Source organism: Pinus tabuliformis, chromosome Q (assembly GCF_031772625.1).
Source record: "Pinus tabuliformis cultivar Carrire ecotype Pingquan chromosome Q, CPIR1, whole genome shotgun sequence".
Lineage (NCBI taxonomy): Eukaryota > Viridiplantae > Streptophyta > Pinopsida > Pinales > Pinaceae > Pinus > Pinus tabuliformis.
Genome location: NC_142296.1, coordinates 44,557,698 through 44,629,786, shown reverse-complemented (window position 1 = coordinate 44,629,786; position 72,089 = coordinate 44,557,698). Strand labels below are relative to the sequence as shown.

The 72,089-nt window shown below is 37.1% G+C and overlaps 9 pseudogenes; all 9 read right to left on the bottom strand.

Annotated features, from left to right (window-relative positions):
* Positions 1-27,728: 27,728 nt before the first annotated feature.
* LOC149218215 (uncharacterized) lies at positions 27,729-28,478 on the bottom strand (annotated as a pseudogene).
* Positions 28,479-28,927: 449 nt separating this feature from the next.
* LOC149218214 (ubiquitin-like-specific protease 1D pseudogene) lies at positions 28,928-30,187 on the bottom strand (annotated as a pseudogene).
* Positions 30,188-34,127: 3,940 nt separating this feature from the next.
* Positions 34,128-34,911, bottom strand: LOC149218213 (uncharacterized; annotated as a pseudogene).
* A 290-nt stretch (positions 34,912-35,201) lies between these two features.
* LOC149218212 (ubiquitin-like-specific protease 1D pseudogene) lies at positions 35,202-36,327 on the bottom strand (annotated as a pseudogene).
* A 4,183-nt stretch (positions 36,328-40,510) lies between these two features.
* On the bottom strand, positions 40,511-41,252 carry LOC149218211 (uncharacterized; annotated as a pseudogene).
* Positions 41,253-41,709: 457 nt separating this feature from the next.
* On the bottom strand, positions 41,710-42,969 carry LOC149218210 (ubiquitin-like-specific protease 1D; annotated as a pseudogene).
* A 7,624-nt stretch (positions 42,970-50,593) lies between these two features.
* LOC149218209 (ERAD-associated E3 ubiquitin-protein ligase component HRD3B pseudogene) lies at positions 50,594-51,106 on the bottom strand (annotated as a pseudogene).
* A 6,007-nt stretch (positions 51,107-57,113) lies between these two features.
* LOC149218208 (uncharacterized) lies at positions 57,114-57,916 on the bottom strand (annotated as a pseudogene).
* A 446-nt stretch (positions 57,917-58,362) lies between these two features.
* LOC149218207 (ubiquitin-like-specific protease 1D pseudogene) lies at positions 58,363-59,571 on the bottom strand (annotated as a pseudogene).
* Between the last annotated feature and the right edge of the window lie 12,518 nt (positions 59,572-72,089).

Genomic DNA, 72,089 nt, shown 5'->3' with positions numbered 1-72,089 from the left:
TGCAAGGCCATATAAACTCCAAAATAATAGCTTTGATGCTTTATTTATGAAACAGACAAGTATTTATATAATCATAATATCGTTACCAAACAATTATGTTTGGACAGTAATAAAACAAAATCTACAACTAATTATTTAATTTTACAATCTTGAAGGATTAGTTAACATTCCCCCCTTAAACTGAAGGGACATCTGACATGAAAAGTAACATTATGAACTTTTCAAACTTTTCTCGTCCCAGTGCTTTAGTAAATATGTCCTCGATCTGCTCTGAAGTAGGACAATGTGTCAGATGAATAACTTTGGCCTCTACATAATGTCGAATCAAGTGATATATGGTGCTAATATGCTTGTTGCGATCATGAAAATTGGGATTCTTGGCAGCCTGAATTACAAAAGAGTTGTCATTAAGTAGTGGAGTTGAAGCCTTTTGTTTCTCCTGCAAGTATTCAAGTATTTTTTGTAGCCAAATGATTTCATCGGTGGCTTGAGTTGTTGCAACATATTCGACTTCAGTGGTAGAATCAACAAGAACAAACTGCTTGCATGATCTCTAACTGATGGTTGTTGATCCAAGATTCATCAAATAACCGGAAGTGGAGACTCCATTCTCCTTATCTCCATGAAAATCAAAATCTGAATAGATGATGCGATGGAAATAACAACTTTAGAATATTTGATGCCATATGTTCGAGTACCTTTCAAATACTTGAGCACTTGCTTTGTTGCATTCTAATGACCCTCACATGGCTGATGCATGAACCTGGAAACTATCCCTACAACAAAAGCTATGTCAGGTGGAGTAGTAATTAGAAAATTCAAACTTCCAACAAGTTTCATGTACTTTGTTGGATCTTCAAACATACTTCCTTTAGTGGAAGTAAGCTTCAAATTTTGCTCCATTAGAATAGCGATAGGATTACAATCTTGTATCCCAAATATGTCCAATAGCTGTCCAATATACTTTTTCTGATAAATACAAATATATTTGGGTTTATGACCAACTTCAATTCCTAAATAATAATGCAATTAACTAAAATCTTCCATGTAAAAAACTTTCAATAATTCTCTTTTAATGAACACTATATAGTAATAATTGTTTCTTGTGATCATAAAATAATCTACATACACAACCATATATACAACTAGCTTACCAAACTTCTTAACAAAAAGAGTTGCATCATCCAGATCAAACAACTTTTAATTCAACTTGAGAAAGTGTTTAGTTATATTTTCATACCATGCATGAGATGGTTGTTTCATTCCATACAAATCCTTCACTAACTTACATACATTTTTTTCATTACGTTTGATAACAAAAACTTATGACTGAAACATATAAACATCCTCCAAATAACCATTCAAAAATGTTGTTTTTACATCAATGATGTATCTTCTAGCTATTTTGAGCTGCAAGAGAAAACAAAGTTCTAATTGTGCCCCATTTTGCTGTAGGAGAAAATGTCTCTGTGTAGTCAACACCTTCCTTGTGAGCATAACCTTTTGCTACAAACCTTGCCTTGTATTTATCAAGTGTACCATATGCCTTGTACTTGATCTTGCACACCCACTTGCAATCAATAGGTTTGATGCCATCAAGAGGATCCACTAACCTCCAAGTTCGATTCTTAATGAGTGAATCATATTCTTTTTTCATTGCATCCTTCCATTCATCACAATTAGCAGCTTCTTCAAAACAACTGGGTTCACTAATTGTAGAATGATTAAATACACAGTCATGAGAAATGTTACCTGAATCACCTTTGGAAGACCTTCCTATTTCAAAATCAACATACTTGTTTGGAAATTTTTGAGTACGTGTAGATCTTCGCAAAGGTTGCTGAAGTGGCTATGATGGCTGCTCGTCCTGAAGTATAGGTTCTTCAGGAACACTTTCTAACCCTACAGAAACAACACTATCCTCCAAATTTTTATCAACATTAACATCCTCATCATTCTCATGAGTCAAAGATGGAAAAACCACAAAATAATCCAAAATGGGAACCCCCTCTTCATTATGTAGAACATCATTATCATATTCAAAATATAACTTTTTGGATGCAAATTTCTCCAAATGAGTCAGTTTCCTATCAACAGTGGATTTATATTTATCTAATTCAATAAAAATAACATTTCTGGAAAGAATGAACTGCTTATTTTGTTCATAATATAACTTGTATGCTTTGGAAGTATTAGAATAACCTAAAAATATACATTTCCGACTCCTTTCACTTGATTTATTTCGTTGTTTCTTACGAATCAAAGCATAAAATTTAGATCCAAAATCTCTGAAATGTTGAACAGTTGGGAGTCTATTATACCAAAGTTCATAAGGAGTTTTGTTATTGATAACATAAGAAGGACAATGATTTCTGATATAAGTTGCAAAAATAATTTCTTCTCCCCAAAACATCAATTTCACATTCTTAAAGAACATCATAGATCTAACCATATTAAGCAAAGTTCTATTCATATGTTCTACAATGTCATTCTATTGTGGAGTATAAGGTATAGTAGTATGATGTTTGATTTAGTTGTGCTTTAAATATTGTTCAAAATTATTAGAAGTATATTCACCACCGTTATCAGTTCTGAGAATGCCTATATTCTGTTGAGTTCCATTTTTGATCATCAAATGAAAAGTTTTAAAAACTTCAAACACTTGTGACTTATCTTTCAACAAATAAACCCAACAAATTCTTGAATAATCATCAATAAATATCAACACATATTTATTTTCATTGGAAGTTTCAACATAGGTCCACATAAATCTGAATGTATGAGACCTAATTTTTGTGAACATCTGGAAGAAGAACTATGGAAATGATGCTTACAATGTTTCCCTAAAATAAAAGCATCACATGGTGTCATCTTTCGCGCAATGGTAGGAAATCCTTTGATACCTTGCTTTCTCATAATTCTAATGATGTCATAATTAATGTGACCAAAACGTGCATGCCATAATAAACTGGAAGATAGAATATCACTTTGTTGTGCTAAAAGAGCATAACTATCATGAGAATTCATTATAGTAGATGATGTTCCATTTAGTTTTAAAAGAGTACCTTCTTCAACGGTGGTCATAATGACTGCATGATCATATTCTTTACGTATCTCAATGATTACATCGAACATATGTATGTAATTCCATTGCTATCAAATATGTATAAGAGATATTAGATTTATTTGAAATTGTGGAATGTAAATGACATCCTCTAGAACGTAATATACAAGCTTTGGTATCTTCAAATGAATGGATCCAATTCCTGAAGGCTTAACTTGATATTTGTTACAAATATATACTACTCCATCAACTTGGTCACTGAATGTTTAAAAAAAAATGTCTCCTAAAACTCATATGACCCGTGGCACCTAAATCCAAAATCCAACTATCTTTCTAAGAATAAAATGTCGTAATAAAAACATCATTAATATTAAAATTGCAATGGGAAACAATGTAATACGTAGACTCTGACGATTTTTTATTATCTTGTGGTGTTTGATCTTTCTTTTCATTCAAAAAATAATAGTCAGGGGGACAAACAACAAAATTATAGACACCAAAGGATTTTAAATGGGCTTGTACAGTGGTGTCAAAGTCTGGTTGAGTTGTTTGTAAATTCCATGTGTTTGTCTAAAGACCATGGCGTAAAGGAGATGCTGAAGCCTATGAGTTATTTTATTTGAACGCGAAGTTGTGGAGGTGACCGGGAGACAACATAGAATTTTGTTGAAGAAGTCATTGTTCCCTTCATGGAGAAAGTTGTTAATATTATTTTGGATGGTGCCTCAAATCCGGGAAGGTGGATTTCGCTCTTGGAAAAAATTCAAACATGGAGAACCTGTGAATGATACAAAATTCATGTTTGAGTATGACCAAGAACCTTCTATTTGTTTTGAGACTGAACGAAGAAAGGAGAACCTGAATGGATGATTGAGTGGCTAGTAGGGTAGATTATGTAATGGATTCATCGTGGATAGTCACAATCCTGCAGATGAGCGTTCAATGATGCAGATGAGCATTCGATCATGAAGATGAGCGTCCTCTTGTTTTCCACAACCACAAGTCCTATCCCTCAGGATGAATGACAAAATAAACTGTGTAGAGAAAGTGTTTCATGATAGGAATGCTATTATTTGAAATTTTTTTGCCTGATATCCACCTCGGCAATTTGCAGACCAAGGAAACGGTGTAGAAAAAGAGTTGAAATTAGATGCCCTTATGAGTGTTGGTTGAAGCGAAGAAAGAGAAAGGATTATACCAAGTGTCGTAGGGATCCAATATAAAGAGACAAATAATATGTGTTCAAGATTTCCACAACTGCATGACAATTAAAAAGGAAATTTGGTTGAGAAGTAAGTGTACTCTACAGTCGACCTTTCTTTATTGTTGTCAGTAGAATGATTTTTTTTTGGAAGGGCCATATTATTTAAACACAAAAATTTTAAAAGGCATGGTTAGTTATTTGGAGGGAACCTTTATCGCATTTACTACAATGAGAATGTGCACTTGTGATATTCACTGTGAAAAATGAAGGATATTTTTTTAGGGCGCCATTAGTTTTTCTGTGATTTGAAATAAATATTAAAATTAAAGAGAAAATAATAGTGAAAGAAATCTTCATGAACTCTTTTCTAAAGGGAAGCAATGCTGATATTTGAACCTAAATCTTTGTCGAGGTATTTTTGAAGCCTACCATTAGACTACTAAGCCAACTTTATTTGAAACAAGAGGAGAAAGGAATTTATATTCTTTTAGAAGTATTGCATAAATTTTGAATTTGAAAGGATTTGTTTGAAGAATATTTTTGCTGCAAAAAAATTATGAATTCAATAGTTTTCATAGTTGGAGTTGTGCTTAGCAGAAAGGAGAATTATCAAGAGTGGTTTAAAAAGCTTAAAAGTGCCATTGATTTTAATGATTTATGGGAAGTTTTTCAAGGCAAGAAGGATATAGACACAAAATAAATTGCACCAGAGCTGCCTGATAATGAGAAGAAACGTACAGTTTGGAAGGCAAAGGACAACAAGGCATATTCATTAATAACTACATCGGTGACACAAGAGGTAAGATGATATATCATTTCTTGTGATACTGCATTCAGAGCATAACAAAAGTTGAAAGAATTGTATGATTCGTACTAAAAAATTGAAATCATTCAGTTGTTGTTGAAATTGTTCCATTTGGAGATCAAAGATAATGATCCATTGAAGAGTGCCTCCGAAATAGAAGCCATTTTTCATGATATAAAAGCCATTGGAATTGAAGTTATTTTACAACTTACAACTTTTATAAATGTCCTTCGACACCCTGTCTATTCACACTACTTGGAATCTCTCCAAGCTAATGGATAGTTGAAATATATTGCACTTGATAAACTAGTAAACGAAATAGCTAAGAGAGAAAAGGCCTTTGGAAAGAAGGAAACTCCACCTCATTCTAATGTAGAAACCGTGTGCCTTGCATAAAAGGATCAGAAGTCTCATGCTGAAACTTCTAGAGGTGATAAAAGTAGTAGAGGTAATGGTAGAAGAAATTATAGAGGTTAGGGGGGCAAAAATAATCATAGAGACAAATAACAAAATCATAGAAAACAAAGGAGATTATATGGGCCTATACAATTACCATTACATGTGATCATTTTCCAAGGTTGGTTAAGTGATGATGGTAAGGTATGGTATTAATAATGGAGAAATATGGAAGGTAAATATAAGGATTAAGGTTTGTATGATATAAAAGATTAGGATATACACTAGAAAAGACATATGAGGTTTGTTTTTATTTTATGTAATTTTCGAACTGTAAGAATAGAATATTGATCACAAACCATTACCTTAAATTTTTTAATTCTAATCGAGAGTGGTAATATTTTGGAGCTACAAAAATTATTGATGTTTATGTTACTTATGGATATCTTTTGCTGCCAATGATGGTTTTCTCAAAATATGCCTTTTTCCAATTAAGAATTTCATGAAAAAATCCATGAATTTCTTAATTTTTTTGTTTTGATACCGATCTTCTGGTAGCTACAGAAACTGAAAAACTTATCAGATGGATATATAATAGTTCTGTATATTCTTCATTTTGAAATTGGAATACTAGAGTTGATTTTCTAAATTGAGATCTTTACAAAACAGTGAGTGAGCTAAATTATGTTGACTCTTGGAACATTTATTAGATTGTTTGAAAATGGAGTGTTGATATAAACAAGATAGCTTTTGTATTTGATATGAACATTACTTGTGAGTACCCTATTTTTCAAATATAAATATTATTCAATTGTGCTAACAAGATAGTTCTCAAAATTGAACATTTAATTTTATATAATAATAATAATAATAATAACCATTATTATTATTATTATTATTTAATTTTGAAAAAAATACCTAGTTTGAGATGGATGTGTTTGTGTTTTAACTACCCTCACCCCCACCCTCATGAGGGTAGGGGTAGAGTGAGTTACTATGAAAACATAATGTTTTCATATTAGCTCCTTCCACACCCACCTATGTTTGCATATTAACTCTCCCCACCCCCACCCTCATGAGAGGAGAGTTAATATGCAAACATAGGTGGGTGTGGAGGGAGTTAATATGAAAACATTATGTTTGCATATTAACTACCCTCAACCCCACCCTCATGAGGGTATGGGTAGGGGAAGTTAATATGAAAACATAATGCTTTCATATTAACTCCCTCCGCACCCACCTATGTTGAATATTAACTCTCCCCACCCCCATCCTCATGAGCGTATGTTTGCATATTAACTCCCATCAACACCCTCAGGAGGATAATTCGTCTTATTTACAATATCTATTTCAGATTGCTATAACAAGTGTTGATGAAATATTCCTTTGTTAAGGGATTTTGATATAACCTTAGTCTCTAACCATTTACTAGAAAAGTGACTCCTTCTTCATCAATGGTTTTTATTTTTACTGACCCATTATCAAAAAAATGTATAATTTCATAAGGTCCTAGCCAATAAGTGGTGAATTTGCCTTTAAAATGTTTGACTTGGAACAAAAAGAGCCAGTCACTTGGAAATGTTTTTTTTGATAAATTTATCATACCATTTCATTCTTTGTTATTAAATGAGTGTAGTATGTTGAATAACTTCTTGTCTGATCTCATCCAATTTATTGAGTTGGTTTATTCTATGTTGTTGTGCCTTTGAGAGATTTAAACCCAATTTTACTACTATTTTATAAGTCTTTATATCGATCTCAATCGGAAGCAAAAATTTCTTTCCATAAACCAACTCAAGTCTAGTGTTATTTCACTAGGTGGTCCTATGAGTGCACAATGCTTTTGGTAGCATTTCCAACCAACATTTATGATGAAGTTGAGCTATTTTGGTAAGAATGGCTTCTAGAGCCTTGTTGGTTGAATCCAATTACCCATTAGCTTGTGTATGATATAGGGAAGACTTTTGAGGTTTGATCTAGTATTTCTACATAATATTATGCACAAACTTTGATGTGAATTGAATACCTTGACCTGTTGCTATTTTTGCAAATAGAAAATATACAACCTATTTTTATACAGTTCAAGGAGGGATTTATCTTTTGCCCATTTAGTAACATAATCTATACATACCAAAATATGCCTTCTCTTTCTGGAAGTTGAAGTGTTTAGTTCCACAAAATCTAGAGGCCATTTGTCTAAAGGCTTGATAAGTTCCTAGGGAAGTAGAGGAATTTCATCAACTTGTACTGGTCAACCAATGTGTTGGAAATTGTTAGTAATCTTGATGTACTACCTAGCATCACTAAAAAGAGAAGGTCAAAAACATCCCAAATGTAAGAATTTATAGATTGTTATTTTGTCCTCAAAATGTCACCTGTGAGGTTCATCATGACATGCTTTTAAAATTTTATATCTTTCATCTTCTCACATAAATATTTGGATGATCAAATCAGGTTTAGTATGGAAAATATCTTCTCTTACCCAATAATATGTAGCACTTGTCCTTAGGATCTTGTTGAAGGTGCTAGACCCACCAACATTCAGGGGATCTCCCCAGTATGAAGTCCCAACTAGACCTCACACTATTTGGGGTAGGAGTCTCATCTAGTATGATGGCGTGGTTGCCATTATCTTAGAGATTTTCCTTATCTCTCGTTGTTTAACACATGAGAGTTTTATGCTTGTAACTTCAAGAAAGCGAGGTGAGTATGCTTGGTGAGTGCGTAATGTAACTTTGTGTCCGGGTTCTCTTACTATAAGGGAGAGGGTAAAAGTGAGCCTCTAGATGAGAGGTAGTAGTACCACCTAGGGAGAGACACACATGAAAACAACAAGGATCTATCCAAAATCTAACGGAATATTCCACAGCGGATGCGAAAATCGTTAAAACCAAAGTAGAAGGAAAAACATGTACACCGTCGAGCAGAGTAGTCCACATGAGGGTGGTGGTCGTTATAACCAAGAAAACACAAGAATGGTTTGTTTAATGTCTGATGGAGTACTCCACATGGACGAGACAACAGTGATAAACAATACAACACATCTTCAACAATGTAAGTACTAAAATAATCGAAGTAGTTCAACTATCTTAGTACATGTTAAGAAAACATGCATTATAAACGTTTAAAGAATAATCTTATAAATAGATACAAAACATGCATGAGAACATGTTGGCCTGAGATAGGCTTCTGAATAAAGAAAAAGTTCCAAGACACATTTGTACACCATACATCACTAGCCCCAGTTGTGGGACATTGGAGCCGCTTCTCTCTCCTCAAATAACAAACTACAAACTCTCAAGGCTATGTGGGAGGAGCCAAGGTGAAAATTCCTTTGCTTATACAATGAGGGGGTATATATATCCAAGTGGGGTACTTGACCCTTGTGGCTCTTTGACTTCCCTCATGACTATTTGACTTCTTATGGCTTTTCAACTTACATGACTCTTCAACTTCATATGTGCGTCTCTTGGACTTTCACATTACGTTACATTTGATTACAACACGTTTGGCCCATAGTAGTGTTGTGGTTGAGACAAATCATAACACAAATTGACATGACACTACTGACATGTATTGGCTGACTGTGGTGTCCATGTCAAGATGCTATGTTGTTGAGAGATGGGTGCTCTCTTGGTGTATCATGTCTTCACCTCTACATGGAAAAGTGTGACGAGTCTTTGATGGTCTTGGTCCTTGCTTGATGGTGCATGTGTATGTGTCCCTTTCGCTTGCTGCTTGATGTGATTCATATGTTCATTCAACCATGATAAAGTCTTCTAGCATGTGCCCCTTCTTCATCTCGTTCGTCGTTGCGCCATGTTTCATCAATTTACCTGTTCCTGCAATCACACATGATGAGAGGACATCAAATCCAGAAATCTCCTAGTCTAGCATGATGCATTGTTTGACATTTTAGGTGCAGGTGACCGGGAGGGCGGGCAAGGCATTGAAACTCCGCATAGCACAACTCAGGCCGAGATGAGAGGCTCCAGAGCATTGTCGGGAAAAACTGTGCAGATTTCACTGGGAGGCATATTTTATTAATCCGGGACATCAATGACAACTCAAGTTAGAACTCAGCTGGGCAGAACTGCGTAGTTCTTGGGAGGAAGACAAGGCAGGGTGATGGGAGAAACTACTAGGAAATTCTATACAGTTTTCAGGATGAGGACTGGGCAGGTCATATGGGGGTCTAGCTGGGAATCTACGTAGTTTCTCTGAGGAAGACAAATCGGGTAGTGAGAGGCACTGGCAAACATTTCTGTGCAGTTTTCTAGAGCAAGGCTGGATTAGGTTGCGAGGAGTTGTTGGTCACAAATGCGCAATTTTGAGGGACAATGTTAGACAAGTAGTAGGGGCTTTCCTGACACAACTGCACAGTTTCTGGGATGAGTGCAGAGCGGGGCAACAAAGAAGTGTCAGCCAAAACTGTGCAATTTTAAGAGGCATAGAAGAGCAAGCCAGCAGGGGGGCCTACCAGTTAGATCTGTGCAATTTCTTGGAATAATGCAGTGCCAGGCAGCATAGAACTGACTCATATGACTACGCAATTTCTGCAAGTAGTGTAGGGCAGGCAACTGGGCATGTCTGTGCAGTTTTGGAGAGTAGTGCAACATGGGGTCACAATGCAATTTAGGTTTCTGGTTGACCAGAGGGAGGCTTGATGAGTGATCTTGTGGGAAGTGTAGATTGGATTGGACTTGGGGACAACTTCTGCATAGTTCTGGGGGACAATAAGCTTTCTCACTTTCAGGATTTCCCAGTGCAGGCTGCCTCGGAGGATAGTCTCAAGCTCTACACAGTTCTGGGTAGTAGAGCAGGGTCACTGAGAGCTGATATTGCATATTGCAGCTCAGTAGAGGTCAATTGAAGGATGGTTGTTCGGTCGAAAGATTTTAAGGAAAAATTGCGAAGTGTGAGAGGAAGTGAACTTGTGCATACATGACATTGTGATCACACACTTAGCATGACTCGAGGACAAGATACCTCAAACCAACAAGACAAACATGTGCTGAGTGAGATTGCCTTAAAGGTTAAGAGCGACAAGTGCGACACTTGAGACAGACCTTCGAACGACCATGATGACACTTGCGAAACAGTGATCGCAACTTTTTCTGTGAGTACAACTGATGTTCACAGAGCGAAAACAACTCATGCACATAAAGATGAACCTTCAAAACTGCTAGAACAAGATCGCAAGCATGACATAACAATCAACATGCCAAAAGACAACTGGTGGTTAGTGAAGCAAAAGGGTGTAAAGAAGGTAGTGCAATGAATAGGCTTATGGAGTTGACATATATATCAATATAATGACCGACCTCAGTGCTAATGCAATAATCCTATTTTTATAAAAATAATTATAATTTGATCCACCTTATATTATTTTTGAATTATAAAAAATAAATCATTGAAATAACCAATTTACAAACAGTTATGAATTTAAACACGTGTTTTTTTTTCACAAAGATAAGGTTTGTTTTGAATGTGAATTTATAATTGTTCTATAAACATTTTGTGCAACCATTTTCGTAAAGATAATTTTTACATTCCATTAGTAATAGTTTAACTATTTTTGAAAGGTAATTTTAGTCATATGCTTTGGTTTTAGCATTGGTATTCTCTTATAATTATTTTTATCATTTATTCATTGGGATACCAACTTTAAGTTTACACAATAAACAAGTTGTGCATAAAGTGGTGGTTTCAATATTTAAAATTGTAAATTCTAAACCGATATGTGGATAAAGTTCATAGGAAATGATAGAAGTTGTGTTGGGTGTTTCTCTAAACCCTAGTTGCTCCCCAATCACAATACACAAGATACCAAATCAAAACTCATTTTCATGGCAAGTCCCCATGCTAGAACCCACCATTGCCTAATCTACGCAAAGTTACAAGTCTCTACATAGAATTTTTTGCATGACAGGAAACCATAGGCTAAAACCTGTCATCTTTTGTCGTGGGGTATGGGGCATTTAAACACACTATAATTGAAACATGATAGGGAGTGGAGTGGAGTGTATCATAGATGATTTAAATTCTCAATAATCTTCATAATATTTGTATAAGGTTATCACTTCTCATTAATATTGATACATGGCCATCATAGTAAATTTATAATCATACTTCTCAATAATATTCAAATATTTATACAAGGATATCACTTCTCATTAATCTTGATACATGGCCATCATAGTAAATTTATAACCATATTAGGTAAAACATGAAAACATAAACATGGATTTATAGATGCAAAAATTTGAAACTTAGACTACCATCATTTATCATTTTGAACATGCTTTATGGCATAAAGTATAATGTTTAGGCATAAAATATTACGTTTAGGCCAAAGATCTTAGTGTTCTTTTCTTGTTTCTATATTAAGCTTGATTTTGAGTATCCACTTCTTGTTTTGGTCTCGACTTTCTTGCACTGATTTTTAGCATTTTTTTAAAGAAATTTTCTTTCTATATTTAATTTTTCCTTCTATTTCTGCAATTTTTCCACAGTGGTCTTAAGCTTTTAAAATTTCACTTTTAATATACCTATCTAATAATTCTAGTTCCTTAATTTTAGATTTTAACTTTTTGATTTTTCTTACCTTTTTTTCTTTGGATGTAGAAGGTGTGAGTCCACCTCATTCAAAGATTCTTCGATTTGTACATTCCCCATGGATTCCTCAGGCATAAAATTTGCTTTAAACTTTGGAACTATAGAAATTACAGGTTCTATAGCTTAATATTCTTTGTCACTTGCGATCTTGAATAATTAAAATTCTAATAGAGTTTTCAAAGGGGATTTCTTCTAAAAAAAAAGTTTTACTAAGATTTATAAAAGATTTTCTCCCTCCATACTCTACTCTTTTGCTACTTCCTCAATGTTGATTACTTGTTTTCAAGAAGTCATTTCATCGAATTTTTGATTTTCTTGGTTCTTTGTCATAATTTTGGTAGTTCTTGTATTTCAAGAATATTCTCCTTGTATTTTATATATTTTCTTCAAAATCCTATCTTTTCTTATGTTTACGATTTTTGTGAATATTTATTCCTTGGGGATCTAGGAACTCTCATTACTTTTGGTTGACAATATTATTTCCCTTGAGCTTTAGAATCAATCCCCAAGCTCTTTCTTTTCCTACCTTTGGTTCCTTTCTTTCTTCTTTAACTCTTGGATTTCTTATTACTAAGGTTTTCATGTTGTTCCTTTGTCTCTTTTGGTGGTTTAATGAACTTATTTCTAGTTAGAAATTCATTCCAATCCTTATTCTTGCACTATAACTCATTCAAAATCAAAATTTTGACTAACCCAAAATAATATGAATTCTATTTTGGGTTTCTATGGTTCTTTTGGATACCTTTTTCCATCTTCTTAGGACAATTAAATAAGTAAAAAGGAAGTTTGATTCGCTTATTGGATTGAAAATGCATCAACAATAGAAAATTAGCCCATACCATCCTTTAAAAGTAATATATTTCTCGATAATAAAAAAAATTCCTTTTCATTTCTTCCTGAGTAAATTCCTTGGAATTTTCTTTAAAAAATTGACAACTTCTTTTGAGTCTTTCAACAATCGTGTCCATTTATCTTCCTTCAGGTTATGGTTCGTAAAACATGTTTTTCTAGTCAAAATTAGACTAGTAGCTCTAGCTATGGAGCTCTGCACATGTAGCAATAGATTAGCCACTTGTGCTCTAACACCATTAAATGTTTATGTAAATTCCATGGTCACTTTATCGTTTCCTCTTGTGAATTTATGGAAGAAAGGTATCCATCTCGCTTTAGAAACCTTTTGCTATATTTGGGGCATGCCTGCGTGAACTTTGAAACCATTAGGTTCATGTCTTACTACTCGACCCATACTTTGGTAGAATTTGGAAGCATATATGATTTACTTTCACACATTGTACCCCTGTTTAGCCGTTGACTGTGTAACAATTCGTGGAAGAAATATAGCAATTTATGGAAACAATGGGTTTTAGATTTGAGTTTGAAGCTAAAAATAATGCAATTATCTTAACTCTATAGATTCACAATCAAATAATTTATTTTCTTATGCCACATTAATTCATATGATGGGGCGATCAACGTCAAATCATGATTTTAATTTTAATGATTACTATACAAGCCCATATAAACTCCACAATAATAGCTTTGATGCTTTATTGATGAAATAGACAAGTTTTTGTACAATCATAATCTCGTTACCAAACAATTATGTATGGATGGTAATAAAACAAAATCTACAACTAATTACAACTAATTATTTACATTTACAATCGCAAAGGATTAGTTAACATTCCCCCCTTAATCCGAAGGGACATCTAAGATGCTAAGTAACATTATGAACTTTTCAAACTTTTCTCGTCCCAATGCTTTAGTAAATATGTCCTCGATCTGCTCTGAAGTAGGACAATGTGTCAGATGAATAACTTTGGCCTCTGCATAATATCAAATCAAGTTATATCTGGTGTTAATATGCTTTCTTCAACCATGAAACTTGGGATTCTTGGCCAACTGAATTACAAAAGAGTTGTCAATAAGTAGTGGGGTTTAAGCCTTTTATTTTCACCTGCAAGTATTCAAGTATTTTTTAAGACCAAATGATTTCTTTTGTGGCTTTAGCTGCTGCAACATATTTGAATTAAGTGGTGGAATCAACAGGAACATACTGCTTGCATGATCTCTAACTGATGGATGTTGATCCAAGATTCATCAAATAACCAGAAGTAGAGACTCCATTATCCTTATCTCCATCAAAATTAGAATCTGAATAGTCAGTGAGATGGAAAGATTCATCTTTAGAATATTTTATGCCATATGTTCAAGTGCCTTTCAAATTCTTGAGAACTTCCTTTACTACATTCTAATGAGCTTCACATGGCTGATGCATGAACCTGGAAAGTATCCCTATAGAAAAAGCTATGTCAGGTCGAGTAGTAGTTAGAAAATTTAAACTTCCAACAAGTTTCTTGTGCTTTGTTAGATCTTTAAACGTACTCCCTTCAGTGGAAGTAAGCTTCAAATTTTTCTCCATTGGAGTAGCGATAGGATTACAATCCTGCATCCCAAATCTGTCTAATAGTTGTCCAATATACTTTTTTGATAAATAAAAATATATTTGGGTTTATGATCAACTTCAATTCCTAAATAATAATGCAATAAACCCAAATCTTCCATGTCAAAAACTTTCAATAATTCTATTTTAATAGATGACATATAGTAATAGTTATTTCATGTGATCATCAAATCATCTACATACACAACCATATATACAACTGGCTTTCTAATCTTCTTAACAAAATTATTTACATCATCCAAATCAAATAACTTATAATTAAAATTGAGAAGGTGTTCAGTTATTTTTTCATACCATGCATGAGATACATGTTTTAGTCCATACAAAGCCTTCACTAACTTACAAACATTTTTTTCATTACCTTTGACAACAAAACCTTATGCCTAAACATATAAACATCCTCCAAATCGCAATTCAAAAATGTTATTTTTACATCCATATCATGTATCTTCTAGCTATTTTGAGCTACAAGAGAAAACAAAGTTCTAATTGTGCCCCATTTTTTTGTAGGAGAAAATGTCTCTATGTAGTCAACACCTTCCTTGTGAGCATAACCTTTTGCTACAAACCTTGGCTTGTATTTATCAAGCGAACCATCTTCCTTGTACTTGATCTTGTACACCCACTTGCAATCAATAGGTTTGATGCCACCAAGAGGATCCACTAACCTCCAAATTCGATTCTAAATAAGTGGATAATATTCATTTTTCATTGCATCCTCCCATTCATCACAATTAGCAGCTTCTTCAAAACAACTAGGTTCACTAATTGTAGAATGATTAAATTCACAACCATGAGAAACGTTACCTGAATCATCATTGGAATACCTTCCTATTTCAAAATCAACATACTTGCTTGGAAATTTTTGAGCACGTGTGGATCTTCACAAAGGTTGTTGAAGTGGCTATGATGGATGCTCATCCTAAAGTACAGGTTCTTCAGGAACACTTTCTAACCCTGCAAAAACAACATTACCCTCAAAATTTTCACCAGCATTAACATCCTCATCATTCTCAGGAGTCAAAGAAAGAAAAACCACAAACTAATCCAAAATGGGAACCCCCCCTTCGGTATATGGAACATCATTATCATATTCAAAATAGAACTTTTTGGATACAAATTTCTCCAAATGAGTCAGTTTCCTATAAATAGTGGAATTATCTTCATCTGATTCAAGAAAAATAACATTTATGGAAAGAACGAACTTATTATTTTCTTCATCATACAACATGTATGCTTTGAAAGTATTAGAATAACCTAAAAATATACATTTCCAACTCCTTGCACCTAATTTACTTCGTTGTTGCTTAGGAATCAAAGCATAACATTTAGATCCAAAAACTTTGAAATGCTGAACAATTGGGAGTATATTGTACCAAATTTCATAACGAGTTTTGTTATTGATAACACAAGAAGGACAATGATTTCTAATATAAGTTGCACAAATAATTGCTTCTCCCCAAAACATCAACTTCACATTCTTAAAGAACATCACATATCTAACCATATTAAGCAAAGTTCTATTCATACGCTCTATAATGCCATTCTATTGTGGATTATAAGGTATAGTAGTATGATGTTTGATTATGTTTTCATTTAAATAATTTTCAAAAGAATTAGAAGTATATTCACCACCGTTATCAGTTTTGAGAATGCCTATATTATGTTGAGTTTCATTTTTGATCATCAAATGAAAATTTTTAAAAACTTCAAACACTTGTGACTTATCTTTCAACAAATAAACCCAACACATTCTCGAATAATCATTAATGAATATCAACACATATTTATTTCCATTGGAGGTTGCAACATGCATATGTCCACATAAATATGAATGTATGAAACCTAATTTTCTTGAAGTCTTGGAAGAGGAACTATGGAAATGAAGCTTATGATCTTTCCTCAAAATACAAGCATCACATGGTGTCATCTTTCGCGCAATTGTGGGCAATCCTTCGATACCTTTCTTTCTCATAATTCTAATGATGTTATAATTTATGTGACCAAAATATTCATGCCATAATAAATTGGAAGATAAAATATCATTTTATTGTGCTAAAAGAGAAGAACTATCATGAGAATTCATTACAGTAGATGATGTTCCATTTAGTTTTAGAAGCGTACCTTCTTCAACAAATATCATAATGAATGCATGATCAGATTCTCTACATATCTCAATGATGCCATCGAAGATATGTATGGAATGCCCTTGCTGTCGAATATGCATTAGAGACATTAGATTTCTTTGAAATTATGAAATATCAAGAACATCCTGTAGAACATAATCTGCAACCTTTGGTATCTTCAAACAAATGGATCCAATTCCTGAAGGCTTAACTTGAGATTTTTCAGCAAAATATACTACTCCATAAATTTGGTCACTTAATGTTTCAAAAAAATATCTCCTAAAATTCATATGACATGTGGCACTTGAATCCAAAATCCAACTATCTTGCTAAGAAGAAAATGTTGTAATAAAAACATCATTAATAATAAAATTGCAATGGGAAACAATGTAATGTGTAGAATCTAACGATTTTTGCTTATCTGGTGGTGGTTGATATTTCTTTTCATTCAACAAAAATAATCATGGGGACAAACAACAAAATTGTAGACAATAAAGGATTTTATATGGGCTTGTACAGTGGTATTAGAGTCCGGTTGAGTTGTTTATAAACTCCATGTGTTCGTGTGAAGACTGTGGCATAAAGGAGACACTGAAACCTATGAGTTATTTGATTTGGACCGCGCTATTGTAGAGTTGATCGAGAGAAAACATAGAATTATGTTGAAGAATTCATTGTTCCCTTCATGGAGAAAGTTGTTAATCTTGTTTTCACTGGTGCCTCAAATCCAAGAATGTGGATTTCGTTCTTGGAAATAATTTTGACATGGAGGACCTGTGAATGAGACAAAAGTCGTGTTTGATTGCGACCGTTAACCTTTTATTTATTTTTAGACTGAACAAAGCAAGGAGAACCCGAATGGATGATTGAGTGGTTTGTAGGGTAGATTGTGCAACGAATGCATCATGGACAACCACAATCCTACAGATGAGTGTTCAATCATGTATATGAGTGTCCTCACTTTTTCCACTACCACAAGTCCTCTCCCTCAGGATGAATGAGAAAAGAAAATTTGTAGTGAAAGTGTTTCACGATAGGAATGCTATTATTTGAAAATTTGTCTGCTATCTACCTCAATGATTTGCAAACCAAGGAAACTGTGTAGCGAAATTGTGGAAATTAGATGCCCTTACTAGTGTTGGTTGTAGTGAAGAAAGAGAAAGGATCCTGTCAAGTGTCACAAGGATCTAATATAAAGAGAAATAATATGTGTTCAAGATTTCCACAACTCTGTGACAATTAACAAGGAAATTTGGTTGAGAAGTAAGTGTACTTTGCAGTCGACCTTTCTTTATTCTTGTCAGTAGATTGCTTTTTCTTTGGAAGGGTCATATTATTTAAACACAACAATTTTAAAAGAAGTGGTCAGTTATTTGGAGGGAACCTTTATCACATTTACTGAAGTGAGAATGTGGACTTGTGATATTCAGTGTGAAAAATAAGGATATTTTTTTAGGGCGTCATTAGTTTTTCTATGATTTGAAATAAATTTTAAAATTAAAGAGAAAATAATAGTGAAAGAAATCTTCACAAACCTTTTTTTTAAAGGGACGTAGTGTTGAGATTTGAACCTAGATCTTTGTTGAGCTATTTTTGAAGCCTACTATAAGACCACTAAGCCAACTTTATTTGAAACAAAAGGAGAAAGTGTTACATAGTAATTTGTCACTGTCCTCATCTCAGTCCCTCTATTGTGTCATACATCAAATAAACCTGTCCATATCTTCCCACTCATGCAAGAAGATTAAGAAAATTCTCTCTAATGCTGAAGATTGACCCTTTTTGACTAAGTTCCTGCATCGTTGCTAGTAAACCCTTAAAATGTGTGATGGTTCTCTGTCATGAATTGCATCGTTGCGATGTCATCGTAGGTGTACACGTGTTTCCTGCAACGATCGAATTTTAGGGCTCAGCATGAGTATTCCAGGTGTCTATTGCGATGATTGGTCCAAATGCATTGCCTCCTTGCGATGTCGTCGCTAGTCTGTAGTTCATGGCCTTCAATGATCTAGATTTGGTGTATTAGTTCAAACAGTCAGCCTTCTGGGTGATTCTAGAACTGGTTGTTGGGTCAGATTGGTTCACCTTTCCTCCTCTGGGATGGTAGTTCCACCTTTTATGAAACCTCCCTTGAGGATAAGCTCCCTCTCCCTCATTTCATGGAGGCTCCTCCTCCTATAAAAGCACTCACCATTGCTATGATCAGCTAGTTCCTAGTTCTTGGTTGTTGGTTGCTAGTTCTTGATTTTGGCAGATTAGATAGCTTTGGTGTGAGTGTGACAAGTGTGGAATTGCTGATAGTTTGGTAAGAGGTTGTGGAGTGCCTTAGCCTTTCATTAGAGCTTGTGAGTGAGAGAGAGATATTATCCATTTGGGAGACCCATTCTTGAGAGTGAATGCTTGAAGGAACATACCGACTGGACCCTCTGAGAAGGCTTGCGACGTCAAGGCTTGGTTGTAAGCTTTGCTCTTGATTTATTTTAATGCAATCAATAACGATTTCCTATATCTTGTGTACAATTTACTTGATAGCTTGTGACTCCTTGACTTTATGAGTAAATAGATCATTGTTGTTCTCGATTACGTGCTCTGTTGTTTTCTTGTGGTGTTTCAGGTCAATTACTCTTTAAGGAGAAGGAAATGAAAGCTGCAGTAGTGCAACGGAAGCTTCACCAAACACCAGTTTTGAGGTAGGCCTCCAACGTTGACTATTTAGGGAAATTGATTGTTGTTTTGTTTTGCTGTGACTAGACCCACTCTAGGGTTAGAGGGGTTGCCTCTATCCGCAGAGGGAACACTTTCCTACTTCACAAGTTGGCGACTCCACTGGGGAGTCCTTTGTATGTTTTTCTTCTTTTTTACTTTTGGTTTGCTTTTTGATTTAGTTTCTCTTGAATTTTTGGGGGGTGCACCTTCAGTTTTTGGATTACCTAGGTCAATCTAGGAATTCCCCTTACTGTTTGGAAGAATAGCCTGGTGTTTGTTTGGGAGTTATCACTTGTTTTTCCTTGTTTTTAAACTCGTCGCTGAAGTTAGCTTGATAGCTGCGACGACGTCACCCTGTCCTCTTTAGTAAATCTGTGCGTCGCCGATCCCATGTCGTACAGTCGCGACGATTCCTGAAATCGGACCGTCGCAGAAGATAGGTGTACCCCTGCGATGACGTCTCTCAGTTGTTGTCTTTGCCCTTGCGACGATTGGCTTATCGTCACAAGTTGCTTGTTATAAGCTTGCGACGATTCCTGTGTAACAAATTTGCCTTCTGAAACCATCAATCTTTCTTATCCCCTTCTATTTTCTCTCTCCCGTCAGCTTGTTTTGATTGCCTTGGTTAAGGCCTATTTCTCATTGATTTCATTTGAGTGAATCTTGTCTCTTTAGCCCTGTGACCTAGCTCTTTTCAGTATTTCAAACCATTTGCCTGGGTTACTTGTCTATCCAAGGTTCATCCGCAACCGTCTTATTGATTTGTTTGAGGCTTTTCGTTGCTTGTTCTCTTACTGGTTGATTTTTGGTGTTGATTATTGAATCGATCTCTCATAACCGATTCGATTTCTTCACTACCAAGCATAGATCACAATTGTTTGGATCGATCAGCTTTACACTTGCTTGTTTGTCTCTCTAAACTCTAAAAAAAATATCAAGAGATTGCATTCATTTAGTATACGAAAGTGAAAGTACATTTGCATTACGAATTTTCATGTGTGATAAATTTGAAAGTGAATTTTAAATCTTTCATTAGTAGTATCGATGCACTGTAGGATTGGTGTGTAGGATGCATTGTGTTTCTTAGAGCTTGCATTTTCTTGTCTTGGTTTTGTGTTGATTTGGGAATGAACTCCTACCTTTCTTTAAGTAGGTCTTCATCGAAACGATTGATGCTTTACTCATTCTAGTTGCATCCTAGGGATTTCTTACATACATATGGTAGGGCCTGAAAACTGGAACCTAATTCAAGATCAACTTTAAAATTAACTGAATGAACTTAATAACGCATTGGAACTTAACGCACATTATTTAGAGGTCTATTCTAGAGATGTGCTCCAATGTCATTAAACCTAATCACTATTGTTTTCGCTTAAGGTTGGGTGATTCCTCCTTCTGTGACTCAATAATTACTAGTATGGACTTGCGCTCCCCATACCATCGAGTATATATCGCGAGACTCCACTAGGTTATCATCCTACATCCATAGGAAGTCGTGTCTGCCGCCTTACAAACCGTAACGCACCAAACACAGCATTCGAGAAGATTGACTACCGTATGGAAAGTCCTTGGTCATTTCTTTTTCATTTGATCACCAAGGTGTATATGCAGTTTTACGGTTTGTCTGGTAAACCTTTTGCCTAGTTCTCCAGAGTAGTCACTTTCATTCCTTTTTGACTCCCTAAAAGAAAAGGATCATTTGAGCACTTTTCCTTTCAGGCTCATTAAACCTCGAAAGAGATAGAGTCACCTTTTTGTCCTTTTCTCGACTCTTTAAAAATGAAAAGGTCAAGTTTTGTTCCTGTGTCATAAAATTGATTGCCCATGAAATATTCCTAGTTATAGTTAGGATTCTTCATTACAATTCGGGTGTTTTTTAGGCTCAGTCCCGATGGCAACCGTCCCCGAGTCTACCGGTCAAGGTCTTCCCCCAGATGGGAATCTTGGTCTGTTTCCTCCTTTTGGAAATGCTGGTGCTCCGTATATGGCAAAATTGTCTTTGCCTGGGTTAACCATCGGTTTGCCTGTTTTGTTGTTTTCGACATCGGTGGTCCCGAGCGTCATGACCCCTATTCCACCATCTCCTTTGTTTGAATCATGACACGATGATTCCAAGGTTCAGCCTATGCCTTCTTCCCCTGTTTCTTCCTCCCCCTCTCCTCCTTTGCCTGGTGAAAGTTATACATCCAGTAACCAGGACGCTAAGAAGGAGTAGAGGAAGACAAAGAAGAGGAAGAAGTTGGATAAGCGTCAGGCCACCCAAGAAGCTAATGCTCCAAGAACATCTCAGGTCAGAACACCTTCTGATTCTTAACGGAAGGTTAAATTTCCTTGTAAGTTGTGCAAGGGTGACCATCTTATTCTTGATTGTCCTGGAATTCCTAGGATATTAGAAGTTTGGTCTCACGATCCGACTCATCCCTCATCATCCTCTCAAGCTCATGACGATGCTACCCCAACAACTAGTAGTGGTAGGAAGAAAGGGAAGATTCGATTTCCCTGTAGACCTTGTGAAGGTAACCATCCCCTTCACCTTTGCCCGCTCATGGACAAAGCTTCCATCGTCCTGGAAGGTCTTACAAATTCTTCGCCTCCCCCTCTGGTTAGTTATCAGAGGCTCTCTTATGACCCTCTCCTTGTTGACAATGAGATTGATATGGATTCTTCTCTTGTCCATCCTCCTCTCCCCGAGCCTAGCTGTGCTAAGCCTGTTCCAGAACAACCATTGGTCAGAGAGAGTGTCGACTTGGGTTCACCACCCATTGATCACTCCGTTCCGAAAGAGCATCATGATCACACTGCTCATGTTCTTCTTGTCTCGTCAGATCCTACTGAGTCATAGAACGACCCTCTTATCCCCGCTGATCAAGGGAGTCCTTCTTCAGTTCCTGTAGAGCAGGGGGGCAATCATACGATACCCCCACCAAGCAGTTTGGTTGTTTCTTTTGATTGGAGTCATTTGACTACATTCCACCTTCCGTCCTATGTGCCTTTCCATATTACAATACACACCTATGCTAAGGCAGTACCTGACACTCTCTTGGACGAAGGCGCGTCTGTCAGTCTTATGCCTTCCACTACTTGGCAAACTTTGGGTTCCCCACAACTTATGCCTATGACTCAGAATCTGTTGGCTTTTGACGGAGGAACTAGCCAACCTTTAGGGATCCTTCCGAAGTTCCTGGTTACTTTGGGAGGCAAAATCTTCTATATAGATGTGATGGTTGTCCAGGGTACTTTAGATTCTAGTCTTCTCCTTGGCCGTGACTATATTTATGCCATGGGGGCTCTTGTTTCTTCACTTTTCTGTGTGGTTTGTTTTCTGCACAATGGAAGAATGGTGACCATAGATCAACTGTCATTATTTAGTCACCCAGTACCTCCTATGCAGCCATCATCCCCTATTGGTTCTTGCTCACAAGTAGTACCTTCCTTACCACAGGTCAATTATGTGGCTACCTGTTCCGTCTCTACATCTACTGATGATCATGCAGATGGCCTTGTACATCATGTACTGGGGGCATTGGAACCTGATCTGTCATTTGTGCCTCATGACATGTATTCGTCCCATAATGTGTTTCTTCCATTCAGTGAGGACCTCTTGGGCGCCATGCTCTCATATGGAGCATAGTTCCTTGTCTTGTGTCAAGCTCGTTCAAAAATGAAACATAGTGTTTGAGCATAGCTTTTTCCTGTGTCAACCTTGTTAAAAAATGAAACAAAGAGTTCGAGGATAGTTTTTTCCTGTGTCAACCTCATTAAAAATGAAACAAGAAGTCTGAGGATAGTGTGTTCCTGTGTCAACCTCGTTCAAAAATGAAAGAAGGAGTTTGAGGATAGTTCTTGATCTTGTGTCAACCTCATTCAAAAATGAAACAACTCCCTTTTCCCAATCGAGTCTTTGATTAAGATCTCATAAAATCCAAGTCGAGTCTTTCCAAGATCTTGAAAGTGAACCTTCATTCCATCCACCTAGTTGCATGCAATGAAGCTTGGGGGGCATGTACCTCAATTTGAGTCATTATGCTGGGGGTGTGTGAACTTATTCAAGCATAGTGTTTTGTTTCTAGCTTCTGTAAACATGAAACTGAGTCCAAGTAGAGTTCTTCATGGTTCAATCTTATGTAAAAATGAACCCATACGTGCTTTACATCTCGTGATTGCCATTTTTATCCGCTAAATTCTGCTAGATGAGCCTTGGTTGTTTCGTTCCATCATCACCATCGCTTTGGCTGATCATATTCTTTCACTTGGTTGTTTTTATTTTCCCGAGGGACCGCAGCGATGAGAGGTTTTAATAGCTAGCCTCTTGACCATTACATGTTTTGAGCAGTTCCACCATTGCTAGACCCAGTTGCTACCCTTTATACCACTTGTTCCTCTAGGACAAGTCACCTTTAAGCTCTTTTCTGACTCGTAAAAGATGAAAAGGTTTCCGTGTTTTCCTTTTTAACTCGTTAAACAGAATTAAAAAGGTAGTCCACTTTTATCTCTTTTCCGACTATATAAACATGAAAAGAGGGCTGCACTTTTTTCATTTCAAATTCAATTTTGGTTATAAAATGACGTGTTTTCGATAGATTTTTTACTTTTTCAGATTGGGACCACTACTTATGAAAAGTACTCCTTGGTCGTAATGGTCAAGCGGTTCTCTCGAGTATTGTTTTCTACTTTTTCGGGCTCAGGGGACACAAATTTATGAAAAAGGACCCTCCCTAGAGTTTTCTTTTCTGTGTCTTTTTCAAACTCTCTAAACATGAAAAAGACTCCAAGTTTTACCTATGTTGAACTCGTTAAACCCTGACGACATTGGACTCGTCGCCATGACGGGACTCAAGTTTCTCCTCCCTAGGGCTCGTTAAACTATTACTAGGTTGGATTCGTTCGAAGGTGGAACTTATATCACAAGCATATGCTATCCCCTTCAAGCTTGTTTTTCAAAAATAATTGGGGTACTCACCAGCAATGGTGGGGGAAAATTTGGAATTCGTTATTGGTTACCTACGGTAGCTAGTCACTCTTGAACATCGACGCTCTTGCTTCTCATCGGGTTGGGACATCCTCACATCGTCATTGGCCTTCCAGGTTTGGGTTGCCATTTTTCCTCATTCCATCTAATCCATGTTGCCTCCATCAGACCTCCGATCCCTTGGTCCCAGAATGTTGCTGCCTTCCGGAGTCATGTCGCCAATATGTTCAAGAGTATAATCTTTTTGCAGTTCACACCCTTACCTCCTCCTCTGATTCTCTTTTTCACAATCTACCGCTTATTCCTTGTCTCGCGTCATTGATGAGGGAAACATTATGGCCCTCTACGACGTATCGCCTCCTGTTGACATCGGCTCATTATCCAGGAGGTTGATCTAGAGATCCCCTTTGGTACCTTGGAGCTTGCATGCCTCAATGGAAAGTTCTTCGCACCTGATGACAGACTTTCATCATTGGTCTTCAATTAGGTGATTCCATGAGTGTTCGACTCCAGATCATTTTTTTGCACTCAGTGGATTGTACTGACAGTACCTTGAGAACCATTAACATTATTGGTGGTCTCTCTTGCGCTTGTTAACAGTTTTCATCATTGACCGGTAATCAAGTGATTTTCTGTCATGCTCGACTTCAGCACATCTGTTCGCATGCTAGAATTTGTACTATGATCGGTTACGGTTTCAAGACCCCAGACATAGATTACATATGTTCAGGTCGCGTGGATTGGTTTGTGATTATATGCATGACTCTTTGATTGGATGGCTGCGACCATAACTGAGTCTTTTATGGATGGCTGTGACCATACCTTTATCATTAAAATGGCCTTATCGACTGGGTGGCTGTGTCCACACCACAGACCAACTTTCATATGTTTTTTGGATGGCTGTGCCCATGCCTAGACTACATGTATTTCACTATCAGAGATATCAGTTGTACTTGCACCTGTAGGTTCTTTGTGGTGGTGTTCCAGTCCAGTTATGGTTTCGCAAAGCATTTAACCCCTCCCACTCTCTCGAGCTTCATGCTTTAGGGGGCATCTGTTACACACTAATTTGTCACTATCCTCATCTCAGCCCCTCTGCTGTGTCATACATCAAATAAACATGTGTATATCTTCCCACTCATGCAAGAAGATTAAGCAAATGCTCTCTAATGTTGAAGATTGACCCTTTTTTACTAAGTTCCTGCATCGTTGCTAGTAAACCCTTAAAATGTGTGACGGTTCTCTGTCATGAACTGCATCATTGCGACATCGTTGCAGGTGTACATGTGTTTCCTGTAGTTATCTCAAAATCAGGCCCTGGAAGGCTGCTGACCAGGAAGAATTCAAGTAACTATTTCAGACCTACTTTAGGTTGAGGCTTAGCCTCCTCAACCTGAGAGGGCTCTCTCTAAATGGGTTAATGATTTTTACTTAAGATAAGATGGCTAACTCTTTGTGATATATCTGTGATAAATATGGATGCTGGAAAAACATTAATCAAGTTTCCATTGGGCCTATGGAGTCAACAACACCTCAGTAAACAATGATACTGCCTTTACATAGAAGTCAGGGCATTCAGCATTTGAGTATTCAGAACATAACACATATGGAACCACAGCTCATAAATGCATACAGGAAATCAGAGCACAATCAGTGAATTCTGAGTGATTATACATCTATGCAACTGTAAAAGACATTAAGGAAAGGATAAAATCACACATTCTGAACATAGAAATCCTTCATGAATCCTGAGAAGTAAAGCAGCCAAATTATATTACTGAAACTCTGTCTTTACATAAGCCAAAACAATGCTCTGTCATAAAGTTTTCCAACCTCTATTACCTTTCTGTTTCAGCTATATATAGAGCTATTATTCTAACTGAGGTTCCTCCTCCAGCGTGAGGGGAACTCCAATTCTGCCTATGATGACACCTACTAACACTTTAACTAACTAATAAATACAACTGACTACTAATTGACAGCTCTGGAATCCTAAAACAATTTAGATTCTAATTCTACTAAATCTTCTAGACTTCTAAATCAAATAGGACTCTAATTCCATAACAGCCTTGGTCTACAATCATTTTCGTTCTCTGACATCTGGTTCCCTTCTGGCGGTGGTTGTGATGGACCTTTAATGTTTCTTGTTGCTCTTCGATATCACATGTTTTCCAATGCCCTGAAACATAGGAAACTGCCCCTGTTTGTCGGTCCTCAGTTTGCCTCAAAATGTTCGAATCCAAAGAAGCATGCCTTTTATCTTTGATTACCCAAATAGAACAGATTGCCACGTCCATGACGTGCTGTAAGCCTTTCCCATGTACCTGTGTGCTGCCAAAACCTTTCAAAAAGATTTGCTGCTTTGTCAATCATAATTGGTCAACTGAATTGTAACATGCAGCTGCAGCAGTTTCGTAGCGCGCTACGAAACTGTTGTGTAATTTCAAAAACGCAGTCTTCCTTTCATAGCTAAATAATCGCCAGTGTCCATGGCTTAAGCACCTTACTCCCTTGATCGTTTTGAAAAGATTTGCTTGCAACTTTTCAAGAAACAGATATTTCTCCTGAGGAATAGATGTAATGACACCAATAACACCATTCACTGTTCCAAATATAACTGTATGAATCTGGCTACAAGAACATTATTCAGAACTGAACCCTGCCCTAGAAGCATGCCATTTGGTGTAATATTGAAGTCATTTGTAGCTCGAGTGACAACTCGAAGGTACTCAGATATGTTATTGAAATAGCCCTGTAGATAAGAGTCTCTTGGAAGTACCACTTGTTGCTCTAAACCTGGTTTAAGCCTTGTAGTTAATGCAATGCTTGCAAAAGCAAAACCATTGAACACCAATAGGACTGCAACTTTCACTGCTGGTATGCTTAGTACAGGTGCATGGATATTCTTCATGTACTACACCAAAAGGCCAGGTTTTTGGTGCCTCCTGCCCAAATTATCATGTTCAAGTTCAGTTGTTGATGGACTAACTCTAATGCAAGGAAAGCAATCAACTCTGTTTCCTTCTGTTCTTATCAAATCAAATGTCATAAGAGGAACAAATGTAGTCACTTGCAGTAAGAAGTACCGAAAGCTCCAAGTACCGAAAGGAGAACAATAATAACCCCTGACAAACCAAGTAACACCTTCGATGAAACATAAAGAAGTGAAAAGTGTGGTGAAATATCACCCAGTGTCACTGATATGTAGGCAAACATGACAATGTAGCTGATCAATATGATTACAACATCAGCAGTACTCTCCCTCTTAAGTTCTTCCTGCACAAAACTTTCTGCAGAAATTGCAAGAGTTAGATTGTGCAATTTTGCCATTGGAATAAGCTCTTCTTTCACTACAAAATTTGGAGGTTTGACCTCATTACAGATGGCATTTCCATAATGCAAAAATAGCAACCATCTTATTCAAGCTTACTCTGTCCAAATCACTAATAATCTCTTCACACTTGATAATGTGACGCATAAAGTTATCAGCGTATAGCTTTGAAGACTTTGATTCAACAACATGAACAATATTCTCATCAATATAAAAGTCAACATCCGCATTTGATATAATTCTTCCATCATGATCAATTGCATGAGTCTTATGCTTGTTTGTCATAAGAGTTGTCCTTAAGGTAGACTCATCAACGTCCATAAAATTCGCAAGCTTTTCCATTGAGATGGATGTATACAACTTCAAGAAGCTCCGTAGACCTGACAAAAGCTGTTGCTGTCTTACTTCTGATGAGAACAACTTCAACTGAAGCCTCTATGCATCCTGGTTATAATTTACAAGAGCTTCATCATAGTTTGGTATTGTAGGAGTAATAAATTTAGGACAGGCATATGAAAAAAAATTCGTCATACACAGCCTCATCACTTCTCTGCATTCTTGCCATCTTCTCTCCATACTTCTCTTTCAGCTGATTGTTCACATTTTCCTCAACAAGCTTTATTTGTGGACAGATAGAGAGGCATATAGCCAATAGAGCATACATCTGTTCATTTTTCTTCAGAATTTGGTCAAACTGTGGAGACTTTTGATGGAACTGTTTGGTCTTTATTATATACAACAGAACTTGATTGAAGGCCCGTATTGCCTCAACATACCTTCTCAACATAAGGTTGGCGAATCCATAATGATAAATAGTTGTGATATGGCTTCCAATCACTGAATTGTAGACACCTGTCTGGTTAACATCTATGTACTCATATTCAACCCCTGGAACTTTATCGGTTCCCTTCCACTCTGACTTACAAACTGCAGAGTTGTATCCAATAGACCTCAAATGCTTCACAATCAACTTCTTGATACAAATAGCCTTGCAAATCCCTTCCCTTGAGGAATGAAAATCAATTTTATTGGACAGAATGAGAGCTTGTATCACAGAGAGCAAATCCTACTCGGATGGCATCACCAAAGTATTCAGGCCCTTAATACTTTCTACAGCAATTGTGACATCCCGTCTTTCAAGCAACCACACAGGCATCTATAAAAATGGTGAAGGTGCTTCTTCAAAATGGATTTTAAATAATTGATAGGAACAAACTGTACCATATCCTCAATAAACTTTGCTTTCACTCCAAGTCCTCTAGAACTACTGGAAGTGAACCATTATCCATAGTATCCTGAATGCTTTTTTCTGCTTCTTTGAAATGCTGCTCAAGCAAGATTCTAATTGAATCTCTAAAATGTGAAGCTTCAGCAGGTTGGAACCACTTTCTACCAAACCTATCCAAATTTGTCTTTCTTAGTCTGGGCGGGGCTACTTCAATGAAACGTTGCATGAAGAAAAGAACAAACAAACCACAATCGTAATCATTCTCCTGCTGAGGTACCTGAATTTTCTTCTCTTGAATATTGCGTGGCAAATCTTTCCATATTTTCTCTGCAATTGGAACTTGTACAGGGATATCGGCCTGATTTAAATGTTCCCATTCAGCTTTCAAGTAGCTCCAAATATTTTCAAAGATGGTCCGACTAGTATGTAAACCCAATGAGTCCAAATGAAGAATAATGGGACCATCTTCATCTTCTCTAGCAGGAATACTGATAATTGCCAAACTCCAATACTGACAAGCATGAATTGGCAAAAAGATATACGCTTTCTCAAATATGTTTACTCCTTTAAACCATCTCCGAAACTTTGCAAAGGAATTCCCATCTTCTTGCTTACACTTAGAATCCAAAGCTTCCTCGAGTTTACTATAAAAGAAAGTGTTAAAGAAGTGATAGTCATTCTTGTGCTCAGTACGTAGAAATTCAGATCTTTGGAGGTACTGTATGTAGAAGTTCATAATTGCTGAAGACACAAATTGTAATGGAGCCAGGCATTCCATGTTAGAGAGACAAATTTCAACAGATTCTGGATGATCTCTTTCAGGGTAGTAAATTCGGATGTCCTTTTTCCGTCTTGCAGATATTCTACGGGCCTCATACTGCCTCTTTGGTTTCTCATCATCTTCATTCAAAACAACTATAACCTTCGTCATTGAACTTTCTGGTGTAAAAGAGAAGCACTCTTTTGCTGAACTTGGTGTAGCATAAGTTGAATCTGCCACCCCTTGTCCATCTGTTCGACTGCAGCCATTCTCTTCAATAATAGGAGAAAACTGAGAAGATCCCAATTGATTACTTCTGGTACTCATATATGTCAACTTCCCTTGATTGCTGCAACTACTGCTAGAACTAGAAGAAACAGACTTCTTCGGAGAGAAACTACTGTTTCTGATTTGTCTATCATGCGAACTTTGCTGATCATTTCCAGAATTGCCAAAGCGTATTTTTAAATGTTGAGGACTTCCAAGACAACAGAGCCCATTCTTCCCAGAAGTCATACTGCCAGATTGATAACAAATCGAAACCAGAATCAGAAGTTTCAGTCTTAATAGAGAATTTTCAAATTTGGTTTTGGATGGAAATCTCGATTTGAATAGTACAGGCAAGAATCAAATTTGAAGGCTACAGAACACGTGTCAATACCGACATGTAAGACCTTACACATGCTATCCCCGTAAAATCTTTGTAGAAAATATGACATCTGGGGTGAGATGTGCTATGGATCAGCATGAATTCCCCATTTCGTAGCGCAGTTAGTGCAAAATCGGTGTTTTCCGCTACGAAATAACCTAAACTAAGGTTTCTGCGCTATGAACTTTGAAATAGGATTGGCATATGGAGCTTAGGTGCGGTGTGAGACCAGTGATGGACTACAACAGAGAATTGACCCCATTTGACATACTAACAAGACTCTTAACAAGACTCTAAGCAAGATGAAAAGACTAGGCCCAAAACTGACACCAACCTTTTGACAAATTTAAAAAATTGATGTTCAGAATTTAAACTATTTTTTCTTGAGTGATAACAGGTGGCTCCACTTGGGATAGTGTGCCCTTGTGGTACACTAAGAACATGCAGGTCTAATGCTTTGTCCTCTTTATGAAAAACATAGATTTTCTTGATAAACATCCCTTCAAGCTTCTTGGGCCTTCACCTCGGGCTTAAGCTTGATGATGACTGTAGGAGAAAGAATCTACATCTACTGAAAAATGCTCAGTTGACCTTGAGCTTATTTGCAATTTCCTACCTACCTACCCTATCAATTCAAACTTCTTTCAGCTCAATCAATGTGAAATTTCCAATGTAGCCAATCATTTGTCTTGTCTGATGTTTGATTTCTTTGACTGCATCGGAGTTCAGAGCCACTATGATATTGTGATGACCACTGCCACTGAAATTGCCTCTGACCTTCATAGAAAAACTGAAACACTGGAGAGTAAAACTCTTCCATATATTTGGCTATAGGATCCCAGAATACATGATCAGCTTGATGATTCTTGTAACTTTCAAGTTGTGCAAGTTGATCTTCAACAATAGTGTACACTTCCTCAATCGTGAAAGAGAAAGGAAGCAACACTCTCTCCTTGTGTTCTGCCATAAAAAGCTTCTGAAAATAATGATCATGATTATGAAGACTATATGCCTGAATTTGACCTTGTAAACCTTTAATGTCTTTCTCAATGTCATTAGCAACTTCATTCAAAAATTTCATCTTATCCTCTGCCTTACACTCAAATGATTTTAGATACGAGGACAAGGATAAAGAAAAATTTTCATCTGTTTCTCCATTACAATGATCATTATTCCATTGTTTGAAACCTTGAATTGAAGGAGATTTTGCCACCAACTCTGATCTATCTATCCATTCCTCCAAAAACATAAACCAAAAGTCTTCAAATGACTTGATGGATTTAGCAGGAAAGCTTTCAATCCACCGTTTACATTTCCCTTGAAGTGAATCATAGAACAACATAATGTAAACATCCTCATGTTTAACTCTAAGAAGCTCAGTAAAATCACATAAATCTGATATATGCTTCAAAGTTAAACTCAAATCTTCTCCATTGAATTTGGGACCATTCCTTAGAAAATATGCATCCTTGGGAAAATGATTTGGGAAACCATGAATTCCTGAAAAATTTATGCATGCATACCTTGAAATAAGAATGGTAGCATCTGGGTCCTTCATAACTCCAGTGGAATCACCATGAATGTATGAATTTTGAATTCTTCAACAATGGAGTCTCCAAGGTAGATTTGCAGCCTCAAAAAGTCTTCTGAGCTCCTGCTACCTTCAGAAGTTCAGCCTCTTGATTTCGGGAATGATTAATCTTCAGGCTCCCGGCAGATGCACCAAAATGTTATCTCAAAATCAGGCCCTAGAAGGCTGCTGACCAGGAAGACTTCAAGTAACTATTTCAGACCTACTTTAGGTTGAGGCTTAGCCTCCTCAACTTGAGAGGGCTCTCTCTAAATGGGTTAATGATTTTTACTTAAGATAAGATGGCTAACTCTTTGTGATATATCTGTGATAAATATGGATGCTGGAAAAACATTAATCAAGTTTCCATTGGGCCTATGGAGTCAACAACACCTCAGCAAACAATGATACTGCCTTTACATAGAAGTCAGGGCATTCAGCATTTGAGTATTCAGAACATAACACATATGGAACCACAGCTCATAAATGCATACAAGAAATCAGAGCACAATCAGTGAATTCTGAGTGATTATACATCTATGCAACTGTAAAAGACATTAAGGAAAGGATAAAATCACACATTCTGAACATAGAAATCCTTCATGAATCCTGAGAAGTAAAGCAGCCAAATTATATTACTGAAACTCTGTCTTTACATAAGCCAAAACAATGCTCTGTCATAAAGTTTTCCAACCTCTATTACCTTTCTGTTTCAGCTATATATAGAGCTCTTATTCTAACTGTGGTTCCTCCTCCAGCATGAGGGGAACTCCAATTCTGCCTATGATGACACCTACTAACACTTTAACTAACTAATAAATACAACTGACTACTAATTGACAGCTCTGGAATCCTAAAACAATTTAGATTCTAATTCTACTAAATCTTCTAGACTTCTAAATCAAATAGGACTCTAATTCCATAACAGCCTTGGTCTACAATCATTTTCTTTCTCTGACATCTGGTTCCCTTCTGGCGGTGGTTGTGATGGACCTTTAATGTTTCTTGTTGCTCTTCGATATCACATGTTTTCCAATGCCCTGAAACATAGGAAACTGCCCCTGTTTGTCGGTCCTCGGTTTGCCTCAAAATGTTCGAATCCAAAGAAGCATGCCTTTTATCTTTGGTTACACAAATAGAACAGATTGCCAAGTCCATGATGTGCTGTAAGCCTTTCCCATGTACCTGTGTGCTGCCAAAACCTTTCAAAAATATTTGCTGCTTTGTCAATCATAATTGGTCAACTGAATTGTAACATGCAGCTACAGCAGTTTCGTAGCGCGCTACGAAACTGTTGTGTAATTTCAAAAACACAGTCTTCCTTTCATAGCTAAATAATCGCCAGTGTCCATGGCTTAAGCACCTTACTCCCTTGATCATTTTGAAAAGATTTGCTTGCAACTTTTCAAGAAACAGATATTTCTCCTGAGGAATAGATGTAATGACACCAATAACACCATTCACTGTTCCAAATATAACTGTATGAATCTGGCTACAAGAACATTATTCAGAACTGAACCCTGCCCTACAAGCATGCCATTTGGTGTAATATTGAAGTCATTTGTAGCTCGAGTGACAACTCGAAGGTACTCAGATATGTTATTGAAATAGCCCTGTAGATAAGAGTCTCTTGGAAGTACCACTTGTTGCTCTAAACCTGGTTTAAGCCTTGTAGTTAATGCAATGCTTGCAAAAGCAAAACCATTGAACACCAATAGGACTGCAACTTTCACTGCTGGTATGCTTAGTACAGGTGCATGGATATTCTTCATGCACTGCACCAAAAGGCTAGGTTTTTGGTGCCTCCTGCCCAAATTATCATGTTCAAGTTCAGTTGTTGATGGACTAACTCTAATGCAACGAAGGCAATCAACTCTGTTTCCTTCTGTTCTTATCAAATCAAATGTCATAAGAGGAACAAATGCAGTCACTTGCAGTAAGAAGTACCGAAAGCTCCAAGTACCGAAAGGACAACAATAATAACCCCTGACAAACCAAGTAACACCTTCGATGAAACATAAAGAAGTGAAAAGTGTGGTGAAATATCACCCAGTGTCACTGATATGTAGGCAAACATGACAATGTAGCTGATCAATATGATTACAACATCAGCAGTGCTCTCCCTCTTAAGTTCTTCCTGCACAGAACTTTCTGCAGAAATTGCAAGAGTTAGATTGTGCAATTTTGCCATTGGAATAAGCTCTTCTTTCACTACAAAATTTGGATGTTTGACCTCATTACAGCTGGCATTTCCATAATGCAAAAACAGCAACCATCTTATTCAAGCTTACTCTGTCCAAATCACTAATAATCTCTTCACACTTGATAATGTAACGCATAAAGTTATCAGCGTATAGATTTGAAGACTTTGATTCAACAACATGAACAATATTCTCATCAATATAAAAGTCAACATCCGCATTTGATATAATTCTTCCATCATGATCAATTGCATGAGTCTTATGCTTGTTTTTCATAAGAGTTGTCCTTAAGGTAGACTCATCAACGTCCATAAAATTCGCAAGCTTTTCCATTGAGATGGATGTATACAACTTCAAGAAGCTCCGTCGACCTGACAAAAGCTGTTGCTGTCTTACTTCTGATGAGAACAGCTTCAACTGAAGCCTCTATGCATCCTGGTTATAATTTACAAGAGCTTCATCATAGTTTGGTACTGTAGGAGTAATAAATTTAGGACAGGCATATGAAAAAAAATTCGTCATACACAGCCTCATCACTTCTCTGCATTCTTGCCATCTTCTCTCCATACTTCTCTTTCAGCTGATTGTTCACATTTTCCTCAACAAGCTTCATTTGTGGACAGATAGAGAGGCATATAGCCAATAGAGCATACATCTGTTCATTTTTCTTCAGAATTTGGTCAAACTGTGGAGACTTTTGATGGAACTGTTTGGTCTTTATTATATACAACAGAACTTGATTGAAGGCCCGTATTGCCTCAACATACCTTCTCAACATAAGGTTGGCGAATCCATAATGATAAATAGTTGTGATATGGCTTCCAATCACTGAATTGTAGACACCTGTCTGGTTAACATCTATGTACTCATATTCAACCCCTGGAACTTTATCGGTTCCCTTCCACCCTGACTTACAAACTGCAGAGTTGTATCCAATAGACCTCAAATGCTTCACAATCAACTTCTTGATACAAATAGCCTTGCAAATCCCTTCCCTTGAGGAATGAAAATCAATTTTATTGGACAAAATGAGAGCTTGTATCACAGAGAGCAAATCCTACTCGGATGGCATCACCAAAGTATTCAGGCCCTTAATACTTTCTACAGCAATTTTGACATCCCGTCTTTCAAGCCACCACACAGGCATCTATAAAAATGGTGAAGGTGCTTCTTCAAAATGGATTTTAAAGAATTGATAGGAACATCCTGTACCATATCCTCAATAAACTTTGCTTTCACTCCAAGTCCTCTAGAACTACTGGAAGTGAACCATTATCCATAGTATCCTGAATGCTTTTTTCTGCTTCTTTGAAATGCTGCTCAAGCAAGATTCTACTTGAATCTCTCAAATGTGAAGCTTCAGCAGGTTGGAACCACTTTCTACCAAACCTATCCAAATTTGTCTTTCTTAGTCTTGGCGGGGCTACTTCAATGAAACGTTGCATGAAGAAAAGAACAAACAAACCACAATCGTAATCATTTTCCTGCTGAGGTACCTGAATTTTCTTCTCTTGAATATTGCGTGGCAAATCTTTCCATATTTTCTCTGCAATTGGAACTTGTACAGGGATATCGGCCTGATTTAAATGTTCCCATTCAGCTTTCAAGTAGCTCCAAATATTTTCAAAGATGGTCCGACTAGTATGTAAACCCAATGAGTCCAAATGAAGAATAATGGGACCATCTTCATCTTCTCTAGCAGGAATACTGATAATTGCCAAACTCCAATGCTGACAAGCATGAATTGGCAAAAAGATATACGCTTTCTCAAATATGTTTACTCCTTTAAACCATCTCCGAAACTTTGCAAAGGAATTCCCATCTTCTTGCTTACACTTAGAATCCAAAGCTTCCTCGAGTTTACTATAAAAGAAAGTGTTAAAGAAGTGATAGTCATTCTTGTGCTCAGTATGTAGAAATTCAGATCTTTTGAGGTACTGTATGTAGAAGTTCATAATTGCTGAAGACACAAATTGTAATGGAGTCAGGCATTCCATGTCAGAGAGACAAATTTCAACAGATTCTGGATGGTCTCTTTCAGGGTAGTAAATTCGGATGTCCTTTTTCCGTCTTGCAGATATTCTACGGGCCTCATACTGCCTCTTTGGTTTCTCATCATCTTCATTCAAAACAACTATAACCTTCTTCATTGAACTTTCTGGTGTAAAAGAGAAGCACTCTTTTGCTGAACTTGGTGTAGCATAAGTTGAATCTACCACCCCTTGTCCATCTGTTCGACTGCAGCCATTCTCTTCAATAATAGGAGAAAACTAAGAAGATCCCAATTGATTACTTTTGGTACTCATATATGTCAACTTCCCTTGATTGCTGCAACTACTGCTAGAACTAGAAGAAACAGACTTCTTCGGAGAGCAACTACTATTTCTGATTTGTCTATCATGCGAACTTTGCTGATCATTTCCAGAATTGCCAAAGAGTATTTTTAAATGTTGAGGACTTCCAAGACAACAGAGCCCATTCTTCCCAGAAGTCATACTCCCAGATTGATCACAAATCGAAACCAGAATCAGAAGTTTCGGTCTTAATAGAGAATTTTCAAATTTGGTTTTGGATGGAAATCTCGATTTGAATAGTACAGGCAAGAATCAAATTTGAAGGCTACAGAACACGTGTCAAGACCGACATGTAAGACCTTACACATGCTATCCCCGTAAAATCTTTGCAGAAAATATGACAGCTGGGGTGAGATGTGCTATGGATCAGCATGAATTCCCCATTTCGTAGCGCAGTTAGTACAAAATCGGTGTTTTCCGCTACGAAATAACCTAAACTAAGGTTTCTGCGCTATGAACTTTGAAATAGGATTGGCATATCGAGCTTAGGTGCGCTATGAGACCAGTGATGGACTACAACAGAGAATTGACCCCATTTGACATACTAACAAGATTCTTAACAAGACTCTAAGCAAGATGAAAAGACTAGGCCCAAAACTGACACCAACCTTTTGACAAATTTAAAAAATTGATGTTCAGAATTTAAACTATTTTTTCTTGAGTTATAACAGGTGGCTCCGCTTGGGATAGTGTGCCCTTGTGCTACACTAAGAACATGCAGGTCCAGTGCTTTGTCCTCTTTATGAAAAACATAGATTTGCTTGACAAACATCCCTTCAAGCTTCTTGGGCCTTCACCTCGGGCTTAAGCTTGATGATGACTGTAGGAGAAAGAATCTACATCTACTGAAAAATGCTCAGTTGACCTTGAGCTTATTTGCAATTTCCTACCTACCTACCCTATCAATTCAAACTTCTTTCAGCTCAATCAATGTGAAATTTCCAATGTAGCCAATCATTTGTCTTGTCTGATGTTTGATTTCATTGACTGCATCGGAGTTCAGAGCCACTATGATATTGTGATGACCACTGCCACTGAAATTGCCTCTGATCTTCATAGAAAAGCTAAAACACTGGAGAGTAAAACTCTTCCATATATTTGGCTATAGGATCCCAGAATACATGATCAGCTTCATGATTCTTGTAACTTTCAGGTTGTGCAAGCTGATCTTCAACAACAGTGTACACTTCCTCAATCGTGAAAGAGAAAGGAAGCAACACTCTCTCCTTGTGTTCTGCCATAAAAAGCTTCTGAAAGTAATGATCATGATTATGAAGACTATATGCCTGAATTTGACCTTGTAAACCTTCAATGTCTTTCTCAATGTCATTAGCAACTTCATTCAAAAATTTCATCTTATCCTCTGCCTTACACTCAAATGATTTTAGATACGAGGACAAGGACAAAGAAAAATTTTCATCTGTTTCTCCATTACTATGATCATTATTCCATTGTTTGAAACCTTGAATTGAAGGAGATTTTTCCACCAACTCTGATCTATCTATCCATTCCTCCAAAAACATAAACCAAAAGTCTTCAAATGACTTGATGGATTTAGCAGGAAAGCTTTCAATCCACCGTTTACATTTCCCTTGAAGTGAATCATAGAACAACATAATGCAAACATCCTCATGTTTAACTCTAAGAAGCTCAGTAAAATCACAGAAATCTGATATATGCTTCAAAGTTAAACTCGAATATTCTCCATTGAATTTGGGACCATTCCTTAGAAAATATGCATCCTTGGGAAAATGATTTGGGAAACCATGAATTCCTGAAAAATTTATGCATGCATACCTTGAAATAAGAATGGTAGCATCTGGGTCCTTCATAACTCCAGTGGAATCACCATGAATGTATGAATTTTGAATTCTTCAACAATGGAGTCGCCAAGGTAGATTTGCATCCTCAAAAAGTCTTCTGAGCTCCTGCTACCTTCAGAAGTTCAGCCTCTTGATTTCGGGAATGATTAATCTTCAGGCTCCCGGCAGACGCACCAAAATGTTATCTCAAAATCAGGCCCTGGAAGGCTGCTGACCAGGAAGACTTCAAGTAACTATTTCAGACCTACTTTAGGTTGAGGCTTAGCCTCCTCAACCTGAGAGGGCTCTCTCTAAATGGGTTAATGATTTTTACTTAAGATAAGATGGCTAACTCTTTGTGATATGTCTGTGATAAATATGGATGCTGGAAAAACATTAATCAAGTTTCCATTGGGCCTATGGAGTCAACAACACCTCAGTAAACAATGATATTGCCTTTACATAGAAGTCAGGGCATTCAGCATTTGAGTATTCAGAACATAACACATATGGAACCACGGCTCATAAATACATACAGGAAATCAGAGCACAATCAGTGAATTCTGAGTGATTATACATCTATGCAACTGTAAAAGACATTAAGGAAAGGATAAAATCACACATTCTGAACATAGAAATCCTTCATGAATCCTGAGAAGTAAAGCAGCCAAATTATATTACTGAAACTCTGTCTTTACATAAGCCAAAACAATGCTCTGTCATAAAGTTTTCCAACCTCTATTACCTTTCTGTTTCAGCTATATATAGAGCTCTTATTCTAACTGAGGTTCCTCCTCCAGCATGAGGGGAACTCCAATTCTGCCTATGATGACACCTACTAACACTTTAACTAACTAATAAATACAACTGACTACTAATTGACAGCTCTGGAATCCTAAAACAATTTAGATTCTAATTCTACTAAATCTTCTAGACTTCTAAATCAAATAGGACTCTAATTCCATAACAGCCTTGGTCTACAATCATTTTCGTTCTCTAACATCTGGTTCCCTTCTGGCGATGGTTGTGATGGACCTTTAATGTTTCTTGTTGCTCTTCGATATCACATGTTTTCCAATGCCCTGAAACATAGGAAACTGCCCCTGTTTGTCGGTCCTCGGTTTGCCTCAAAATGTTCGAATCCAAAGAAGCATGCCTTTTATCTTTGATTACCCTAATAGAATAGATTGCCACGTCCATGATGTGCTGTAAGCCTTTCCCGTGTACCTGTGTGCTGCCAAAACCTTTCAAAAAGATTTGCTGCTTTGTCAATCATAATTGGTCAACTGAATTGTAACATGCAGCTACAGCAGTTTCGTAGCGCGCTACGAAACTGTTGTGTAATTTCAAAAACACAGTCTTCCTTTCATAGCTAAATAATCGCCAGTGTCCATGGCTTAAGCACCTTACTCCCTTGATCGTTTTGAAAAGATTTGCTTGCAACTTTTCAAGAAACAGATATTTCTCCTGAGGAATAGATGTAATGACACCAATAACACCATTCACTGTTCCAAATATAACTGTATGAATCTGGCTACAAGAACATTATTCAGAACTGAACCCTGCCCTAGAAGCATGCCATTTGGTGTAATATTGAAGTCATTTGTAGCTCGAGTGACAACTCGAAGGTACTCAGATATGTTATTGAAATAGCCCTGTAGATAAGCGTCTCTTGGAAGTACCACTTGTTGCTCTAAACCTGGTTTAAGCCTTGTAGTTAATGCAATGCTTGCAAAAGCAAAACCATTGAACACCAATAGGACTGCAACTTTCACTGCTTGTATGCTTAGTACAGGTGCATGGATATTCTTCATGTACTGCACCAAAAGGCCAGGTTTTTGGTGCCTCCTGCCCAAATTATCATGTTCAAGTTCAGTTGTTGATGGACTAACTCTAATGCAAGGAAAGCAATCAACTCTGTTTCCTTTTGTTCTTATCAAATCAAATGTCATAAGAGGAACAAATGCAGTCACTTGCAGTAAGAAGTACCGAAAGGACAACAATAATAACCCCTGACAAACCAAGTAACACCTTCGATGAAACATAAAGAAGTGAAAAGTGTGGTGAAATATCACCCAGTGTCACTGATATGTAGGCAAACATGACAATGTAGCTGATCAATATGATTACAACATCAGCAGTGCTCTCCCTCTTAAGTTCTTCCTGCACAAAACTTTCTGCAGAAATTGCAAGAGTTAGATTGTGCAATTTTGCCATTGGAATAAGCTCTTCTTTCACTACAAAATTTGGATGTTTGACCTCATTACAGCTGGCATTTCCATAATGCAAAAACAGCAACCATCTTATTCAAGCTTACTCTGTCCAAATCACTAATAATCTCTTCACACTTGATAATGTGACGCATAAAGTTATCAGCGTATAGCTTTGAAGACTTTGATTCAACAACATGAACAATATTCTCATCAATATAAAAGTCAACATGCGCATTTGATATAATTCTTCCATCATGATCAATTGCATGAGTCTTATGCTTGTTTGTCATAAGAGTTGTCCTTAAGGTAGACTCATCAACGTCCATAAAATTCGCAAGCTTTTCCATTGAGATGGATGTATACAACTTCAAGAAGCTCCGTAGACCTGACAAAAGCTGTTGCTGTCTTACTTCTGATGAGAACAGCTTCAACTGAAGCCTCTATGCATCCTGGTTATAATTTACAAGAGCTTCATCATAGTTTGGTACTGTAGGAGTAATAAATTTAGGACAGGCATATGAAAAAAAATCCATCATACACAGCCTCATCACTTCTCTGCATTCTTGCCATCTTCTCTCCATACTTCTCTTTCAGCTGATTGTTCACATTTTCCTCAACAAGCTTCATTTGTGGACAGATAGAGAGGCATATAGCCCATAGAGCATACATCTGTTCATTTTTCTTCAGAATTTGGTCAAACTGTGGGGACTTTTGATGGAACTGTTTGGTCTTTATTATATACAACAGAACTTGATTGAAGGCCCGTATTGCCTCAACATACCTTCTCAACATAAGGTTGGCAAATCCATAATGATAAATAGTTGTGATATGGCTTCCAATCACTGAATTGTAGACACCTGTCTGGTTAACATCTATGTACTCATATTCAACCCCCGGAACTTTATCGGTTCACTTCCACTCTGACTTACAAACTGTAGAGTTGTATCCAATAGACCTCAAATGCTTCACAATCAAATTCTTGATACAAATAGCCTTGCAAATCCCTTCCCTTGAGGAATGAAAATCAATTTTATTGGACAGAATGAGAGCTTGTATCACAGAGAGCAAATCCTACTCGGATGGCATCATCAAAGTATTCAGGCCCTTAATACTTTCTACAACAATTTTGACATCCCGTCTTTCAAGCCACCACACAGGCATCTATAAAAATGGTGAAGGTGCTTCTTCAAAATGGATTTTAAAGAATTGATAGGAACATCTTGTACCATATCCTCAATAAACTTTGCTTTCACTCCAAGTCCTCTAGAACTACTGGAAGTGAACCATTATCCATAGTATCCTGAATGCTTTTTTCTGCTTCTTTGAAATGCTGCTCAAGAAAGATTCTAATTGAATCTCCCAAATGTGAAGCTTCAGCAGGTTGGAACCACTTTCTACCAAACCTATCCAAATTTGTCTTTCTTAGTCTTGGTAGGGCTAATTCAATGAAATGTTGCATGAAGAAAAGAACAAACAAACCACAATCATAATCATTTTCCTGCTGAGGTACCTGAATTTTCTTCTCTTGAATATTGTGTGGCAAATCTTTCCATATTTTCTCTGCAATTGGAACTTGTACAGGGATATCGGCCTGATTTAAATGTTCCCATTCAGCTTTCAAGTAGCTCCAAATATTTTCAAAGATGGTCCGACTAGTATGTAAACCCAATGAGTCCAAATGAAGAATAATGGGACCATCTTCATCTTCTCTAGCAGGAATACTGATAATTGCCAAACTCCAATGCTGACAAGCATGAATTGGCAAAAAGATATACGCTTTCTAAAATATGTTTACTCCTTTAAACCATCTCCGAAACTTTGCAAAGGAATTCCCATCTTCTTGCTTACACTTAGAATCCAAAGCTTCCTCGAGTTTACTATAAAAGAAAGTGTTAAATAAGTGATAGTCATTCTTGTGCTCAGTACGTAGAAATTCAGATCTTTGGAGGTACTGTATGTAGAAGTTCATAATTGCTGAAGACACAAATTGTAATGGAGCCAGGCATTCCATGTCAGAGAGACAAATTTCAACAGATTCTGGATGGTCTCTTTCAGGGTAGTAAATTCGGATGTCCTTTTTCCGTCTTGCAGATATTCTACGGGCCTCATACTGCCTCTTTGGTTTCTCATCATCTTCATTCAAAACAACTATAACCTTCTTCATTGAACTTTCTGGTGTAAAAGAGAAGCACTCTTTTGCTGAACTTGGTGTAGCATAAGTTGAATCTGCCACCCCTTGTCCATCTGTTCGACTGCAGCCATTCTCTTCAATAATAGGATAAAACTGAGAAGATCCCAATTGATTACTTCTGGTACTCATATATGTCAACTTCCCTTGATTGCTGCAACTACTGCTAGAACTAGAAGAAACAGACTTCTTCGGAGAGCAACTACTGTTTCTGATTTGTCTATCATGCGAACTTTGCTGATCATTTCCAGAATTGCCAAAGCATATTTTTAAATGTTGAGGACTTCCAAGACAACAGAGCCCATTCTTCCCAGAAGTCATACTGCCAGATTGATCACAAATCGAAACCAGAATCAGAAGTTTCGGTCTTAATAGAGAATTTTCAAATTTGGTTTTGGATGGAAATCTCGATTTGAATAGTACAGGCAAGAATCAAATTTGAAGGCTACAGAACACATGTCAAGACCGACATGTAAGACCTTACACATGCTATCCCCGTAAAATCTTTGCAGAAAATATGACAGCTGGGGTGAGATGTGCTATGGATCAGCATGAATTCCCCATTTCGTAGCGCAGTTAGTGCAAAATCGGTGTTTTCCGCTACGAAATAACCTAAACTAAGGTTTCTGCGCTATGAACTTTGAAATAGGATTGGCATATGGAGCTTAGGTGCGGTGTGAGACCAGTGATGGACTACAACAGAGAATTGACCCCATTTGACATACTAACAAGACTCTTAACAAGACTCTAAGCAAGATGAAAAGACTAGGCCCAAAACTGACACCAACCTTTTGACAAATTTAGAAAATTGATGTTCAGAATTTAAACTATTTTTTCTTGAGTGATAACAGGTGGCTCCACTTGGGATAGTGTGCCCTTGTGGTACACTAAGAACATGCAGGTCCAGTGCTTTGTCCTCTTTATGAAAAACATAGATTTGCTTGACAAACATCCCTTCAAGCTTCTTGGGCCTTCACCTCGGGCTTAAGCTTGATGATGACTGTAGGAGAAAGAATCTACATCTACTGAAAAATGCTCATTTGACCTTGAGCTTATTTGCAATTTCCTACCTACCTACCCTATCAATTCAAACTTCTTTCAGCTCAATCAATGTGAAATTTCCAATGTAGCCAATCATTTGTCTTGTCTGACGTTTGATTTCTTTGACTGCATCGGAGTTCAGAGCCACTATGATATTGTGATGACCACTGCCACTGAAATTGCCTCTGATCTTCATAGAAAAACTGAAACACTGGAGAGTAAAACTCTTCCATATATTTGGCTATAGGGTCCGAGAATACATGATCAGCTTGATGATTCTTGTAACTTTCAGGTTGTGCAAGCTGATCTTCAACAACAGTGTACACTTCCTCAATCGTGAAAGAGAAAGGAAGCAACACTCTCTCCTTGTGTTCTGCCATGGAAATGCGAGCTGTAATGAGGTCAAACATCCAAATTTTGTAGTGAAAGAAGAGCTTATTCCAATGGCAAAATTGCACAATCTAACTCTTGCAATTTCTGCAGAAAGTTCTGTGCAGGAAGAACTTAAGAGGGAGAGCACTGCTGATGTTGTAATCATATTGATCAGCTACATGGTCATGTTTGCCTACATATCAGTGACACTGGGTGATATTTCACCACACTTTTCACTTCTTTATGTTTCATCGAAGGTGTTACTTGGTTTGTCAGGGGTTATTATTGTTGTCCTTTCGGTACTTGGAGCTTTCGGTACTTCTTACTACAAGTGACTGCATTTGTTCCTCTTATGACATTTGATTTGATAAGAACAGAAGGAAACAAAGTTGATTGCTTTCCTTGCATTAGAGTTAGTCCATCAACAACTGAACTTGAACATGATAATTTGGGCAGGAGGCACCAAAAACCTAGCCTTTTGGTGCAGTACATGAAGAATATCCATGCACCTGTACTAAGCATACCAGCAGTGAAAGTTGTAGTCCTATTGGTGTTCAATGGTTTTGCTTTTGCAAGCATTGCATTAACTACAAGGCTTAAACCAGGTTTAGAGCAACAAGTGGTACTTCCAAGAGACTCTTATCTACAGGGCTATTTCAATAACATATCTGAGTACCTTCGAGTTGTCACACGAGCTACAAATGACTTCAATATTACACCAAATGGCATGCTTCTAGGGCAGGGTTCAGTTCTGAATAATGTTCTTGTAGCCAGATTCATACAGTTATATTTGGAACAGTGAATGGTGTTATTGGTGTCATTACATCTATTCCTCAGGAGAAATATCTGTTTCTTGAAAAGTTGCAAGCAAATCTTTTCAAAACGATCAAGGGAGTAAGGTGGTTAAGCCATGGACACTGGCGATTATTTAGCTATGAAAGGAAGACTGTGTTTTTGAAATTACACAACAGTTTCGTAGCGCGCTACGAAACTGCTATAGCTGCATGTTACAATTCAGTTGACCAATTATGATTGACAAAGCAGCAAATCTTTTTGAAAGGTTTTGGCAGCACACAGGTACACGGGAAAGGCTTACAGCACATCATGGACATGGCAATCTGTTCTATTTGGGTAATCAAAGATAAAAGGCATGCTTCTTTGGATTCGAACATTTTGAGGCAAACTGAGGACCGACAAACAGGGGCAGTTTCCTATGTTTCAGGGCATTGGAAAACATGTGATATCGAAGAGCAACAAGAAACATTAAAGGTCCATCACAACCACCGCCAGAAGGGAACCAGATGTCAGATAACGAAAATGATTGTAGACCAAGGCTGTTATGGAATTAGAGTCCTATTTGATTTAGAAATCTAGAAGATTTAGTAGAATTAGAATCTAAATTGTTTTAGGATTCCAGAGCTGTCAATTAGTAGTCAGTTGTATTGATTAGTTAGTTAAAGTGTTAGTAGGTGTCATCATAGGCAGAATTGGAGTTCCCCTCATGCTGGAGGAGGAACCACAGTTAGAATAAGAGCTCTATATATAGCTGAAACAGAAAGGTAATAGAGGTTGGAAAACTTTATGACAGAGCATTGTTTTGGCTTATGTAAAGACAGAGTTTCAGTAATATAATTTGGCTTCTTTACTTCTCAGGATTCATGAAGGATTTCTATGTTCAGAATGTGTGATTTTATCCTTTCCTTAATGTCTTTTACAGTTGCATAGATGTATAATCACTCAGAATTCACTGATTGTGCTCTGATTTCCTGTATGCATTTATGAGCTGTGGTTCCATATGTGTTATGTTCTGAATACTCAAATGCTGAATGCCCTGACTTCTATGTAAAGGCATTATCATTGTTTACTGAGGTGTTGTTGACTCCATAGGCTCAATGGAAACTTGATTAATGTTTTTCCAGCATCCATATTTATCACAGATATATCACAAAGAGTTAGCCATCTTATCTCAAGTAAAAATCATTAACCCATTTAGAGAGAGCCCTCTCAGGTTGAGGAGGCTAAGCCTCAACCTAAAGTAGGTCTGAAATAGTTACTTGAAGTCTTCTTGGTCAGCAGCCTTCCAAGGCCTGATTTTGAGATAACATTTTGGTGCGTCTGCCGGGAGCCTGAAGATTAATCATTCCCGAAATCAAGAGGCTGAACTTCTGAAGGTAGCAGGAGCTCAGAAGACTTTTTGAGGCTGCAAATCTACCTTGGCGACTCCATTGTTGAAGAATTCAAAATTCATACATTCATGGTGATTCCACTGGAGTTATGAAGGACCCAGACGCTACCATTCTTATTTCAAGGTATGCATGCATAAATTTTTCAGGAATTCATGGTTTCCCAAATCATTTTCCCAAGGATGCATATTTTCTAAGGAATGGTCCCAAATTCAATGGAGAAGATTTGAGTTTAACTTTGAAGCATATATCAGATTTCTGTGATTTTACTGAGCTTCTTAGAGTTAAACATGAGGATGTTTGCATTATGTTGTTCTATGATTCACTTCAAGGGAAATGTAAATGGTGGATTGAAAGATTTCCTGCTAAATCCATCAAGTCATTTGAAGACTTTTGGTTTATGTTTTTGGAGGAATGGATAGATAGATCAGAGTTGGTGGCAAAATCTCCTTCAATTCAAGGTTTCAAACAATGGAATAATGATCATAGTAATGGAGAAATAGATGAAAATTTTCTTTGTCCTTGTCCTCGTATCTAAAATCATTTGAGTGTAAGGCAGAGGATAAGATGAAATTTTTGAATGAAGTTGCTAATGACATTGAGAAAGACATTGAAGGTTTACAAGGTCAAATTCAGGCATATAGTCTTCATAATCATGATCATTATTTTCAGAAGATTTTTATGGTAGAACACAAGGAGAGAGTGTTGCTTCCTTTCTCTTTCACGATTGAGGAAGTGTACACTGTTGTTGAAGATCAGTTTGCACAACCTAAAAGTTACAAGAATCATCAAGTTGATCATGTATTCTGGGATCCTATAGCCAAATATATGGAAGAGTTTTACTCTCCAGTGTTTCAGTTTTTCTATGAAGATCAGAGGCAATTTCAGTGGCAGTGGTCATCACAATATCATAGTGGCTCTGAACTCCGATGCAGTCAAAGAAATCAAACATCAGACAAGACAAATGATTGGCTACATTGGAAATTTCACATTGATTGAGCTGAAAGAAGTTTGAATTGATAGGGTAGGTAGGTAGGAAATTGCAAATAAGCTCAAGGTCAACTGAGAATTTTTCAGTAGATGTAGATTCTTTCTCCTACAGTCATCATCAAGCTTAAGTCCGAGGTGAAGGCCCAAGAAGCTTGAAGGGATGTTTGTCAAGCAAATCTATGTTTTTCATAAAGAGGACAAAGCACTGGACCTGCATGTTCTTAGTGTACCACAAGGGCACACTATCCCAAGTGGAGCCACCTGGTGCGTCTGCCGGGAGCCTGAAGATTAATCATTCCCGAAATCAAGAGGCTGAACTTCTGAAGGTAGCAGGAGCTCAAAAGAATTTTTGAGGCTGCAATCTACCTTGGCGACTCCATTGTTGAATAATTCGAAATTCATACATTCATGGTGATTCCACTGGAGTTATGAAGAACCCAGATGCTACCATTCTTATTTCAAGGTATGCATGCATAAATTTTTCAGGAATTCATGGTTTCCCAAATCATTTTCCCAAGGATGCATATTTTCTAAGGAATGGTCCAAAATTCAATGGAGAAGATTTGAGTTTAACTTTGAAGCATATATCAGATTTTTGTGATTTTACAGAGCTTCTTAGACTTAAACATGAGGATGTTTGCATTATGTTGTTCTATGATTCATTTCAAGGGAAATGTAAACGCTGGATTGAAAGCTTTCCTGCCAAATCCATTAAGTCATTTGAAGACTTTTGGTTTTTTTTTTGGAGGAATGGATAGATAGATCAAAGGTGGTGGCAAATTCTCCTTCAATTCAAGGTTTCAAACAATGGAATAATGATCATAGTAATGGAGATACAAATGAAAATTTTTCTTTGTCCTTGTCCTCGTATCTAAAATCATTTGAGTGTAAGGAAGACTTCAAGTAACTATTTCAGACCTACTTTAGGTTGAGGCTTAGCCTCCTCAACCTGAGAGGGCTCTCTCTGAATGGGTTAATGATTTTTACTTAAGATAAGATGGCTAACTCTTTGTGATATATCTGTGATAAATATGGATGCTGGAAAAACATTAAACAAGTTTCCATTGGGCCTATGGAGTCAACAACACCTCAGTAAACAATGATACTGCCTTTACATAGAAGTCAGGGCATTCAGCATTTGAGTATTCAGAACATAACACATATGGAACCACAGCTCATAAATGCATACAGGAAATCAGAGCACAATCAGTGAATTCTGAGTGATTATACATCTATGCAACTGTAAAAGACATTAGGGAAAGGATAAAACCACACATTCTGAACATAGAAATCCTTCATGAATCCTGAGAAGTAAAGCGGCCAAATTGTATTACTGAAACTCTGTCTTTACATAAGCCAAAACAAGATTTGTTCATAAAATTTCCCAACCCCCATTACATTGCTGTTTCAGCTATATATAGAACTCTTATTCTAACTGATCGATATTCCTCCTCAAGCATGAGGGGAATTCGAAAACTACTTCTAATGACACCTATTAACCCTTTTAACTAACTAATAAATACAACTGACTGTTGACTGGAGTTTTTAGAGATCTAAATCAACTAGGATTCTAACACCGTGACAGTCTTGGTCTACAATCAATTTCGTTCTTTGACATCTGGTTCCCTTCTGGCGGTGGCTGTGATGGACCTTTAATGCTTCATGTTTGATCTTCAATGATACATCTTTTCCGTTACCCTGAAACATAGGAAACTGCCCCTGTTTGTCGGTCCTTGATGTGCTGTAAGCCTTTCCCACGTACCTGTGTGATGACAAAACCTTATCTTCAATTTCATGCCTAAAAAAGGAGCACCAGATTTGTCTTGTCTTTATGTTGCCTACGTTCTGAATCACTGTATGAAAGTGAGTCAGCATTGTCAACCATAGATTGTCCTGGAGTAGTGCCTAAAAGAGCAGCAAAGGTTGCCAAGACAGGCATGGTAATTGGTGCTGTAAATCCAGTCAGCATTCCAAGTGCTGCTCCAGCCCCTTCCACTTAACTAGATATTCCTGGACCTCATTGTCAGAATTAATCTTTGTTGTTCTGTCTGCAAAGACCCTCTCAACCTGTCTGTATTGAGTGAGAAGCTCTCGCTCCATTTCCTTGCTGACATTTCTATTAGATATCTGTGTCCAAATTAGATATGCTTCTTTCCACCAGCCAATATGCGGGATATTTGTAGACCCCTGCTGAAAGCTTGATTAAATAGCAACTGAGTCTGAAATTCTGAGACAAAAGGGAACCATGCAAGCACTGCTACAGGGGTAAAAATCACTAGGCCCATTACATATTCATATCCACGTGCAAGAGCCCTTATCGAATCCCAGAAACCAATCTTAACCACCACCGGTATGCATGTTTGTGCTATCTGTAGTAAAGCCCAACATGTTGGCATAAAGGCTACAATGCTTGCAAATAAATCTCCTACAGTCAGATGGAAGGTAGAAAATAGTGTTCCAATAGTTATGACAAATCCAAGGAATAGAAAGAGTTTGAGTAGTCTGAACATTAGCTGGAAATCTGCGCTAAATTTTTTTCGTCCCACAGACACCACCTTCAATACCAGCATGAAATTACAGTCAACAGTTATACAAACAATTCTAAAAGAATGTGGAAATCTTCAAATCTTCAGAACTCGAGCTTGGAATGTAGTCATGCATTTTTCTCTGTAGAGCTATAGTATTTAAATATCTAGAGGTTTGCTGCTTTGAAAAAGATCCAACAAAATTTCAATAGCGAGCAGCTTTGAGAAAATTATCGTAAGGGCTTGCCGGTGGTAGCCTGAAAGATTGCCAAGAATGCTGGGATTCTTCCAAGGAAGGATGCAACAAGCTAGAGGTGATGTTAAACCACTCTGGGTTGCCTGCATCGATAGCTAGTTTCTGTCCATTGAGGGAAATATTTTTAATCTTCTGCAGGTCTTGATCAGCTTTATACACAATCAATCCACTCAAATCATTTTTTCGATGCAGGGAGGAGCAAAGGATCTGGATTTCTCTTGAAGCTCATGACGACCGACATTTTCTTTTGTTTGCCAATTACAAGAGCTTCACACTGGCTTGCCATTTGGGTGTAAGGTACAGGAGTAGTCGAGGTGGATATACTACTTGCAACATGTCGTGCTGTGTCCAGAACCGATTCTAATAGTTGATTAACACTCAGCACATGTACATTAGCAATATATCCTCCCTTCACCAAATCCAACCAATTGGCTTCATATAACTTGGGCCCAATCAAGAAGTTCAAATCAGTAATGCGCTCATCCTCTCGGACAAGTGTAGCTGTAAGCCCAAGTTTACAATGAGACTTTGTAATGCTATTGACTTTACGAAACATATGTGCTGGAACCACATGTACCTCATCCATAATAATAGGCATCCCCAATTAAAAGTGCCGCGTGCTCATTACCCTGCTCTGATGCATGCCACCAAAGGGTGTGTGCACGTGGATGTCGTTCAACATCACTGCAGAAACCTGACTTTCCTATGCATATCATATTCCCCAAACTTATCAAGAATCCATGCAGCATTACTCTGTGCAACCTCATATCCAAATAGCCAATGCCATTATATGCAGAAAAACGCTTTCGCCTAGAGGCAGCCTTGAACCATTCTAGTGCCTTGGTAAAATTCCTCTCAACTCCAGAACCTCTTTCATAAATTTCACCGAGAAATTCCATCGAATTTGAGTCTCCCTTCTCAACCGCTTTAAGAAACCATGATAATGCTTTCGCATTGTCACGGGGAACCCCCTTCAAACCAAAGTAGTAGAATACACCAAGTTTATACATTGCCACTGCATTCCCTTTCTGGGCCTGATATTCAATAATTTGGAAATCATCATCTTCCTCACCACGCGACTCTAGTGCCATCTTCGACTGAAAGTTTCCTCCTTCTGCAGCAAAAACGATGATACACTGAGGAATAACATTTTAGCTTGAGGAGGAATATCTATCAGTTAGAATAAGAGTTCTATATATAGCTGAAACAACAATGTAATGAGGGTTGGAAATTTTATAACAGAGTACTGTTTTGGCTTATGTAAGGACAGAGTTTCAGTAATACAATTTGGTTGCTTTACTTCTCAGGATTCATGAAGGATTTCTATGTTCAGAATGTGTGGTTTTATCCTTTCCTTAATGTCTTTTACAGTTGCATAGATGTATAATCACTTAGAATTCACTGATTGTGCTCTGATTTCCTGTATGCATTTATGAGCTGTGGTTCCATATGTGTTATGTTCTGAATACTCAAATGCTGAATGCCCTGACTTCTATGTAAAGGCAGTATCATTGTTTACTGAGGTGTTGTTGACTCCATAGGCCCAATGGAAACTTGTTTAATGTTTTTCCAGCATCCATATTTATCACAGATATATCACAAAGAGTTAGCCATCTTATCTTAAGTAAAAATCATTAACCCATTTAGAGAGAGCCCTCTCAGGTTGAGGAGGCTAAGCCTCAACCTAAAGTAGGTCTGAAATAGTTACTTGAAGTCTTCCTGGTCAGCAGCCTTCCAGGGCCTGATTTTGAGATAAGTTCTATTTCAGACTGTTATTTCCTCAGCTAAAATGTTATCTCAAAATCAGGCCCTGGAAGGCTGCAGACCAGGAAGACTTCAAGTAACTGTTTCAAACCAATCTTTTGACTAAGGCTTAGCCTCCTTAGCCTGAGAGGGCTCTCTCATAGGGTTATTGATTTTGATTAAGAATAAGATGGCTAACTCTTGTGAAATAACAGTGATAAAAATGAATGCTGGAAATACATTAAACAAGTTTCCATTGGGCCTATGGAGTCAATAACACCTCAGTAAACAATGATACTACCTTTACATAGAAGTCAGGGCATTTAGCATTTGGATGTTCAGAACACAACTCATATAAAACCACAGTTCATAAATGCATACAGGAAATCAGAGCACAATCAGTGAATTCTGAGTGATTACACATCTATGCAACTGTAAAAGACATTAAGGAAAGAATAAAATCACACATTCTGAACATGGAAATCCTTCATGAATCCTAAGAAGAAAAGCAGCCAAATTATATTACTGAAACTCTGTCCTTACATAAGCCAAAACAGTACTCTGTTATAAAATTTCCAACCCTCATTACATTGTTGTTTCAGCTATATATAGAATCCTTATTCTAACTAATTCGAGCTTCCTCCTCCAGCATGAGGGGAATTCGATAACTACCTCTAATGACACCTATCAGCTATTTAACTAACTAATAAATACAATAAAGTGCTGACTGGAGTTTTTAAAGAGTTCTAAATTAACTATGACTCTAACTCCATTTTCCATGCATAATGGCTTCTCCTTGTTCTTTGACACCTGGTCCTCTTTCGATTTGGCTGAGCTGGATGTTTAATACTCCATATTGACCTTGAACGCTGAATCTTTTAACTGCTCAGAAGTATTAGGATATTTCCCTTGTTTCTCGGCTCCAGTTTTCCTCAAAATGCTCGAATGTACAGAAGCATGTTTTCTAGCCTTTAATAACCCAAAATATGGAACACTGCCACGTTCTTGATGTGTTGTAAGCTGCATCGATGGACATGTGTGCAAGCAAAAGTTCCTTGTATGCAAATCGTTTGATACCTCTTGAACGGTGATAAAGGGACTTTACAACAGAAATTTAAAGTTGGGTCGAAATATTCCACCTTTTTAAAGCATCCACCTGTCTTGATCTGATTGACTATTGTTGTTCCAGCTGATGTCTTGCATACCCTTTTGGCGTTTCCCTTTCAAAATTCCCGCTCATAATACAAAACTACCTGTCTGTGTTAAAATCATCACCTACAGCAGTTTCGTAGCGCGCTACGAAACTGCTGAATTATTTGAAACAGCTTTCCTTTGATCCGAGATCTTAATCACCCAAACATTTGATTGCCAAAAACTCCCTTCAACTTTTCATATGTATAACAAGGATGTACATTTCTTCAGAACAATAAGACTAAGCAAATTTGACAAAATTTGGAGCAAAACCTTTCTTGAAAAGAAAATTTATTTAGCAGGTAACTGGCCTAGCTGTGCCTTCAGGTCTTCAATTTTCTTCTTCATAGCTTCACACACAAAGTCTAATAGCTCTGGTTGAAATGGTGATTCAGCTCCTTTTTAATTCAGCCTCGCTTGAAATCAGCCTCGCTTGAAATTCAAATTCTTTCATTTAAAACGCTTCAATACATAATCAGGCAGATTTGTCACTCATGCAGCACTTACGACTATCATTAAGGTCTATGCACGGTAAAATCCCTTGGAAATGATATTTCTGTCCATATCAATAGATCTAGTGGTGGAGTAGTGGCAAATGAGCGTTCAAACGTGATACCAGAGGTACAAAAACTGACATGAGTGGACACAACTGGTGACTCACCTAACGGACTTGACATTTCGGGAAAGATTTGCTGCGGAATGCACGAATCCATGATTTCACAGCGCTGTTAGTTTTAAATTCTAATGATGCGCGGTGGCTCCACTTGGGATAGTGTGCCCTTGTGGTACACTAAGAATATGCAGGTCCAGTGCTTTGTCCTCTTTATGAAAAACATAGATTTGCTTGACAAACATCCCTTCAAGCTTCTTGGGCCTTCACCTCGGGCTTAAGCTTGATGATGACTGTAGGAGAAAGAATCTACATCTACTGAAAAATGCTCAGTTGACCTTGAGCTTAATTGCAATTTCCTACCTACCTACCCTATCAATTCAAACTTCTTTCAGCTCAATCAATGTGAAATTTCCAATGTAGCCAATCATTTGTCTTGTCTGATGTTTGATTTCTTTGACTGCAATGGAGTTCAGAGCCACTATGATATTGTGATGACCACTTCCAGTGAAATTGCCTCTGATCTTCATAGAAAAACTGAAACACTGGAGAGTAAAACTCTTCCATATATTTGGCTATAGGATCCCAGAATACATGATCAGCTTGATGATTCTTGTAACTTTCAGGTTGTGCAAACTGATCTTCAACAACAGTGTACACTTCCTCAATCGTGAAAGAGAAAGGAAGCAACACTCTCTCCTTGTGTTCTGCCATAAAAAGCTTCTGAAAATAATGATCATGATTATGAAGACTATATGCCTGAATTTGACCTTGTAAACCTTCAATGTCTTTCTCAATGTCATTAGCAACTTCATTCAAAAATTTCATCTTATCCTCTGCCTTACACTCAAATGACTTTAGATACGAGGACAAGGACAAAGAAAAATTTTCATCTGTTTCTCCATTACTATGATCATTATTCCATTGTTTGAAACCTTGAATTGAAGGAGATTTTGCCACCAACTCTGATCTATCTATCCATTCCTCCAAAAACATAAACCAAAAGTCTTCAAATGACTTGATGGATTTAGCAGGAAAGCTTTCAATCCACCGTTTACATTTCCATTGAAGTGAATCATAGAACAACATAATGCAAACATCCTCATGTTTAACTCTAAGAAGCTCAGTAAAATCACAGAAATCTGATATATGCTTCAAAGTTAAACTCAAATCTTCTCCATTGAATTTGGGACCATTCCTTAGAAAATATGCATCCTTGGGAAAATGATTTGGGAAACCATGAATTCCTGAAAAATTTATGCATGCATACCTTGAAATAAGAATGGTAGCATCTGGGTCCTTCATAACTCCAGTGGAATCACCATGAATGTATGAATTTTGAATTCTTCAACAATGGAGTCGCCAAGGTAGATTTGCAGCCTCAAAAAGTCTTCTGAGCTCCTGCTACCTTCAGAAGTTCAGCCTCTTGATTTCGGGAATGATTAATCTTCAGGCTCCCGGCAGACGCACCAAAATGTTATCTCAAAATCAGGCCCTGGAAGGCTACTGACCAGGAAGACTTCAAGTAACTATTTCAGACCTACTTTAGGTTGAGGCTTAGCCTCCTCAACCTGAGAGGGCTCTCTCTAAATGGGTTAATTATTTTTACTTAAGATAAGATGGCTAACTCTTTGTGATATATCTGTGATAAATATGGATGCTGGAAAAACATTAATCAAGTTTCCATTGGGCCTATGGAGTCAACAACACCTCAGTAAACAATGATACTGCCTTTACATAGAAGTCAGGGCATTCAGCATTTGAGTATTCAGAACATAACACATATGGAACCACAGCTCATAAATGCATACAGGAAATCAGAGCACAATCAGTGAATTCTGAGTGATTATACATCTATGCAACTGTAAAAGACATTAAGGAAAGGATAAAATCACACATTCTGAACATAGAAATCCTTCATGAATCCTGAGAAGTAAAGCAGCCAAATTATATTACTGAAACTCTGTCTTTACATAAGCCAAAACAATGCTCTGTCATAAAGTTTTCCAACCTCTATTACCTTTCTGTTTCAGCTATATATAGAGCTCTTATTCTAACTGAGGTTCCTCCTCCAGCGTGAGGGGAACTCCAATTCTGCCTATGATGACACCTACTAACACTTTAACTAACTAATAAATACAACTAACTACTAATTGACAGCTCTGGAATCCTAAAACAATTTAGATTCTAATTCTACTAAATCTTCTAGACTTCTAAATCAAATAGGACTCTAATTCCATAACAGCCTTGGTCTACAATCATTTTCGTTCTCTGACATCTGGTTCCCTTCTGGCGGTGGTTGTGATGGACCTTTAATGTTTCTTGTTGCTCTTCGATATCACATGTTTTCCAATGCCCTAAAACATAGGAAACTGCCCCTGTTTGTCGGTCCTCGGTTTGCCTCAAAATGTTCGAATCCAAAGAAGCATGCCTTTTATCTTTGATTACCCAAATAGAACAGATTGCCACGTCCATGATGTGCTGTAAGCCTTTCCCATGTACCTGTGTGCTGCCAAAACCTTTCAAAAAGATTTGCTGCTTTGTCAATCATAATTGGTCAACTGAATTGTAACATGCAGCTACAGCAGTTTCGTAGCGCGCTACGAAACTGTTGTGTAATTTCAAAAACACAATCTTCCTTTCATAGCTAAATAATCGCCAGTGTCCATGGCTTAAGCACCTTACTCCCTTGATCGTTTTGAAAAGATTTGCTTGCAACTTTTCAAGAAACAAATATTTCTCCTGAGGAATAGATGTAATGACACCAATAACACCATTCATTGTTCCAAATATAACTGTATGAATCTGGCTACAAGAACATTATTCAGAACTGAACCCTGCCCTAGAAGCATGCCATTTGGTGTAATATTGAAGTCATTTGTAGCTCGAGTGACAACTCGAAGGTACTCAGATATGTTATTGAAATAGCCCTGTAGATAAGAGTCTCTTGGAATTACCACTTGTTGCTCTAAACCTGGTTTAAGCCTTGTAGTTAATGCAATGCTTGCAAAAGCAAAACCATTGAACACCAATAGGACTGCAACTTTCACTGCTGGTATGCTTAGTACAGGTGCATGGATATTCTTCATGTACTGCACCAAAAGGCCAGGTTTTTGGTGCCTCCTGCCCAAATTATCATGTTCAAGTTCAGTTGTTGATGGACTAACTCTAATGCAAGGAAAGAAATCAACTCTGTTTCCTTCTGTTCTTATCAAATCAAATGTCATAAGAGGAACAAATGCAATCACTTGCAGTAAGAAGTACCGAAAGCTCCAAGTACCGAAAGGACAACAATAATAACCCCTGACAAACCAAGTAACACCTTCGATGAAACATAAAGAAGTGAAAAGTGTGGTGAAATATCACCCAGTGTCACTGATATGTAGGCAAACATGACAATGTAGCTGATCAATATGATTACAACATCAGCAGTGCTCTCCCTCTTAAGTTCTTCCTGCACAGAACTTTCTGCAGAAATTGCAAGAGTTAGATTGTGCAATTTTGCCATTGGAATAAGATCTTCTTTCACTACAAAATTTGGATGTTTGACCTCATTACAGCTGGCATTTCCATAATGCAAAAACAGCAACCATCTTATTCAAGCTTACTCTGTCCAAATCACTAATAATCTCTTCACACTTGATAATGTGATGCATAAAGTTATCAACGTATAGCTTTGAAGACTTTGATTCAACAACATGAACAATATTCTCATCAATATAAAAGTCAACATCCGCATTTGATATAATTCTTCCATCATGATCAATTGCATGAGTCTTATGCTTGTTTGTCATAAGAGTTGTCCTTAAGGTAGACTCATCAACATCCATAAAATTCGCAAGCTTTTCCATTGAGATGGATGTATACAACTTCAAGAAGCTCAGTAGACCTGACAAAAGCTATTGTTGTCTTACTTCTGATGAGAACAGCTTCAACTGAAGCCTCTATGCATCCTGGTTATAATTTACAAGAGCTCCATCATAGTTTGGTACTGTAGGAGTAATAAATTTAGGACAGGCATATGAAAACAAATTCGTCATACACAGCCTCATCACTTCTCTGCATTCTTGCCATCTTCTCTCCATACTTCTCTTTCAGCTGATTGTTCATATTTTCCTCAACAAGCTTCATTTGTGGACAGATAGAGAGGCATATAGCCAATAGAGCATACATCTGTTCATTTTTCTTCAGAATTTGGTCAAACTGTTGAGACTTTTGATGGAACTGTTTGGTCTTTATTATATACAATAGAACTTGATTGAAGGCCCGTATTGCCTCAACATACCTTCTCAACATAAGGTTGGCGAATCCATAATGATAAATAGTTGTGATATGGCTTCCAATCACTGAATTGTAGACACCTGTCTGGTTAACATCTATGTACTCATATTCAACCCTTGGAACTTTATCGGTCCCTTCCACTCTGACTTACAAACTGCAGAGTTGTATCCAATAGACCTCAAATGCTTCACAATCAACTTCTTGATACAAATAGCCTTGCAAATCCCTTCCCTTGAGGAATGAAAATCAATTTTATTGGACAGAATGAGAGCTTGTATCACAGAGAGCAAATCCTACTCGGATGGCATCACCAAAGTATTCAGGCCCTTAATACTTTCTACAGCAATTTTGACATCCCGTCTTTCAAGCCACCACACAGGCATCTATAAAAATGGTGAAGGTGCTTCTTCAAAATGGATTTTAAAGAATTGATAGGAACATCCTGTACCATATCCTCAATAAACTTTGCTTTCACTCCAAGTCCTCTAGAACTACTGGAAGTGAACCATTATCCATAGTATCCTAAATGCTTTTTTCTGCTTCTTTGAAATGCTGCTCAAGCAAGATTCTAATTGAATCTCTCAAATGTGAAGCTTCAGCAGGTTGGAACCACTTTCTACCAAACCTATCCAAATTTGTCTTTCTTAGTCTTGGCGGGGCTACTTCAATGAAATGTTGCATGAAGAAAAGAAAAAACAAACCACAATCGTAATCATTTTCCTGCTGAGGTACCTGAATTTTATTCTCTTGAATATTGCGTGGCAAATCTTTCCATATTTTCTCTGCAATTGGAACTTGTACAGGGATATCGGCCTGATTTAAATGTTCCCATTCAGCTTTCAAGTAGCTCCAAATATTTTCAAAGATGGTCCGACTAGTATGTAAACCCAATGAGTCCAAATGAAGAATAATGGGACCATCTTCATCTTCTCTAGCAGGAATACTGATAATTGCCAAACTCCAATGCTGACAAGCATGAATTGGAAAAAATATATACGCTTTCTCAAATATGTTTACTCCTTTAGACCATCTCCGAAACTTTGCAAAGGAATTCCCATCTTCTTGCTTACACTTAGAATCCAAAGCTTCCTCGAGTTTACTATAAAAGAAAGTGTTAAAGAAGTGATAGTCATTCTTGTGCTCAGTACGTAGAAATTCATATCTTTGGAGGTACTGTATGTAGAAGTTCATAATTGCTGAAGACACAAATTGTAATGGAGCCAGGCATTCCATGTCAGAGAGACAAATTTCAACAGATTCTGGATGGTCTCTTTCAGGGTAGTAAATTCGGATGTCCTTTTTCCGTCTTGCAGATATTCTACGGGCCTCATACTGTCTCTTTGGTTTCTCATCATCTTCATTCAAAACAACTATAACCTTCTTCATTGAACTTTCTGGTGTAAAAGAGAAGCACTCTTTTGCTGAACTTGGTGTAGCATAAGTTGAATCTGCCACCCCTTGTCCATCTGTTCGACTGCAACCATTCTCTTCAATAATAGGAGAAAACTCAGAAGATCCCAATTGATTACTTCTGGTACTCATATATGTCAACTTCCCTTGATTGCTGCAACTACTGCTAGAACTAGAAGAAACAGACTTCTTCGGAGAGCAACTACTGTTTCTGATTTGTCTATCATGCGAACTTTGCTGATCATTTCCAGAATTGCCAAAGCGTATTTTTAAATGTTGAGGACTTCCAAGACAACAGAGCCCATTCTTCCCAAAAGTCATACTGCTAGATTGATCACAAATCGAAACCAGAATCAGAGGTTTTGGTCTTAATAGAGAATTTTCAAATTTGGTTTTGGATGGAAATCTCGATTTGAATAGTATAGGCAAGAATCAAATTTGAAGGCTACAGGACACGTGTCAAGACCGACATGTAAGACCTTACACATTCTATCCCCGTAAAATCTTTGCAGAAAATATGACAGCTGGGGTGAGATGTGCTATGGATCAGCATGAATTCCCCATTTCGTAGCGCAGTTAGTGCAAAATCGGTGTTTTCCGCTACGAAATAACCTAAACTAAGGTTTCTGCGCTATGAACTTTGAAATAGGATTGGCATATGGAGCTTAGGTGCGGTGTGAGACCAGTGATGGACTACAACAGAGAATTGACCCCATTTGACATACTAACAAGACTCTTAACAAGACTCTAAGCAAGATGAAAAGACTAGGCCCAAAACTGACACCAACCTTTTGACAAATTTAAAAAATTGATGTTCAGAATTTAAACTATTTTTTCTTGAGTGATAACACCTGCGACGGTCGAATTTTAGGGCTCCGCGCGAGTATTCTGGGTGTCTATTGTGATGATTGGTTCAAATGCATTTCCTCCTTGTGATGTCGTCGCTAGTCTGTAGTTCATGGCCTGTGACGATCCAGAATTGGCGAATTAGTTCAAACAGTTGACCTTTTGGGTGATTCTAGAACTGGTTGTTGGGTCAGATTGGTTCGCCTTTCCTCCTCTGGTATGTTAGTTCCACCTTTTATGAAACCTCCCTTGAGGATAATCTCCCTCTCCCTCATTTCATGGAGGTTCCTCCTCCTATAAAAGCACTCACCATTGCTATGATCAGCTAGTTCCTAGTTCTTGGTTGCTAGTTTCTAGTTCTTGATTTTGGTAGATTAGATAGCTTTGGTGTGAGTGTGAAAAGTGTGGAATTGCTGATAATTTGGTAAGAGGTTGTGGAGTGCCTTAGCCTTTCATTAGAGCTTGTGAGTGAGAGAGAGATATTATCCATTTGGGAGACCCATTCTTGAGAGTGAATTCTTGAAGGAACATACCGGCTGGACCCTTTGAGAAGGCTTGCGACGTCAAGGCTTGGTTGTAAGCTTTTCTCTTCATTTTTTTTAATGCAATCAATAACGATTTCCTATATCTTGTGTACAACGTACTAGATAGCTTGTGACTCCTTGACTTTATGAGTAAATAGATCATTGTTGTTCTCAGTTACGTGCTTTGTTGTTTTCTTGTGGTGTTTCAAGTCAATTACTCTTTAAGGAGAAGGAAACGAAAGCTAGAGCAGTGCAACGGAAGCTTCACCAAACACCGGTTTTGAGGTAGGCCTCCAATGATGACTATTTAATGAAATTGATTGTTGTTTTGTTTTTTTTTGTTGTGACTAGACCCACTCTAGGGCTAGAGGGGTTGCCTCTGTCTGCAGAGGGAACACTTTCCTACTTCACAGAAAGGAATTTATATTTTTTGAGAAGTATTGCATAAATTTTGAATTTGAAAGGATTTGTTTGAAGAATATTTTTGTTGCAAAATAATTATGACTTAAATTGTTTCCATAGTTGGAGTTGTGCTTAGTGAAAGGATAATTTTAAAGATTGGTTTAGAAACCTTAAAAGTGCCAATGATTTTAACGATTTATGGAAAAAAAAATCAAGGCAAGAAGGCAAGAAGGCTGCCTAATAATGAGAAGCATTGTGCAATTTGGTAGACAAAGGACAACAAGAAATATGTATTAATGATCACATTAGTGACAAAAGAGGTAAGATGATATATCATTTCTTGTGATACTTGTGAGTACACTATTTGATATGAACTTTACTTGTGAGTACACTAATTTTCAAATAAATAGCTTATTCAATTGTGCTAACAAGCTGGTTTTCAAAATTGAACATTTAATTTTATATTATAATAATAATAATAATAATAATAATTTTTTAATTTTGCAAAAAATACCTAGTTTGAGATGGATGTGTTTGTGTATTAACTACCCTCACCCCCACCCTCATGAGGGTAGGGGTAGGGGGAGTTAATATGAAAACCTAATGTTTTCATATTAGCTCCCTCCGCACCCACCTATGTTTGCATATTAACTCTCCCTAGCCCCACCCTCATGAGGGTAGGGCTAGGGGAAGTTAATATTCAAACATAATTCTTTGATATTAACTCCCTTTGCACCAACCTATATTTGCATATTAACTCTTCCCACCCCCATCTTCACGAGGGTATGTTTTCATATTAACTCCTCCCATCTCCATCCTCAAGAGGATAATTCCTCTTATTTACAATATCTAGTTTAGATTTCTATAAAAAGTGTTGATGGAATATTCTTTGGTTAAGAGCTTTTGATATAACCTTAACCTCTGACCTTTTACTAGAAAAGTGACTCCTTCTTCATCAATGTTTATATTTTTACTAACCCATTATTAACAAAATTTATAATTTCATAAGGTCCTAGTCAGTGAGTGGTGAATTTTTCTTTAAAAAGTTTGGACTTGGAACAAAAAGAAAAGCCTAATCACTTGGAATTGTTTTTTTTTTGAGAAATTTATCATACCATTTCATTCTCTGTTATTGAATGACTGTATTATGTTGAATAGTTTCTTGTCTGATCTCATCCAATTTATTGAGTTGGTTTATTCTATTCTTTTGTGCCTTAGAGATATTTAAATCCAATTTCGCTGTTATTTATAAGTCTTTATATGGAGCTCAATAAGAAGAAAAACTTGCTTTCCATATACCAACTCATATGGTGAAAATCCAATGTTATTTCGCTAGGTGGTCCCGTGTGTGCACAGTTCTTTTGGTAGCATTTCTACCCAATCTTTATGATGAAGTTGAACTATTTTGGTAAGAATGGCTTCTAGAGCCTTGTTGGTTGACTCCACTTAACCATTAGGTTGTGTATGATATAGGGAAGACTTTTGAGGTTTGCTCTAGTATTGCTACATAATATTATGTGCAACCTTTCATGTGAATTGAGTACCTTGATCTGTTTCTATTTCCATTGGTACACCAAAACATGTGAATATTTATTCAAATAGAAAATATACAACCGATTTTTCTATAGTTTAAGGAGAGATTTTTATTTTGACCATTTAGTAACATAATCTATACATACCAAAATATGCCTTTTCTTTCTAGAAGTAGAAGTGGTTTAAGGAGAGATTTATCTTTTTCCCATTTAGTAACATAATCTATACATACCAAAATATACCTTTTCATTCTGGAAGTTGAGGTTTAGTCCCACGAAATCTAGAGGCCATTTTTCAAAGGATTAATAAGTGCATAGGGAAGTAGAGGAATTTCATCAACTTGTACTGGTCAACCAATGTGTTGGCAATTGTCACAACTCTTGATGTATTACCTAGCATCACTAAAAAGAGAAGGTAAACAATATCCCAAATGGAACACTTTATATATTGTTATTTTGTCATCAAAATGTAACCTGTGAGGTTCATCATGACATGCTTTTAAAATGTTATATACTTCATCTTCTCACACAAATATTTGGATGATCAAATCAAGTTCGGTATGGAAAATATCTCCTCTTACCCAATAATATATAACACTTGTCCTTAGGATCTTTACTTCTCTCTAGGTATCAAATATCGAGGTAGTTTCCTATATCTAGTTAATTAGCAATGTTTTCAAACCAAGGTGATTTAATAAAAAAAATGCAAATAATTATTCATCTGTAAAATGAACCTCTATTAGAAATATTTCATCTTCTTAATGAAATCTAGAAAGAAATTTGCAACTTAATTTTTGTTTCTAGGTCTATCTAAGCTGGTAATATTGAATTCTTTTAGTAATGAAGCCACCTAGTTATCCTACCATTAGTAATTCATTTTTTCATCAAATGTTGAATGACATAATGATTAGTATAAATGAAAGTATCATAGCTGTTTCTGGGAAAACTAGTAACTCTAAGAGATGCTAGCCCTCTAGGCTTGGCAGGTAACCTAGAAACAACAGTCAAAGCAATTCGAATATATTTCCTATGAGTGATAGATAAGAGAAAGATAGTAGAAGACCAACCTGGAACTTTCGCTTAATCCCTTGCCTGATCTCTCTCTCCTTTGGCAGATCCTGTAACTCCTCCCTGTACTTAACACGCTTGGAGAGTACCTGCACAGCTACAGCAACAAAATCCTGTCAAAGCATCGTGATATATCACAACATAAACATTATAGAATCATAAATATAATGAACAAATGAGAGCTTTTACAGTTTGTAGAAATTTTGAATAATTTAACACATATTCAATGGAGATTATCCTGATCATGTACTATTGCGGAAAACATACACAATACATAAGCTCCTCTACGTTGATCAACAATATAGCAGCATCAATAACAATAAAACATCAAGAGCATTCACACATTAACACAGTATGTATCCTGGGGAAAGCATCTCGCTAAAAACCCCAACTATCTGTATATTAATGATTGAGTCATGTAACATTACACAGCATAATACTTCTCACAAGTATCTCCACCTCTGTTACACACAATACAGCTCAGATCTGATCTCCAAATCTCTTCCACTGCTTGCCTGCCTCCACTGCTCAATACCTGCTCAAGAACTGATGAGAATAGCTTCCCAAACTCGTTTTCACCTGCAAAATAGTCACTCACTCTTTGTGGACGTGAGCAAAGGCTAAAATGTGGGCCAAATACGTGAGCAAACTCATTGGCATACTCAATCCTTTGATTGTGCAAGATCTGATGCACAACTATAGTCACAACTGATAGCAATCTGATTCTCTACCACCTATCCCTGTTGAACTGAACATGCACTGACATGCAACTGAGTTAACTGATGTATTCTTTAGTTGTATTATGAGTTAATAATTAGTTTAACAACTCATCATTAGTCTATCTGCAGTTAGACTAACTACAACTAGTTTAACTAAGTCAAACTGAACACAACTCCATCAACTGTACCTCCAGTCCACTAAACTCAACTCACTTGAGTTCTAACTGAAGTCATGCATGCAACAACTCAACTGACTCATAAGAAAAGCGTATTTCCTTCTGACAGCTGCATGTGCCACCTCTGTAGCTCAAACTGAAGTGCTCCAAGAGAATAAGATCAAGTTTATAGTCCAAATATTATTGTGAGATAATAATATTTGACTTTTCTATTTTTGACAACCAGTCTAAAAATAGACTTTGATCACTCACACTGTGATCACTCACACTTTCATCAAAAATAGAAGTCCATCTATTTTTCCCAACTTGATCAATCATCCATAAACATAGACATGATCCATATGTCTAAAAATAGACATAGTCTAAAAATTGACTTGCGCCAAAAATAGCCTGCGGGCCCACTTAGTGAAGGCGACTCTTTTCACTAAGCTCCATCATCTTGTTGCAATCTCAACACAGTTAACACAATCAATTGGGAAAAATCTCAAAGAACTTTATTGATAATAAGGAGAATTACAACCCAGTTGTCTAATCTAGTGCCATCCTCCCAACTTCAATTCCTCCTTCACCTTATGAATTAGCAAGAACATACCAGCAAGAATACAATGCTCTCTCTCCTCAATACTGAAACTAGTAGCACTTCCTTACAATTCACAACAATTCAGCCTTCTGATCTCTTGGATGGGAGATCCTTTTATAGATGTTTGCAAGAGGGTGAGTCATCTATGGGGATGATGAGTGTCATTCCATGTGTATAAATTAGTTCCACAAGAGAGGGGAATTGGAGATGGTTTCCTAGTTGCCTTGGTCATCCTTGGGAAAATTTGGAGAGGAAAGTGGCACAGGAGAAGTTTCTAGAAGATTCCATGAGCAACCAACTAACAAACTATCTCGGAATTTTGTCCATCATCACCCATCGCACTTACTAAAGTGCCAAACTATGATGCATATTAATTTGACAGTGCAGTAGGCCATATGCATCTTACCCTAACACAGGGCTTTTAGATATGGTTCAGTATAGGCACTTTTTGGATGATTTCTGAGATGAAACTTTTGGGGGAATGAAGCACTCATATGACTTAGTTCCTTTAGGGTATGAAACAACTCTTTTAGGGGTTGATGAGCCCTAATATCATCGACATATGAGTTTGGGGTTGATGTGCCCAAATATGTCTATAACAATAGCCCATGATATAAATTAAAACGTGATGGTCGCTTGGCCAACCATGTTTTAGTTTATTTTTTTATTTTTTTAATTCCTTAAAATGTTTGGTTTTTAACAATTTTTTTGTTGATTTTTTATTTATTTTTTAAGTTTGGAAAACATTTCTAAATTATTTTTCTTAATTAAAATTTTCATGTTTTTAACTAAAAAATTTAAAATGTGCTACATCCATATGTTTTTTTGTTCAGGGTTTTTTCACGATCTTTTGTAAACAAATGTTGTTTTATAAGCCATATTTGAAAACAAATATTACAATTTTAGTTTCCCATTGAAATTGGATCATGGTGTTTTAAGATAAGATCTCAAAGAGATATACTTTTAGCCCTTAAAAAAAATGCTCTTGGTAGAATGACTCTTTGATTTAGGTGTTGATTTTAAGGTTTTTTAGTGATGATGTTTGGATTATAATGCTATGACTGAAAGTTGTTGAAATTTTAAGGTATTTTGCACTTGTGATATTTGGTTTTAATTTCATGGTTGAAAAACATAAAAAATTAAGGTTTTTCAGAGTCATGTTATTTGATTTTTAATGTCATTGTTAAAAATTGTTGGACTTTTAAGGTTTTCCATGATCATGATTTTTTTGAAATGTTAACATCTAAAAAAGGGTGATGTGCCATCACCACTTTTCAATTTCAAGGTGGTTTTTCATGTTTTTTGTTTAAAAATATGGGTTTTTAAGGTTAGAGTTCTTATTTGAAGGTTATAGTTCTCATTAAGTTGGTAACATTGTTAAGATAGGAAAACAAGCTATGCAGTTCAGTAGAGAATTCACAAAGAGTTACAAGTAGGGGAACATGTTTGCCTATGCATTAGACAAAGGAAGAGTTCACTGAGAATTGGGCCTTTTACAAAACTAGCACCCAACTTTTGGGGATCATTTTAGATTATCGAATGATTGAGGCCAATGGCTTACAGACTGGCCTTGCCACCCACAATGAAGGAACATGATGTCTTCCATATCTATTTGCTTATGCATGATTCTAATCATGTTGTTTATTGGTTTGTGATACAAGTGGAATTCAAGGGAGAATTCCAACCAAAACCATATTGCATTCCTAATTGAAGGTAAATCATGTTCAAAAATAGAGTAATCGAGTAGGTCAAGGTGCAACGGAAGCACTTTTAGCTGGAAGAAGCCACATGGGATATGGATGATCAAATGAGGGTATCATACCCATTTTTATTGGTTGTGTAAGAAAATGTAAAGAGAGTTATTTGTATATAAAGCTTATTGTGAATTCTATTTTCAGGTATAAAATACCAAGGACGGTGTTCCTCTAAGGGAATGGGGTACGTAGCAACCCTTTTTGTCACTTGTGTGAATATTATTAAATGAATTGTTCATGTAAATTGATGTAAATTGTAAATGATGACTGGGCTAAGAGTGGAAATGGATTTAGAGTCTATGGAGGAGAAGTTTCTTGGGAATTACTTGGGACAAAATCAAAGCTCAAAATTCTATAATTAATTCCCCCTTGTATCCTTGTGTTGTCATTGCTACAACACCCTCCAAAAATTTCACTACATTCAAATTTTTGGAGCCTACTTAATCATTTTATTTAGTGTCGTTTCATGCCATTCTACATGTTTCAAGTGTTCTTGAGTTTTCTCAAGTGTCGTTGCATTGGTTAGAACACCTTTAGTGCATATCATGGTCGAAACACCTCTGGTAGTTGTAAAATAAAACGACACTTTTGGGTCACAGTCACACACACTTCATCCGTTGTACTTCGGGAATGTATGAAAAGTGGCATTTTGATTCATACTTATACTTATTCAAGCTTATCTAAGTTTTATCGATGATTTGGTATGTGTCGCATATGGTTTTATGTCTAGAATCATCATGTTCACCCCTTTCTCTATCTTTTGGACATAGACAAATTTTGGTTGCAAAGTAAACTCATCAAGGAAAAGAGTGAATGAATGAACTCTTAAGCCTTAATCAAGAAACCTTCATTGTTTCAGAAGTGTTCCCTATGCCCTCCAAAAGTGTATAGTACACTCCTTAGCCCTTTCCCCTTCCTTGTTTCGAACTGCGCCCTTGAGAGACCAAGTCTTCCTTTGAGCGCACTCCTTCAACCCAAAGGAGTGCGCCCTCCTTGAGTGCATGAGTGCACCCTGAAGACCCGAAACTCAAATATTCAGCCTTTGGCAATGCTCCATATGCCCTCCTTAGCCTTTTGATTGCATGAGCACACTCTAAAGCCCTAAAGCTTATTCGTTCATCCTTTGACAATGTGTCATGCACCCTCCTTTGCCTCCTTGAGTTTATGGGTGCACCTTGAAGCCTTGAAGCCTCTCCCTTCAACCTTCAGCTCTACGCCATGTGCCTTCCTTGTCTCCTTTGAGCGCACAATGCACTTGGGAATCCTTCTCCTTCTCCTTCATCCTTTGGACTTGTGCCATTCGCCCTACCCTGATTACCTCTTTCTCTTGAGCTCATGAGTGCATCCTAAACCCTTGAAGTTTTTTCCATTCAACAACCCTTCAACATTTCAAAGTTTTCCCTTTCTCCCATAATCTCTCCTTGATTCTTTTGAGCACACTGTTAACACATGAATAAAAAATATGCATGAAACATGGTAGAATAAGATATTTTCAACCTGATGGTTGCTTGTTATGAGTGGTTGTGGTTACATGTATCTCAAGAATGTCATGACAAGCATGAATGAACAAGATAAAGAAAATAAGACAAACAAAGGAAGATTTGAAGTAAAAAGGAACACATGGAAGTCTTGATGATCACAACACCCAAAAGATTCCACAAAATCAAAGACACTTTGGAGGGCGAAAACATAAAAAATCAGAAGTTGCATTCATAAGGAAGACACGAGTGACAACCATGTGACCATTGAAGGAAATCCATGTCATCAGTCACTATTAGTCCCAGTCATCAAGGATAATGACTTGTCGCGTCTTCATCACATGATGATGTAATCATTGTAAAGACAAATAAGTGGCAGCCCAAGAGTCATTTATGGATAAAAGGGCCATGGAAGTCCAAAATACATGTAATACCAAAAGCCATATGTAATTACAAAAGTCATTTGGAAGTCCAAAGGTCATTAGTAGTTGGAAATTAAAGAGTCATGAGGATTTGAAAGGTCATGCCTCAAGCTATAAAAGGATCCTCATTACTCATACAAAGGACTTTTAACCTTGGCTTCTCCCACAAGGAATTAGAGAGATAGAGTTAGTACTTTTGGGGAGAAAGTAGTGGCTCTAATGCTCCACTATTGGAGCTAGTGATGTTCATTGTACTTATGTATCTTGGAACTTTTCTTAATAATTGAAGCCTTTCAGCCAACACATTTTCACACATGGATTGTGGATGTTTCTAAGAGTATTCTTTGAATGTTTATGATTCATGTTCATTTTCACATGTACTGAAGTGATTGAAATATTTCAATGATTTTCGTGCTTAATTTATTGGAAATGTGTTGTAACGATTGTAACGATCATCGTATCTATGTGAACTATTTCACTTGTTGTTAGACGATCCTTTCTCATTCATGTGTGCCTACATTAGGGTAGTACTATTACTTCTCTCTTGGAGGCTCACTTTATTTCCTATCTATAGTGAAAGAAACTTGATACATATGCAATCGAACAGTCACAATGTACACTCTCCTACTCATTCAAAATCACATGTACGCTTATCTCTCGTGCTAACAACTAAATCCAAGGGATATATTTAAGTAAATGACAACTGGATCATATTTTTGGATGGGAATCCTACACCAAACATTATGAGGTCTAATTGGGACCTCATATCAGGGAGATCCCCTGCATGTTGGTGGTATCCAACACCTTCAACACCTTGTGACATTAAATTAAGGTTTGATAGGCATTAAAGGAAGCATACGTGTGCCTGAGCAGAGGTCAAGGAAAGTCCCACTCTTGTGGGACATGTTGGCTCTGGTAAACACACAAAAAAGCAAAAACAAACAAAGAAAAATGATTCATGGATTTGAGAAGGGATTACGCAGAGGAGGAATGATAATTTGGTAAGTAATGAGCATTGGGAGACATTCGGGAAAGAGGAAGTGCAAACAATGGAAGAAGCTCACAAAAGAAAAGAGACACCAGGTGGAGCCACTTAGCATGAAAATTGGATTCTTATGTTTGTTTAATAGTTGGACACCGAGTCTATATATTCCTTTGTTGGTTTCACAGGTGGAGAATAAATGATGCATGCCTAGTTTAGACCTGCTTAAATCCCTTTATTATGCCAAACCCATAGTGCCCAAATATGTTCTTAAAATGTGCTTCCTTTGACCCTATTACAGACTATCATATGAGATATAAGTCCCTTTTATAAACAATCATAATGGGAGGATTTAAATAAATAGTGAGAGGATCCGAAAGGGGTAAACATATAACAAACCCCTTTTCCAAATCATTCACTAAGGTCTCAAGTTCATTGCAGACCCAAGAACTCTTCTTAACATAGGCTCAGACCATTCTCTATTTCCCAATATATAACCACCACGACGCCAACCTTATTATTAAGTAGAAGGCAGTAGGGTTCACCTTGTTGTCATATCTCTGCTACCGGGATAAAAATTAGCACAGGCTCCCCATACTTTATCTAAGCTCTCGATGCCTTTAATTTCCTTTTGCTTCATGCAACACAATCAAATCAACTTGACTCTCTCTATATTGACTAGCCTTCACATATCGATAGTTGGACCCACTTTCTGTGCGTTCGTATTCCATTGGATGCTCATTTTTCTGCCTTTCTACCTAAGCCCAGATCTACTTCATGTCGACCTTTCCTTTGGGCATACTCTGAGGTTCCTCCGATATTTTCTCTTCTGGGATGACATAAAAAGATGTGCGAGCCACAATTCCACTTCTCCCACTTATGTCGCCTTCCATGCTTGACTTCGCCCACTTGCCACATTTTCTAGCTTTATATATGCCCCAATAATTTTGTTGTACTGATTGGAACATTGATTTCTAATAGAAATACTATCCATAAAATTCTGTGAAATTAACCCTAGACTCCTCTCACCAAACGCACAAAACCCAAAAAGGGGATGGGTTGACCCCAAGTACTGAAATTGACCCCCAAATAGTGTGAGTTTCCTGATTGGCTTGCTGAAATCGGAAACTAACCAAAATGAAGAGTTGGAATACCCTTCACTATGTAGTATTAGAATCCTCCCAAAAGCCCTTGAGAATCACCCAGAAGGCCTAAATCCTCACTCCTCTTCAACTCTTGACTCTATCCCCAAATTTCTGCACAAGCTTATGAAATCCACCTCCACGCACTGCCAAAATATAAGGAAATCGATCCACAAGATTAGCCGTACTTCTGCCTGGTAGCTTCCCTCCTCAATTTCAGAAAAACCATGAGAAGATATCCCTACAGTTTATCTCTCAAATCCCCTCCTTAACCTATGTAATAGCCAAATCGATTTTCCCTTTTGCGCCTAAGAAACATGCTCTGCTGAAGTAATCCTGCAATATAGATCCCGAAGAAGCCCTAGATAGACTCCTCAATTCCCTACTAGGGAGACACTCAAAGTTATCTGAAGGAAGGGTTGGAACACCGCTCGAAACTTGTGGTGCTAAACAACACTTGTCTTCTTGTGCTAAAAAACTCCAAGAGAACAATAATTGGGAGTTAAAATGATCAAATATACCCAAAATGAAGGCCTCCATGCTCTATTTATAATTCATTGGCCCTCTCCTCCTGTGGCGGGCCCCTTCTTCCATGAATGTTGCAATTATCCTATTCTCCTAAACCCCATATGCCAAAAATTATCCCCAATGCCGAAAATTGAAGAATTGCAATATGCCTTAGAAATTTGTGAAATTTGGGATATCACATCTACTATATCATGGAGCCCGCCTTATGTACTATATCATGGATTTCCATGATATAGTAGATGCGATATCCTAAATTTCACAAAATTTTAAGGCATATTGCAATTTTTCAATTTTGGGCGTTGGGGAATTTTTTGGCATATATATTGTGGCAATGTCCTTCTTAGAGTGTTGACACTAAAATAATGATATATGAGAATTGATGTTCCCTCTACAAACCATATGGGTTTTACCATTGATCTTTTTCTGTGATTAAAATTTTAGCCTATTTGTATATAATATTATCATCCTTAGATGTCTAATATTATCACTAAAAATTTTCAATATCAATAGTGGTTTTCTAGTGGAACAAGCAATAGAAGCCTACATTCTATTTCTTGTGGATGATGTTGAAATGGACTACAATTTTTACCACAATAAAATTCTGACTTTTTAGTCACAACTTTAATTAACACTCCACAAATGGGTATCTCCAAACCTATAATGCTCATTTGTGGATGAAATTTATA